The sequence below is a fragment of the Berghia stephanieae genome, chromosome 3, assembly GCF_034508935.2.
Source record: "Berghia stephanieae isolate SIO BIC M18660-M18661 chromosome 3, UCSD_Bste_1.3, whole genome shotgun sequence".
Lineage (NCBI taxonomy): Eukaryota > Metazoa > Mollusca > Gastropoda > Nudibranchia > Aeolidiidae > Berghia > Berghia stephanieae.
Genome location: NC_088362.1, coordinates 48904350 through 48974349, shown reverse-complemented (window position 1 = coordinate 48974349; position 70000 = coordinate 48904350). Strand labels below are relative to the sequence as shown.

Sequence of the window (70000 nt, the reverse complement as noted above, 5' to 3'; positions counted from 1 at the left end):
ATTGTTTTGCAAAAATATTTAGTCTGGCAATAAAAATACAGCGGTAATTACTTTAAGAATAATAAAAAAAAAAAAGAATTAACAAATTAATTTGTTAAAAAACAAAACAAAAAACAACAACAAAAAACAACAACAACAACAACAAACAAATAAGAAAACAATTTAAATAAATGAGTTTTGAGAAACACTAAAGAAAACGAGGGAAAAAAAAAAAAGAAATAATTTAAATGGATAAACAAATATATTAAAACAACACAAACTAATACTAAATGGATATAATATTAGTAAATTAATAAATTTAATTCAATACTGGAACCTTCCAGCACAAGTAAGGCAATAAATAAGAAAAAGTTCGTTTGCCAAAATCTCTATTTAGTGTACACTGGTTAATAAGGTGGGCTCATTTGAATTAGCCCGACCTAGTACTAGAGAGGCCAGACAGCAAAATCACCGTCAGGCGACGTGACGATGAGATGACGATGTGGGCGGAGTGGAGTGGAGTGGTTGGGGGGGGGGGGGGGGGGGGTATAAAAATAACAGGAGCGTATCTGGTTTATGTATTACGGGATGCATGGTGATTCGTAATCTATCAAAAATACACACAAATTGATTTCAGTACAAAGTATCAATTTTAAGTTGTAACTTTTGAAATTATCTAATTTAGATTTGATTATTTCGGACCTGGTAATACAGCATATAACTTGAAAAAACAGGCTGGTATTTGCCCACCCTGCCCATTATTACCAGCCGTCCCTGAGTAGAGTAGTTGTTGTGGTACTACAGCAAACTCGGGGACCCGAATAATTTTGGGGTTTTGGGAGGGGGAAACTTTTTTTAAAAAATAATTTTGGGGGTTTGGGAGGGGGAAACTTTTTTTTTTTAAGTCTCTCCCCTCCCAATCCCCCTACAAGACTTTTTTTTTTAAAAGTTCCCCCCCCCCTTCCAACCCCCAAAATTATTTGGGTCCCCGAGTTTGCGGTAGTACCGTTGTTCTTGTGGAAGTAGTAGTGTAGCAGTAGTAGTAGTGCTAGAATCAAAGTATTTTTGTATTATCAGTTGTTACGTGTTGTTATCCAGTTGATTTTTTGTTGTTATCTTGACAAAGATAAATACCGTTTCATTTTACTATTGAAATTCTTGTGAAATTCTTCTATAACAAAATAACTCTTTATTATTACCTGGACCCCCAGCGTGTAATACTCCACTAGGAAGTTTACGCAGTACATCACAGATAGCCAAAGCAATAAAACAAAGAGAAAAGCACATAGCAAACTTCAACTTTGAGAATGCAGTTGCCAGATAAGAATACCAGCGTATATTGAAATCACAACCTCCTCAATTCCTATTCCTGTCAATGCCATTTTAACCAAATGAAATGAAAGAAGCGCTGAAGAAAATTAAAAATAGGAGAGCTACAGGTATAGATGAAGATGGGATCTATCCAGATATGCTCACCCACTTTGGACCTCAAGCAATTGACTGGTCGGCAGACACCTTTACAGATATCATGAACAAGGGTAAATGTCCACAAATATGGAAACATGCAAAAATCATTGCCATCCTGAAACTAGGCAAACCAGCAACAGACCAATATCACTATTATGTTGCCTGTACAAATTACTAGAAAGAGTCCTACTTACAAGAATCACCCCTTATATAGACAAATGGATACCAGAGCAGCGGACGGGTTTTAGACCACAAAGAGGAACAACTGAACAAGTTCTTTATAGAATCGCGATTTGAAAAGAAACTGAAGACTGGTGCCATCCTAATCAATCTCTCTGTGGCCTATGATAAGTCTGGACTGGAGGATTAATATTGAAATTGGCCAGAATAATCCTGTGCAAGAAAACTCTCAAACTCCTTTCAAGCATGATTGGACCTAGAAAATTCCATGGTATGCTAGGAGGGGAGAAAAGTAAAACAAGAACGATAAAGAACGGTGTACCTCAAGGATCAGTCATTGCACCCGCACTGTTCAATATCTACATCAGTGATATGCCTGCCAACCAATCACTTTAACTGGGCTATGCAGACGACTGGGTATTGGCCCATCTATCAAAACACTGGGAAGAAATACAAAAACATTCAGTGAGGAAACATCAAAGCTAAAGGAATATTTCGGCCAATGGTATTTGAAGATGAGTAACACAAAATCTGCATAAACTACATTTTATTTTTGAACAACAGACAAGCCACCAAAAACCTTAACATTTTGGTTGACAGTAATATCCTGCCAGTGGACAGAAATCCAAAATACCTTGGTATCACCCTCAACAGACAGCTTAACTACAAACAAACATTGAAGGAACAACAAACAAAATTGCAAAAAGAAACTGTCTGCTTAGAAAATTAGTGGAGACCACCTGGGGAGCAACACAAGTTCCAAGAACATCAGCATAAGCACTCTGCTATAGCGTTGGAGAATACTGTGCCCCTGTTTGGGCAAGAAGCCTCCACATGAAAATTCTCAACATCAAACTCCGAGAGAATCCATGCGCATAATAACAGGACACCTCAAATCAACACCAACACTTTGGCTCCCAACTAAAAGCGCAATCGCACTACCAGAAATCAGGTAAGCAGAAGCAACCCAAAAATTAGACCACAAACTGAAAGACCTTAACCCTAATTATCCCTTTAAAAACCATCATAAATGAAGTTCCCAGAACATCAGGACTCAAATCCAGAAAGCCCTGCTATTTTTCAGAACTTTAAAACTTCAATATTAGGGAAGCCTGGAGGGAATATTGGACAAATACCATGCCAAGGGAGATGGGGTAATCAAAGACCCTACAGAACTTATGCCGGGCTTATGGTATAGCAATCGAAAACAATAGGTCACATCAAACCTACTACTGATAGGCCACTGCAGGACTGCTGCAAACATGCATCAATAGGGTCTGAATGAGCCAGCCGGCTGTCCCCACTGTCAGGGAATGCCAGAGACAGCAGAACACATAATCCTGCATTGCACTGTGATGAGATGAGGGGAATGTTTTGAGGCTGTCCTCAACTGCGGTGACGAATTTAATGACTGGCTGAAGACTGCCAGTGCGGAGATGTAGCCGTACTACTACTGTAAATAAAATTATATGAGTGACAGGGATTCGTATGAGAGTTGATATGGTGGGCATCCAGTATATGGAATTATAGAATTGACCATAAATAATCATGGCTTACTTTTTCCCTACACTACTCTTATTCTCCCATATATACAAACAGGCATGAAGCATGTTTTGCCCCCTATCGACCACCGTCATGGCATTTTTGACCCTGCCCATCATACACCTTGAGCAGTAGACATCAAACTAGACATTATCTTGTATGCTATGGAGGTAGAACATATATATGCTTTGATCAGGAATAAAGTTTTCACTTTGACTTTCACTTATTTTATTGGGATGCTGCAGTGCTGAAGTACTAAAGAATAATCATGTCTGTTATGTTTAAGGGTCTCTCCTTATTAACAAAGAGAAAGAGAGATGTCCTTGCTTCTGTTGTCACATATGAAATATAAAATACATTTTTCATCATCATTTATCTGGTCAACACATAAATGTTATTGTAAAATACTGATGTTCACTTATTTGCAGGTCTGATAACCCAATTCTGTCCCATTTTCTTCCTTTCTACTGGCGCTGATATGACCTCAATGTGTTGCAAGCGCCGTAAAACCCTTAAAAACAAACAAAACAAAAACATTCTCTGATCAATTTCCAATCTCTGGACTTTGAAATTAACACAGGACAAAGGATCTCGAGTAAAAAAGCTTACATTATTTTCTTTTAGTTTAGTTTCCTTATTTATTGATTTTACCATTATTTTGTTTTTTTTCTCCAGAACCATGAATGCCACACAGTGGGAAAAGCTTCGAAAAAACATATCTTTCCTACAGAGAGAGTTGGATGTAGAATATTTACTTGTACCATTTTTGATAGAGGTATTGATATAACATACCAACCATGCTAATCACATCCTAGACAAATTTTTTAATTGTTTCTCTCTTTTTACTTTAAAGCAATAAGGAACACAATCAGAGAAAGTGTAATACAGGATGTGGCTATGTGATAATATTAACTCTTTCAGCGCTGAGGTTATATTCGTATTTCCATCACAAAATGACTGACACCTGATTGAGGCAGCATGATGACAAGCTAAGACAAAGCGACATTCGAATTTGGCACAAAATCTCAATTAAAATACCCCCCTAGGGCCAATTGAATGTTGTGATCAAAGAAATAATACCATTACTTCAATTTATAGTACTTTTATAGAAAGTAGGATTTGATTGACATTATTATAATTTTTGCCTTTCAAGACCGGTAGCACTGTGCGGCTATTGCCCAGTAGAACAGATTCTGCTTTGGCCATAAGTGCGGCCAATGGCGCTGAAAGAGTTAATATCATAATATCGACACCCAATGGTGGCCAATGGTAGCTCACTTGGTAGAGCACTCGTTCACATGCACAGGGACTGATTGGTCCCAATGCAGTCAGGATTTTTTTTCTAACCACCCTGTCCACCCAGCAGTGATTGAGTACAGTGGAACCTCCCGATTACGACACCTCCGAATAACAACAACCTCCTGATAACGACATTGACCCGTGGTCCGGATTTTTTTTCTATTTAAGATCAGTAAAAATAACCTCCAAATAACGACGCACTTTTTGATAAAACCTCCGAATAACGACATCATTTTGGCGATTTTCGGCAGTTTTAGTAGATATCTGATACTAAAAATACCGAGTATGAGTACTCAAAAGTTTATAAAAACGATTCCTGCTTGAACCAATGAGAACGCAGCTTTTTTTGACGAATCTTGGCTGATATGCATTAATAAAAACCAAGGTATAAATGTAAGTGTAAGCAAGTAAACACAAAATCTTGGAAAATGTGATATTATGTGGTGATAGTAGTAGTAGTAGTAGTAGTAGTAGTAGTAGTAGTAGTAGTAGTAGTAGTAGTAGTAGTAGTAGTAGTAGTAGTAGTAGTAGTAGTAGTAGTAGTAGTAGAAGTAGTAGTAATAATAATAATAATAATAGTAGTAGTATAGTAGTAGTAGTAGTAGCAGTAGTAGTATTAGTAGTAGTAGTGTATTTGTGGGAGGAGGAGGAGGAATTTTGTTTGTTTTAAAGGGTTTTACAGCGCCTGTGACACATCTATGTCATATCAGTGCCAGTAAAGAGGAAGAAAATTGGATAGTAAAAAACATTCTATATTTACAATTGAAATGACATAAGAAAAAGTAAGACAAAGGGGAATGGTTTAAATAGGGAACAGATGTAGATTCCAGGAGCACACGATCAGTGTACTCAATTCAGATCACCTAAAAGTCTCATACACAGACACACGCACAAGAACCCTCTAAGAGGAATACACTACAATGTTTTGTTTGTTTTGTCAATGTTAATAAAACCTGGTCCCGCGGGCCTTACCACGCCCACTTTGTCCGCCATCTTAGAAACCTCTAAATAACGACACCTCCGGATAACGACATAAAAACTCGGTCCCGTGGCATGTCGTTATCGGGAGGTTCCACTGTATCTGGTTCTATTAGATCCTTAGGAAAGTAGCCTGTAATACTGCAATTGCTATTGTCTTCCCCCCCCTCCCCTCCAACCCACACCCCCATACACAGACACACTCTAAAGGTCATGTATTAATGTTATCATTATTATTATTATTGTTATTATTATTATTGTTATTATGACAAGAACTGGCCCGATTATGATCTGGATCAGAGATTTTATACGAATGCCGAATAATTGACAAATGACTCTAATTTTAAATCATGTTTCATTTGTATTCCTGTAAGTGTAAGGATTTTTGCTTTGTTGACATCAAAAATTGGAATGAGCCCATGTACCTATTTTCTTGAAAAAACTTATGTCAACAAAAATATTTTAATAAATAATAATAAATAAATATATGATAGATAATAAATTCCCTTTATTCCTCCCATAGGGGAAATTTGTGGTTTGTCAAAGATGAATGTGTCCTATGGACTATGACTATGAATGTGCACATTTTAGAATTTATTTTTGATTGTATTGTTTTGATATAACGCTCTAAATTGGCGAATACTCCAGTATTTTTGTCATCTTTCTTCTCCAGAAGGGTGTCTTGAAACCAGGCTATATGGATGAAATTAAGGTCATTCCCTCTGAGGAGAAAGTTGAACATCTTCTCAAGGCATTGAAGAAATTACCTCAAGTCAAAAATGCTTACAAGTAAGTGTTTTACGTTTTAATGTGATAATACTAAGCTGCTTGAAGCTGTGGACTGTAAAAAGTAATAAACAAAAATGAATCTAATAGCTTTAAAAAAGAGCAAAATACCAGAAATGGAATGTTTAGGCTCAAAACCCTTCTTCAGTCAACAACAAAAAAAACAACGAAAACATAAATGAAAAAAACAAAAAAACAAAAAACAAATCGACGACAGAGAAATATTTGGTAGTCCTCTTTGTAGAAAAATCTTGGAATGTAAAGAAAGCGAAGAATTCGCTGGGTTTCTAAGGAGAGCCAAATTGAGTGGAATATCAAACAACCCATAAAATTTGATGTGTAAAAAAAGGGGGAACACAGGTAGAATAGAAATAGGTGTGAAATATATTTTTTTTGAAATTGAAATAAATCCAATAAAGCAGTGAAAATAATTCAAAAGCATGACGAATAGATTGTGATCCTTTAGAAATGTAGTGATCACGAATGTGAGTTAATCTTTACAATGTCTTCTCCAACGACGAAGGATCATTCTTCATTAACTATTTGAATATTCAAGGATTTTCAGGTCAGGTTCTCAGATCTATTACCCCAGGGATCTTCTTTTGTCCCTTTTGGCTCATGTTTTCTTTTTTTTTTTGCATTCAAATAAGCACAGGCAAACTTAAGAATCTATGATATATATTTTTTTACCATCTCATCTTCAGTTTTCTGGCACTGAAATGTTATATAAATGTCGCAAGTCCTTAAAACTCCTATATTTGTGGAATTTTATCATTTGAATTTCAGATATTTTCTGGAAGGGCTGAGAGAATGTGATTTTGACTTTACCAATAAAATTGCTGATATCATTGATGAAACAGAAGTTGATTCAGATCCCTTAGTAAACGCCTGGGGTAAGTTAACACATTTTAAAAAAATTAAGACCTTTTTAAGACCCTTTTATATCCTTTTTTTTTCAGATAATAATTTGAGTTACAACCCATAATGATGAAATCTTTTACGGTGCTGTTACCAAAACATTTGACTCAAAGAGCTTAAATTACTTAAGAATTAAAGGAAAAAACTCAAGTACCATTATTTTCAAACTACTGAGAATAATCCGGCACTGCTGAGATACAAAGACTTGGAACATTATGCCTTAACACATTTTAGTAGTGGAGGAGTTTAACAGACATTTTAATATAAGCTTCTTTATGTTGGAATAACTAAGACCTTGACCTTTGAAAAGTAATAAACAAAAATATATATTACAGCTTCAAAAGAGAACAAAATACCAAACACATTACATTAATCTTCAGTCAATAACAAAAAGAATAAAAACATAAACACTGGGTGGGGTTCCCGACCTCCCATTGTGGGCAGGGAGGTACTTGCAGTGTTTTCTATTTCCCCTGTATCTGTTTTCCAATTGCTTTCTGTCGTCTTGGAATGAGATTACTTGGTTTTGTCCCAACCTGATCAGAGGCCTTTGCTGGGAGGGAAACAGTCGAATGTATACTTACAGGTTTGGGAGATGATAATTTTTTCCTTGTAAATTATCTCTCTTTTATGTACTGTTATTTTTTTCATTTCTAACATATGATTTGTAAACGTTTGAGTGTATTCCTCTCAACGGGATCTTGTGCTGGCGTCTGGATGAGACTTTTAGGTGATCTCAAACTAAGTACACTGATAGTGTTCTCTTGGAATCTACATCTGTTCCCTATTTGAACCATACCCCTTTTTCTTACTTTTTCTCGTCCTTTTAATTGTACATGTAGAATGTTTTTACTATCCAATTTTCTTCTTTTTTACTGTCGCTGATTTGACCTAAATGTGTTGCAAGCACTGTAAAACCGTTAAAAACAAAAAACAAAAACATAAACGTGTCACTTAAATACTAGATGGATGGCAGAGAAATGAGATTTATCATTACAAAGACAAGAACAGCTTTTATCAATCTAAGCAACCGATTAGATTATCACCAACAGTTATGCATTGTTTTGGACATTGAGATTTTGCGGCTGTGGGTTGGTCTTCCATCAGATTACAAATGATCGCTACCCTCTTCAATGATTGGAAAATTGATTTTAGATGAAGGCCTTTTTAAAAAATTGTTTTGATTTTCTCTTAGCGACATTTTACTAGAGATATAACCATTTTGACTGTCAACTTATCTGTTCTCTAAAAAAAAATTGGGGTTGGGGGTCAGAATTGCTCCACACCAGGCAATATTAAATTTTCGCCAACAAACAGAACTACTGGTTAAAAATAACAAAACTTTTTTTTACAGATGGATATATGAGTAACTTGCAAACCTTTTATAACTTGAAAATAATTTTATAACCTCACTCAAATGCTTATTTATATGATTTGCTAGGTCATAATGATTTGTCATTTATCAGATGTGTTGCCAGATTCAATTGTGCACACCTACAGACTTTATTACGGAACCAATTGTGATTGTTGATCTATGTTAATTTATAGAATAGTAGAGTAATTAAAATAAATAAGTGCCTGTTTGTAATAGCCTTTATTTCCCCGCAAATATCTCAGGTTCTCCATTAGTATGTATAGATTTAAGTATCAAAAAAACAATTTTTCAAGTAGGTTAAATTAAATTTGCAAGCATTGCCATAATGAAGGTCTGACCAATTATTTCAGTGTAAGATATTATTTATTATTTTCTTTATCTATATATTTATTTTTTGGTTCTTTTCAGTCGATCCGTCACATCATTCAGAGAATGTTCGTCACTTTTTGAATGTTCATTTCAAAAATGAACAAGACCGTACAACTTCTCTCTTACAAATGCGGACTGGTCTCGAAACCAACAATGTGTTTGGAGACACGCCATGGTCAGACAAGGAACTCATAGACTTTATCTGTGATTTATTCGCTGGGATAGAAGTTCAGGAGAAAACAGATTTTTTGAAAAAGAAAAAAGATATTTTGTATCCTTTGATAAGATTCATTACATGTTTTTGCAAAGTAATGTTTTTTATTCACAGTTTAGAGTGGGCATCAGATTCAAGCTCTGAGGAAATTTATATATACGAAAAAAAGGATACTTCTTATACACTAGTTAAGGCGTGTTGACCAATAAACCATTGGCTCTAAAGTAAAGGGTGCATCTTATACTCCAGGTTATATAAGATGCACCCTTTACTTTAGAGCGTTGGTCAACACGCCTAACTAGTGTATAAGAAGTACCCTTTTTTTTCATTTTAACAAATTAATTCATAAAATTTCAATAACCTGCATCATCGTTTGAGATTTTCCTGGAAGCAAAACACTGCCAAAAAGTTATGTCTTATAGAGAATTATATACATATCTATGTCATAAGGTCATTTTTGTAACATTTTCTACAGAAATGCTCCAATTCTATGTTTTTTTACTATGGAAAGATTTCGTTTTCATCCGTTTCTCCTGGTTGAATGATTGAATAATAGTTGTTTTTGTTTTTTAAACTGTCAGTCCAGTACTAAAAGAATTGCAGAAATAGTTTGTAAAAGGTTTAAAAAAACTGTCAGTCCAGTTCTAAAAGTATAGCAGAAATAGTTTGAAAAAAGGTTAAAAAAAACTGTCAGTCCAGTTCTAAAAGTATAGCAGAAATAGTTTGTAAAAGGTTTTAAAAAAAACTGTCAGTCCAGTACTAAAAGAATTGCAGAAATAGTTTGTAAACGTTTTTAAAAATAACTGCCAGTCCAGTCCTAATAGAATTGTAGAAATAGTTTGTAAAAAGTTGGGTTTTTTTTTAACTGTCAGTAAAATACTAAAAGAATTGCAGAAATAATTTGTAAAGGATTTTTTTTTAATCAGTCCGTCCAGTACCAAATAAGTGCAGAAATAGTTTGAAAAAGGTTTTTTAAAAACTCTCAGTCCAGTACCAAAAGAATTGCAGAAATAGTTTGTAAAGGATTTTTTTTTAAAAGTAAGGAAGACATTGATACTTTGTTCACTCTTTTTTGACAACAAGTTATAACTATTACAATTTTAATAGTAAATCGTCACTGGTTTATTTCTCATTTCTTCAACCCAACGGAAATGATGAACATGATTTTATTCCATAGCTTTTCAAAATAAATTAGTCGTATTAAAATATTTTTTGGGTGAATGTCCCAAAAAGCTCCCTTGAAAACGTTTATTTTGATATGTTAAATTGAATTTACCAAGAACTGGAACATCTTCAATGTTTAAAACATGAAATAATGAACCTGTCCAGCTAAGCTTGTGGATAATGTAAATATTTTACACATTCGCTCTTGTAAGGAACTTTAAAAGTGTATCATAGGATCCAACAAAAAAAAATAGATGTCATTTTCTTTGACTATATTTTTTCAGTTTTAAAAACCTGGCAAAGATTGATGACAAAGATGAAAGACGATCATCAACCCAAACATCTTCAGCCAATGAAGGTAAATTTTCTTTCCAAATAAACAGACTGACAAAGTTAAAATTTAGTATAATTGATTTACAGACAACAGACCTGTGAGTCCTCCTGATCATAATCAGAATTACCAACTCACCAGTATTGGTCAATAATTGATCTATCAACCCCTCTTCAATTCCTTGGAGAGTGAAAAAAAAAGAAAGTAAAAAGTTCAAAAGAAAAAAAAAATCAGGCAAATATTTCATTCCGACTGTGCTATTGATATTTAATGTGGCCACCCTTTTCCCCTACGCTCATCCATCCGCTCTTGCGAAACATTGTTGATTTGCCAGCTTTATTGTACATGCGAGTTGAGCCTGTGAGAAGAGATAATGAGAGTAACTCTCCACATCGTGTCAATGAATGTTTGTGCTATTATTAGCCCGGTGCAAAACAAAAGTCCTACTCGCTAGTTTTCCCCATTAAATACTTAATATTTGTCATATTGCGATGAGTGAAAATGCTGTGTATGGAAAAGGACTTTTGTTCAAATTTTCATGGTTGACTATTGATTTTCAGATTCACCTCTGACATTTTCTTTAAAATCTTAAATTTGTTTTGCCTAAATTTCAAAGTATCAGATTTTGTCGATCGTTCTGCTGATCTTAAAAAAAAAAAAGAAAAGCAAATCTGGTGTAAAAAGCAAATTTGAATTTTAAAAAAGCTCCAATTATTTTGTTTTCCAGCATTTACAGGTTTGAAACAATATAAACTCCTTAGTCGTGGCACCTTGTTATGCATTTTTATGGTTATTGTCATAATGTTGAACATGGTTAAGCAGCTTAATACTATCATAAAGGCTCAACTCTGCCCTGCATCCACTCTGTTTGTGGCAGGACACGTCAAGCTGAAGGCAAGTTGCTCCAATTTTGAAATGTTCCCCAGTGCACCTTTCCTAAACAGCTGGAGGTCAACACCAAGGACTGGTCCTGTTTTCACTGGGTTTTTTTTCTCCAGTTCTGAATATCACTTTCACAAAATATTATTATGAATCAATCAATTGATTAAATTCCAACTTACATGGTTGCATCATGGCTGACTTAAAATATGCAGTTGCACCTCTGCCCGATGCAAACATATTCTTTTATTTTATAATTGAGCTTTTATATAGCTCAATATCCACTATCGCAAGTGAGTGTCATACCACTAGACCACATAGCCGCGTCTTGTGGCGTCAGATAAGACTTTTTTTTAGCTCAAAAATTCTTATTTTGTCCACGGTTGTCTTTTCTGATTTGGTAATCACTTAGATTGTTTATCTGTTTAGTCAATAATAATTCAAGTGTAATACTGATAAGTTGTTATCATAACAGCTGTAGCAATGACAGTGATAACACCACTTGTAATAAGTTTGGGAATATTGATAATTATGACAGATAATCAGTAGCATGTCAGATTGTCACAAATGTTTAGATTGAAGCGTTGTAGGTTCATATCTAGGCAGACACTTGCATTTTGTTTCATTATGACAGAGCTAAGACTATCCTGCTGCTATTTTAGCAACTTGATTTGTTTGTATTTAAAAAAAGAGTGAAGCTTTGAATTTTGTGAATGATAATGATGATAATTTTAAAACTTTATTTTATCAATTTATGTAAATTTCTCCTCCTCCATCCTGTCTTCTTCATCACATCCTTTTCCTTTTTCCCCCACCCTCCTCTTTGATATCATTATCATCTTCATTCTTCTTCTCTTCCTCCTCCTCATCAATCACCAACCACTACCACCACCTCTTTCTCCTCCTCCTGCTCCTCCTCTTTCTTCTCATCCTCCTCTTCCTGCTTCTTCTTCTAAATGTCGAATGATATTTTCATGCAGAGAAAAGGGAAAAGTTGCAAAAAAATTGTCAAAATTTGTCCATGTTAGCAGTGGAAAATTATTTTTTAACAATTTGATTCACTAGGGTTTTGCCCCCGTTTTGCCTGGTTTCTTGATTGCAGAGACACCTAATATCAAAGTCCCACTGTAGTCATAGTTTGCATTTGCATCACTGATAAACTCTGAATTTGTCATTTTTAAAACTTTCATATCTTCTTCTTTTTTCCAAGTTCTGAGATCTCTTTTTTTTCCAATGAATCGGCTAACTCAGACTGAATTACTTCAGGTGTGGGTATTCAAAATAAAGATAAAAATCATGGTACTTTTTTAATTATCCGTGTAACCTAAAAATGTATTAAGATATATTATTGTAACCTCATAAACAAATGAATTTACTAGTGATTTCGTTCTTCCATTTCAGATATAAATCTTTCAACCTTATCTGCAGCTATGGTTTTAAGCTTCTTAAAAAAAGCTCTTGAGAATGAAAACATGTCATCAGATTCCTTGTTGGAAATGGAGAATCAAGACATAAATGGAGAAATTTTGCTTGGAATGACTGAAAAGGATTTGCATTCTGTAATGCCCTCATCAACATTTGGCCAAAGACGTAAAATAAAAACCATCATTGATGAACATAAAATAAAAATAGGGAAAGAAAAGAAATTTGAACGTTTCCGTGCTTTTGATACTGAAGTCAAGGCAAATGATTGTTACATTCAAGGAAGTTTTGTGGACACCAAAATCCAAACAAGAGGGACAAAATTATCTCCTATCAGAAACTTCCATCTGCCGGGGGACGTACCAGATGATGAAATCAAGAAATATATTGTAATCCGTACTGCTATTTTTGCAGCAGCTTGTATGAATGAGAGACAGAATGGGACTATCTACTTTGGAATAGCCCCTGATGAAACTGACAGAAGACAAAAGGGACAGATTGAAGGTATTGGTTTATCTCTTGGTGACCTGGATAACCGTATTATGTCATTATTTTTTTCAAGTCAAGAACATTTAATAAAAAATGCTCTGAGAAATGTACAATATGTACCTGTATTCAAAGACAACAAATTTACACCACTGCCGTCAGGCAGACATCACGTTATTGAGTTTGATGTGGTTCCTACAAATGCCTTGAAAGAGGATGAATACATCAAGATCAATGCAAAAGATATTCCAGATGCGCTAGAGACATTCCAAACAGTATCCCCTATCTTCAAGATTTCAGAATCAGGAGAACCCAAGCTGTTGTCCCCTGAGGAAAGTTGCTCTAATGTAAAAGTACCTTCTGCAACATTACAGCAGAGGGGACAAGATGAATATGAGAAACTGCATCCTCATCAACGACCTGCTTCTCTTTCTCGATTACGTAATCATTTGACAGGGGGTTCACATAAGATGGAGGATGATATTTATAAAATGCTTCTTCTCAGCACTCTGGATCATTCATCCATTGATGTAAAAAATCTGCATTTTATTCAAAACCTAGAGCCAGAGGTTGTGTTTGATTTTGACCCTAGAGGGTTTACTGAAGGAGTCTTTAAGGCATTAGAGGAGCAAGAGGAAGTTCTCAAAGTGGTCACTCTAGATGATTTTGATGAAAAAAAAAGAAGTCAAAAAGATATCAAGAGCCTGAAAGTTGAATTGACAGAGAGCCACTTCCTACACTGGGTATTTTGTAACGGTTTAAAAGATATGGATCAGATGGATGCTTATCAATGGAACAAGAAAAAAAGACCTGCTTTCCGAAAGGCATTTAACCATTATTTAGAAACATGCCACCAAAATAGATTGTTGATCATTATATGTTTGTTTGCTCACAATGATATATTGGTGGAAGCATGCGAGGAAATTCTGACAGATTTACCTGACCAATGGATTCTGCTCTCAGAGCAAATGTCAGAAGCTGAAAAGTGGAGAGAAACCTTTAAGAACAGAAACAGAGTAAACAGAGAGGATCTAAAACATCGTTGCATCATAGGTTTGCCTTGGGAGCAAGTGAACAATGGCATTTCAACATGGTGTATCAATGATACCTCTACTTTTGAATGTCAGATACCACACTCTACTGGAACTCTTGTCAATGTGGAAAAAAGAAAACTGAATGAATGGAATGAAGTGGAGATTGTGTCGTCCCTTGATCCCATTTATTCTGATGATGAAACCTTTAAAGAACAACAAAAACAAGTTGAGCAAGAGTTCTACAGAGGTGGACAAGTGCAGTGGCTCAACTTTTTCTCCAAACATGTCTGTCAACGGAAAATCCATGATGAGTTGTTCAAACTGGTTTCCGTGGCTTTAGAAGGTAGAAGCCACGAAGATGACAACAAAATTTTGCCCGTTTACTTATTTCATGAGCCAGGTGCAGGGGGTAGCACGTCGGCCAGAGAAATTCTTTGGACACTGAGAAAGAGATACAGATGTTGTGTCATGAAAAGATTTACAGATGAAACTGTCGAGCAGCTTATAGAGATTTTCTCTTTCAAAGAAAAAGCTAATCCAAATCCTCTCTTAATTCTCATTGATAATGAGGACGAGGCACTAATACGAGTTAGTATTGAGCAGAAACTTAGGAGCAGTGATGTTTCTTGTCAAACTTTCTGTGTTTTGCTTATCTGTTGTCGCACCGTGTTTGTGCCAATTGACAGAAGGCGGCTTTCAATGGTCACACTCAAACAATTTCTCTATAAAGAAGAGCTCTCTTGGTTTGAAACGAGATACAAAGATTTAACAAATCGATATGAGAATCCAAAATCTCTGATTTCCTTCAATATTTTGAAAGCTAATTTTGAGAAAGAATTCATTCAGAAAACAGTGAGGGAATTTGTGAAAGATATCGATGATCAAAATGAAGAGTTGATTTTAAAATTTGTATCTCTGATCAACACATTTGACTTGGATTTCAAACCGATTCATGTATCGTGCTTTGATGTCATTCTTAAGTCTCTCGGATCCGAACTGAGATCAATGTTTAATATAGCTGGTGGTCGCAAAGTTAGCTGGGAAGCTAATGTGAGTCAGAGTTTTAAGGTCTTGCTCAACTTAAATGACAAGGATAAGCAAACAAGGAAAACAGTGCGAGTTTTCAATAAACTCACAGCCGAGCACATTTTAAATGCAATCATAGCCAAGACCGGTGAGAGTGAAAGTCAGGTTGTTCTTTTCTTGTTGACAGAGGATATATTTGACGAGTGTGGTAAAGAAATGAAAAAACTACAAAATGTTTTGGGAAACATGATCAAAAAACGTGCAGCACATGAAGATAACATGAAAAGAGACAAATTTTCACCTCTCATTCTCTCTGTGAAGATGAAGGAGGGATCTGATCAAGCGGTTGAAATCATGGAAAGACTTTTCAATCTGAATAACGATGCATATACAGCACAACAGATTGCGAGATTTTATATTGATTGTAAGATGTTTGAGGAAGCTGAGATTTTTGCAGAGGAAGCAACAAGACTCATGCCAAGCAATTCTTCATTGATGAATACATATGCACAAGTGTTCAAAGTTCAGCTACTGGAGCGAAGTCAAGCAAAAACTGGATCACGAGAAACACTTTTCTCAGAAAGTGAATTCAAGGACCTAATTGCATTATGCATGGAATGTACAAAACTTTTCCAGAAGGAACAATCCTTGAGTGAGATTGGGTACTTCAACAGTGATGAGCCAGGATACTTTGGTGAACTTGAATCAATTGAACTCATTCTGAAAGCATTTCAGAAATGCAGGTGTTTTAGCTCCAGGTCTATGGCAAAGAAACTATTACACAACTATCTTGTCAAAGATGATTTTACTCATGAGAGGCTTCAATTTCTGTCTCCTGAAGAAAATTATTTCCTCAAAGGTCTGTGGAGTAACTCCAAAAAGGTCATAGGCATTCTTGACGACAAGTATTTACAAATGAAGCAAGAGATTGCTATCAATCCTTTAAGTGCAAAGAATGAAAGCAAGGATAAGCTTGACACTTTGAAATCAAATTTGAGTGAATTTTTTGGAGAACACCGTGACCAAATACCGTCCAACCTTAGTGAAGAGGATGAATGTGGATACAGATCAAGATGGTTGTTTAACAAGAAAGCAATCTCTTTGTCAGATGCTTTGGATCTAAAACATGCTCAGAAAATAGATGAATTGAAAACCTATTACTCATGTGCGCTCAAAAATGTACGGAGCGAACATGGTACTCTTAGCGACTTCAAAACAATGCTGGATCTAGCGACTGTTTTGCTTCTGGATGGTCCCATTCCAGACCAACTGAGATATAAAGATATCATTATGTGGACCAAACAATTCTATCAAAATTCCTGGAAAGAAAATGAAAGACCTCATTTGGAAGCATTCATGTATTTTTTCCTTTATAACTTTCCAACTGAAGAAAGGCAGAAGTTTTCCTGCTTAGCCCCAGCACCCGACTTGCCATCCGTTTTGGACAGTTGGAAAGATACCTTTAAGTCAAAAAGACGCCATCATACAATTACACATCGGGAAACCACCTTGTTCTTCCTCGGAAAAGGCCAACCTCTGAAAGACATTGTTTACCAACAGAAGCTTCATGCACACGTAGCTGGAAAGGGCAAGTTGACCTGGGACTCTCCACGAATTTCTGAGATCCTCAGACCCATGGAGGGTATTCTCATGCCCGAGGGTGACTATATCATCTTCATTGATAAAAGAAGTAAATCAGAGCATGAGATCAGGATCAAGACATCACACAAGATCAACAAGAAGGTAATGTGGAGGAACAGAGTCTATTTCTATTTGGGATTTTCTTTCTCAGGTCTTAAGGCATACGGAATGACGAGTGAAAACCCCTTGAAATAGAGTTGTTAAATGAGCTTCGCTCTGCTTCAGATTTTTTTGGTTTTTTGGGGGGTTTTTTGGAGGAGGAGGAAGGGGGGGGGGAGAGAGAGTCATAAATGCCTTCAGAATCTTTAGACCCATGGAGCCGGAGTTTATCCCAGTTACTATGGCGTGAAATGGACAATAGCATTTGCTTGTTACCCTTTGGATAGGATGCTAATCTTTCGCAAAGTACTTTCTGCCAGATCTAAAACACCCACTTACCCAATCACTGCTGGCTGAGAGGGGGGTCAGAAAAAAATCTCAACTGCACCCGGATCGATCTCAGTCCCTTTGATTGTGAAGCGAGTGCTCTACCAACTGAGCTATCAGGACCCCCAGAAGGAGCATAGTTCATCATAATAGAAGCCATTTATTAAGAGAAAAATCATGCAATTTATATTGATTTGAAACTATTTGTTGGCTTGACCCCAAGGTGGATTTCCACCTAATAAAGAAATGATTTTAAATTGTTTAAAGATAATCAGTATAAGGATTCTGATTGATGTTAGTATTTTTAATTCCTTATTGTTGTCTTATCGTTCTTTCTTTTCTTATAGATTGCTTTCATTGTGATATAATTGTTTTACAATTTTTTTTTGTGAAAGATATGCTCAACGACTCAACGATACTGAATTTATTTTTAGATTTAACTAGTAATCTTCACTATATATATTTATTATTATCTCTTTCTTTTTTGGTGGGTTAGATTACAATTTACTGTGTTGTCTATACATTCCCTTTGTTTGTGCCTTCATGTGTGTGAGTGTGTATATGGTATAATATTATATGGAAATCTGTGTCAAAAGTACGTTTTGGCAGCATTGAACATAAAAAGACATCAGTATTAAGTTTTTCCATGGGGCTGTGGTAAAACACCTAACAGGTGACTTGTCTAGTTCTACATGTTATGTGTTGCTGCTGTTAGTCAGGGACTTTTTGTAAAACGCTTTGAGCACGTTTAGTGGATATTGCACTATATATAAAAGCTCAAGTCCTATGGCGGGCAGAGTGGTCACCTGCTGTGTCTTCTATCCCCTATATGCTTTCCCTTTTCCTTTCTTATCTCTTGTAGTTGGGAGGGAGATTGTCAAATGTATGATACCTTTTTTGAGAGGTGATATTTTATTTCCTTGTAAATGATCGCTCTGTTAATGTAATGTTCTATTATAATTACTACTTTTAAATATTGTATATTGTACTTTGTAAACATTTATCCTTCACAACGGAATCCTTTGCTTGTGCCTGGATGGGACTTTCAAGGAATACCAAAATTAGCACGCCACTGGATTGCTTGTGGATCCTTCTGTTCCCTATTTGAACCATTCCTCTTTGTCTTCTTTTTACTTCGGTGCTTTTAACGGTGCTTTTCATATCTACAACTTTTCTACATCCTCAATCTTTTTACTGGTACTGAAATGACCTTATAGTGTCACAAGCACGGTAAAACCCCTTAAAACAAACACACGTGTTAAGAAAATTACCAATATAAATACCTACATGATTAAAAATGCAATTTAAAAGCTAGAAACATTTCCATTTTCAAGATTAGGTAATAGTAATCCTCTTCTGGCTGCTATAACTAAAGATACTATTTTGCGACTTCAAACGATTCAAAATAATGCTGCAAAATTACTCGCAAAATAAAAGAGATATGAATATTTAATTGCATCGGTTATCAGTAAAAGAAATAGTTGAATAATATCAATCACCCTTATCTCCTTAAATAACTTAACAGTTTACTACCAGTTACCTAAATGAATTTGTAAATGTTTATTCTCCATGTAGAATGCTGTGGTCTTCATCTGACAACGCTAAGCTCCATGTCAATAATAAATCAAATTACTTATTTTACGTTGGAAATCGTTTACAGCACTTGGTCCTCAGATATGAAATGACTTTTCCCAAGGTTATTTGTGGATTGTCAAGCATAGATGTTTTAAAATCACGATTACAACATTACATTTTTTCCCAAAACACATTTTTAGGACTCTTCCTTCTATTTAACTTTTAAATGAGAGGGAGTCTGTGTGCGAGTGTGTGTGTGTATGTATGTCAGTGCTATTTTTACTGTGATTCTTGTAACTATGAAGCCCACTGAGCATGACTTAGTCATTATTATTTTTATTATTATTATTATTATTATTATTATTATTATTATTTATTATTATTATGATTATTATTTTCTGTGAATAGGGGCTATATTGATTTGTTGATCCAACGTAACATTCTGAATGGCAATTCAATTGTGCATTTACAGGCGCTCTATAATATTGATTATTGTTTTCCATAAAAATTTCTATACAATTGCTGTTTGTGTGAGGCAACTATTGGAAACAAAAAATCAACTTGTTGAATCGTTTATTTTTTGTTGACACAGATGTGATATTTTTATCTTGTTATTGAATGCATAATGATCTTTAATGCAAAGCACATACCTACCCAAATAATTTTTCCATTTACAATCTGATTTGAACTGTGCCATTCACCTCATTCCATCTTGATGTAGCATTGTCGCCCCGCTCCACTTCAATGCTCTCCTCACTGCACACAAGGGCAGTTGTGTACATTTTTGGGCAGCTCGGTGATGCTACCAGTAGTCTTTACTTTCTTTTAATTTGTGGTCAATGTTCACAACCTGCATAACCGTGAGATAGACTTATCAATGAAAATAGACTCGACAAATCTAAATAATGATATTAGAGTTAGATTAACTGGGTTGGGTCTTTTGCCGTCCCATAGTAAGTAACGAAGTCATTTGCTGCGTCTTCTTTCTCCCTGTATTATATCTGTTTTCCAACTTGCTCCCTGCCTTTGGTTTGGAATGAGTTTATTTCTTTTGTCTTGGTCCTGGCCATAGTCCTTGGCTGGGAGGGAAGCAGTCATCTGTATAGTTATAGTTTTGGGAGATGATATTTTTTTTCCCCCTTGTAAATCATATCTGTTATTAGTGTTAACTTTTAGGAGAGTACATAGTTTTTTGTTTATCATCTCTTTTTTTAATGTTTTAAATATATGATATTATTGTAAGTATTTAAGTGACACATGTGGGATCCTGTCTTTGTGTCTTGATGGCACCTTAAGGTGATCTGAAGCTAAGCACATTGATAGATTGTTCTTGGAATTTTCCTCTTTTCCCTATTTGAACCAGACCTCCTTTGTCTTTTTTTTTTCTTGGATACTTTCATTGTAAATCTAATTTTTTTTTTTTATTCTCCCATCTTTTTCCTTGCTGAAATGACCTAAAAGTGGCGCAAGCACTTTAAAGATAATCCTTAAAAACAAACTAACTTAATATGTTAATGTTTTATACTCTGAATTTAGTCCCAACTATCTACGTACGTACTTAAAGTATTTGTATGATTTTATATTTAAAGTGATCAATATTCATTTTTTAATTTGATGTATACATTTTTACGAATAACAACTCTCCATGTCTTTAGTTTGCCACATGGAGCAGATTTTCATTGTATACAGGCCACGAAGGCTATTAGACCAATATATTATTATTATGTGATTTCTACGCAACTTAATTCACTGTTCATATAAGTAATGTATTATTATGGTTCAACCTTGCTCAATGCGCTTAATTAAGTTAATTATGAATCGAGTAACCTCCCATAGTGGGCAGGGAGGTACTTATTGTGTCTTCTATCCCCCTGTATCTGTTTTCCAACTTGCTTTCTGTCTTTGTCTTGGAATGAGATTACTTGGTTTTGTCCAGGCCCTGGCCGGATACACTGGGAGGGAGACAGTCTAGTGTATAGTTAGAGTTTTGGGAGATGATATTTTTTTCCTTGTAAATCATCTCTCTGTCATGAACTGTATTATGTTTTATTTACATGTTATATATAATTTGTAAACATTTGAGTGTATTCCTCTTAGTGGAGACCTGTGCTTGTGTATGGATGAGACTTTTAGGTGATCTCAAACTAAGTACTTTGATGGTGTGCTCTTGGAATCTACATCTGTTTCATATTTGAAGCAATTCCCCTTTGTCTTATCTTTTCTTGGGTGCTTTAATTGTAATTCTAGAACTTTTTACCATCCCATTTTCTTCCTTTTTACTGGCGCTGATATAACCTAAATATGTTGCAAGCGCCGTATAACCCTTAAAAACAAAAAACAATGCACTTAATTAAGTTAATTATGAATCGATTAGATATTCTTTTTGGTTTAACCTTGCTCAATGCATTCAAGTTAATTATGAATCGATTGGGTATTTTTATAGTTTAGCCTTCCTTGATGCATTTTAATAGATTATGTATTTGTATGGTTAAACCTTGCTCGTTCACTTTTTACAATAGAGTTCAATAACAGTGATGAGAGCTAAACTTTATGAAGGTCGAGTTACATAGCTCTTATTAATCTGGGGTTTTTTGTGAAAATGGTTCAATCTGCATTTATAACCAGGGGTACGGTGTTTGCTATGTACCTGAACGGTACTGAGATCAAATAGATGCTGCGCTGTGTGGTCTTGAGCAAGTCACCTTGCCCTAGTTCAGTTTGCGGCGCTGCACTGCGGCTAACGCGTGGCTTAATCCAGTTTTCCCTTGGAATAGACCCTGGAGACAAATTTCCTCTATGGGATGAATAAAGGGAATTTTATTTATTTTATATTTTTTAAATAAGTATTCTGTTGCTATAAGTTTTTTTGTTTTTTTAATTCAATTTAGAATTTGACATATGGAAGCAATTGATGTATAATTTGCCTCTTCATGACTTGCACATATTTACAAATCTGATAACCCAAATTGTTATCGACTCATAGTTGTTATAGAAATGCAACAAAAAAGAAGAAATTATATTCTCAAAGCAACGCAACATATACACTCTAGCACGGTTTCGTTGAACACACGGTTTCCTGGAATTCGATCGAATGTCCCGAATTTTTTCCTTCTAATTCTTTATTATCATTCCATTCCTTCCTCGAACTCAACTCGAACAATTTTTTTCATCGAACACTGGTTTCTTCGAGCCAATTTCACCCAACCGACGGGGGAAAAAATTAAAGTTTTTTTGTTCTTTTTAAAAATTGTTTGTTGTTAAACATGATTTGTAAACATTTAAGTGTGTTCCTCTTAGTGGGGACCTGTGCTTGTGTCTGGGTGAGACATTTAGGTAATCTCAAACTAAGTACACTGATAGTGCTCTTGGAATCTACATCTGTTCCCTATTTAAACTAATTCCCCCGTGTCTTACTTATTCTAGCACGTTTTACTATCCCATTTCCTTCCGTTTTACTGGGTGGGGTTCCTGACCTCCCATAGTGGGCAGGGGGTTACATACTGTGTCTTCTATCCTCTTATATGGGTTAGGCTCAGCTTACTGCAACAATTTTGTGCCAATATACATGATTTCCAAAAATCACCAGAGGGTGATAAAAATTGAATTATCTGAAAGACTACATGCTACTGTATATTTCACCAAACATTTAGGATAGTTGAAAATTTTATTTTTGTTTTATTTCAAAAAATTAAAAATTGTGACACTTGTTACTGTGACATGAAACAAACCATATATATTTCCTTTTAATGAAAGAAGGCAATAAAAAACCAAGGGTTAGATGACAAGAACTTACTTTATTACAGTAATTCAACCATAAAACACTCTCAAAACATTTTGGATTTTTGTAATTAATGATATACTGTACATCAATGTGACTCATGTTACGTGACAAAAAAGTGAAATGTGAAAAATAAAACTTTAGACTATTTGGAGCTCATATATTGGTAATAAAAGAAATGTGAAAAATAACTGAGATAAATCTGTTGATAATGTCATTATAATGATTCTGCTGTTCATAAGAATAAAAGAAGTAGTTTCAATAATGTTACAAATAGCGATGCTTGTTACGGGACATGACGAAATTGTGATGCATGTTACTGTGACAAAAAGTGCAACAAAGCCCCTTTCTATAAGTAGAATTCTTAGTCCAATTTGTTTTTAAAAACCTACAATTTAAGTTAAAAACACATTACAAGCATTGTCCAACAAAAAAAATATGTTAAGATTAAGTTGCCACCCAATCCTGAAAGGCTTCGATCATGTCAGTCATTACACCAGGAACTCCATAAATAAATTGCGCTGATTGATTTGACTGCCATCACTTGATACCTGAAATGCAAGATGGATAAATTGGTTACAATGCCACAACTTATTTGGTTAAAGGGAGTGGAATATGTGGGTCCCAGGGTTTATTACGAGCCAAACAGCAGCATTAGGTTCAGGTAATAGATGACTGGAGTAACAACTGAAACAGGAAAAATCTCATGTCGTTGGGGATAAACTATGTATGTGGGGATAAATGTCAAGGGATGTGGAAGACTACCATACATCTCCCAGCAGTCCAGTAGAGAGTCGACGTGGCAAGATAACTTAGGGCAACTTGCAATACCCTGTTATTCATATAAATCAACCATTTTGCTCAGGTGAAGAAGTCTCTCCTTTGGAAGGAATATCTCCATGCTTAACTCTTAAAACTTGACATTCAGGTACCTAAACCTAATTGAATAGACTCCCTAGAGATAAAAGAAAACTTAAAAGTAATCCCTTAAAGATTTTAAAATTCTGAGGGCCGGAGCTTATTCTGATGTCCGAATTATGAAGCCGTCACTGACAGACATTTTGATGTCATTTTCTAAGGATGCTAGTTCATTGCCGAGCACGTTCCTAGCCAAAGCAGTACAAATTTTCACCTTCTTGTAAAAGGAAAAAAATTGGCATAGATGGGATTCGAATCCGTCTTTAAATATCTGCAATACAGCGCTCTACTACTGTGTTACACCTACCCGGTAGTGTAATTAACTAAGTTTCCAGACTGCATACATGTACAGATTCCAGATTCATTATCGACTGAGCTACCTCACCTCATGCTCTCTGAGTTCCAAACTCACTGGACGTAAAGCTTTACCAGGTAGAAGTACTTGGGGTGAAGACTGAAAATTTAGTAGTAGTAGGCCTAGATTCTTACCTCAGTTCGTTCATCAGAAACAGACACTGTTGGTAGGGTCACAATGGGGGATTGAGGAGCTGATTCCAGAACTGGCACTTCACTCTGAAAGGCAGGCAAAAAAATTAATAGCCTATGAAAGCATTAAAATTGAATTTTAAAACTGCTAGATATATTAGGCCCTATACAGTGCACACCTGATATATTGAAGGTTCCAAACGAGTTATCTCGATAAAAGACAAAGTCGATAGAGGCTATTTTTAAAGTAAGTAACTGGCAAGTCTCTCTAGAGTCTAGACCACATCCATCTGTGACTAGACCTGGTTAGTGGGGTGTGTGTGGTGGGAGGGAGGGGCGGGGAATTTTGTGAAGGAAAGGGATGAACAAATCATCTGGAACTGGTTTTCATTAGCGAGTCTGATTTCTGTTGCGTCGAATATAAGAGAAAGAACAAAGTTTGGAGTCGATATAGAGGAAAGTATTTACATGTGGCAATATATATATATATATATATATATATATATATATATATATATATAATATATATATATATATATACTATTATACAGACACGTTGCTTATCATAGACAGCACTTTCAAGAATGGTTAAATTATCCTCAGTTCAAGATTCATTGTAATATTTGTAAAGAGTTGGATAAAAGACTGAATAAATAGTACATTCCTACCTCATTCTGTTCCATTGTTGGTAAAGTAGTTACTTTAGGGGAATGAAGTTCAAGCATAGATTCCAGCACTTGTATTTCACTCTGAAAGACAATCAAAAGAACAATACTATTATTATTAAATAAATAGTGTTAAATAAAATAATAGAACAAAAATTAACTCAGTGAAAAATAAAATGGTCAATTTCACTCTCACTGCCGTATTAATGAAGGGTATAGTATAACAATCAACCTGAATTTTAAAAAAACAATGAATCAAACACTGGGCACCAAAGAAAGAGCCCTGAAGAATTATAAAAAAAAAGACTAAAAATATGACACTCCCTTATAAAATATAAAATTTTGTAAAAATAAAATTCTTTTTTTTCAATTTCCTGTTCACTAACACAAATTTTTGGTATCCCATTAAAGTTTGAGGAAGTTGAACAGTAAGGAAAATTCTATGGCGAAGTACCAGGGGTTAGGTGGACAAAAATGATTTAATAATAAAAGTTTGATTTCAGTTTCAGTAAAGCAACATACATGTATAATATAAGCAATATTCAAGGAAAAGAAGAAATCATGAATATGGATCACTAATTTAAATTACCTGTGTTAAGCTGATATCCACCAAGGAAGTAATATTTAAGCTTGTATCGCCATTAATGCCTTGAACATCACTGGTTTCAGTTTCACTTTCACTTTCAGGGTTCTCATGTTGGTTTTGCTCGCAGTGGACCTGTCAAGATATTAACATTTTCAGATAGACCAAAGCATTCATCAAAGTTTGCACGAAATCAATTTATTTTTTCGGGTTTCACAAATTCATTCTTAACCAAACTGTCATTTGAGTGAGGGTTCTTTTACAATAATTTACATGCACATGGGACCTCCTGCCTTATTGTCCGTCTCAGGGATAAGAGGACAGAAAATTCTGTTAAAAGAGACTTTAAGAAGACATGCCTAACCCTATGACTATGAGCTACCATGCATCACAAATTACACATCATTTAAGAAGCTGCTACTGCTACTGATTTAACTAGTACCGTAACTCCTTTCCTCATTAAAATTAAAATACTCTGAAATTCTTAAAAAGTTAAAAAATTTAGAGAGAAAACCTCAAAGACAAATCACTAAATTGAAATAAATTTCTAAGTTTTCCATAAATGGCAAATTATATTGTTAATTGTTCGCTAATAAAATAGTTCAAGATTTATGTTTTGGCATTAATAATTAATGATAATGTACAGTGTAGAAATTCAAATTAAATCTCATGAATCTCAATTATATAGCCCTGGGCTTTAAAAGCTCTAAATAGTTCAAGTTTAGATATAACACATACCGTATTTAAATAATACTATTAATACTGTGGTCAACTGGCACTTACCATGTCCTTTGACTTTGAGCGAAGTTTGACTTTATTCCATGACTCCACATAGGCAGTGTTGTAGCAATCCTCTCCATTCTCACACCCATGACAGAAGCAGGACAAGGACCTGATCAAGAGGTTGTGGCTCCCATTGGATTTGATGCTATGAAGTGAGCGGGTACCTTTAACAGGATATAAGTTTGGGCCTTCCTCTCGGTCGATGGTTTGAACTAAGACGAAATCTCGCCTGTAGTGGCAACATACTCCATCTCTATAATCATTCTTCCGCAAGTAAGTCTTGCAGAAAGCAAATAAGTGCTGTGCAGATTGGATGACAGCCTGACGAGATTTAACTGAACGAGTTGCTGCACTTTTGATGACCGCACTCTCTCCATCGCATGCATTTTTTCCGTGTCTTGATCCGAAAAAATTTCTTTCCACCTTGACACTTTTTAGCTCTGACAGGTCCTTGAAAGCAATTTTATTTTTGTATTGCGCTCCACACCCGTCTGTCCATTGGATGAATCTATCAAAAGTGTAGCCCTTCGAAGATAAGATCTCAATGTTGTCGCTCATGAACCTAGCAACAGCTGCTGTATCATGCTTTAGATCAGGAGTAATGAAAGCAATAACATCAGTCACTACCTTAGCACAGTCATGACAGGAATAATAATTGACTATAGGATGTATCGTCGCCTGAGCATAGCTCCAATGAGCAGATTGTGCCTCATCCTGATAAATACATCTGTAGTTCTCTGCAAAATCCATTACAGATATGCATGAGTTGCGTGGTGGGTGTTTTTTGACAAAGGAAAATTCCTTTGCCTGCCATTGGGCCCTGAAATAGTGCAAAGGAAATGTTCGCATCTCAATATAGAGTTCCTGTGTGACATCATAAATGGTTCCTTTTTTTGTTGATAAAACCTTCCTTCCTTCAACTGTTTCCCATTTTTGCCATATAGCTTCTGCTTCCATATTGAGGTCACAATTATGGAAGTGGTCTGCTAACTTCTTCATGCCGCAATCCTGACAATTTCCCTTAAGGCATTTGAGTTGGTGGAATCCCCCATCGATTTCTGGTTCACAGAGTTGTGTGATTAAAACATCGAGGGTTGACCTAATCTTGCATCCTGCTGGGAGGTTCTTATTTATGGTCTCTAATTTCAGTTTTATGTTTTGACAAATGTCACAAAGACACTGGTTCAAGTTCTCATCCCTAGACAGTCGGACATTTCGAGGTCTTAACCTCTTAAACATGGCCAAGCTTAAAGGATCTTCTACTTTTGACCTGTATACTGCGTAGAGATTGTTGATGGTCTCCTTTAATACAAACGTTGGCTTTCCCTTTTTTATCTTCTTCTTTTCTGACAGTTGGTTTGCATATTCTTCAGATACATAGTATGATTGTGCCTCATGGTGGCGCTTGATACTTCTCGTGCTCCTCTGTCGTAAGCATAGTTGGTTCGGAAGTCTTTCTAGTCGATGCAAATATGCTCTGGTAATACCAAATGCTTTGTGCACCTCCTGATGCATTGCTTTTTTCAAGAGCTGCTGTCCAATCTTCCTTTTGGTCAGGCGATCTGTCTTTAGTACGACTGAGGTTTCTGTCAGATCAATTTTACGTAACCTAGCTATTTCAGTTAAATCGATTTTGTGCTTTTTAAGCAATTTAAGGATCATTTCTTTACGTGTCGACGGATTTGAAGGAAGGCATTCAGTGAGTTTTTTTAATTTTCGCTGGAAGGTACGTTTGCTTTTACTTTCACACTCAGCATTTTTCTTTTCAGTTTCAGAGTTGACTTTCAAGTTTTTCTTAATGTGGTATCTAGCCCTGCATGCCTCTCTGTGCCGTCTCCATTTTTGGGGCGTCCAGTTCTCCCTTTCTTTCTTCTTTCGTTCTCTGTCCTGCTTTCTTTTGGAATCCTTTTGATGTCTAGTCATGATGATGTTTGGTGTGGATGTGGGTGTCACGCCATTTTCTTTTCTTCTTTCGCGGAACTGCTGAACTCTTAATCTTGTCTTTTCTTTCAATTGTCGCTTATCTTCCTCTGAAGCATTTGCTTTCAAATTATCTCTGTATTTCTTGGCTTTTTCATTCTTCTCCCGCCTAATATCTTCATAATCCGTCCGCATTTTCAATCTTTCTCTATATTCTTTTGCTCTCTGGGCAGCAGTTTTGGGTGGTTTCTTTTTAACAGTTTCAAGTGGGTTGTCATCTTGGATTAATTTCAAGGCTGGTAATCTAATTCTCAAACCTAGGGAGCAAAAGAAAACACAAACAAAAAAAATCAGTAAGGAAGTATCAGTGAACCAAGAATCGAGTGTACTATATAAAACATACCTTTAATCATTGGATTTCAGTGTATAGGCCTACTTACCAATTTAATTAAAAATATTCTTTGAAAAAGCTGATAAATGAGCGTATGTATTACTTGTTACATGTGACATGATAAATATTTTGTCATGGTAACAAACCTCACAATAAATTAGATAGTTATAGAACAATTGTGTAAAATGAGCTATTGGAAGCAATTTTCATTAGGCTAGACTTAACATCTCAAGATAGACTGTACAAAGGCAGTCCTTTAAACAATTTTAGTCGACTTTTAAAAGAATGTAACTCATGTTATGCATGACATGAATCTATCATGTCCATGTAACAGGCATGACAATATGTTATAAACATTGGAAAAATGAATAAAAATAAGATTAAAAAGTCGGCTGATATAATTCTCATTGTGTGTGGCCATTATTAAAAGATTAAACAAAAGTAAACTTACAGCATTAAATGGACTATGATATGACTGTCGACTAATTGTTTAAAATCATGTGATACGCGTTACCCTGTGACATAGGATTTTAGATTTATTTCATGTCTAATGTAACATGTGTCACATCTTAAGTATTCCAAAAATATAATATAAGTAAGATAATGCACTTCTCGACTACTCTAAATTAATAAGCAAATATTTCCCTCTACCTTTATTATTCTTTTTCACAAAATAACTGTATATGCAGCGTTGAATTAGAGATAAATCTCTATACTCTCTGATGCATGCTACATGTGACATCAAACTTGAATCAAAGTAACTTATATTTTCATGTCCCTCCATGTCACAGTAACAGGGGTCACATTATTTTGGTTCAAAATTATCGGTACTGATGAAAATGATCAACTCCATGTAAGGCAGCCTCCACCTAACCATCACACTTAGTCACCACAAGTTGTTTCAGTAACCACAATATGCAGAATTTGAATGACCATCGTGTAAAAAGTAATATTAAGGCCCATTAGGATGCATGTTACATCTGACATTTCAAAACTTCATATCCTGTAACACTCGTCACAGATTTCAACATCATTTCCATAACAGACAATATCTAGATCTAGATCTAGATTCCGTTAGCACAGTACCTCAACAAGTCTCTTTAAAGCAATATTTCTGTAGATCTAATGAAATGAAGATTTAATTCTGAGATGCTTTTTAATATTCTAAAATTCGCGTGACCACTGTTACTGCAGACATGAACTCTACATTTGTCACAAAGTAGCATAACGCAAGCCCCTATCAAAGACAAGATCATTGTGCACGTTCATAAGACTAACAACAGTTTCGTTTAGAATCCATCATTATCTTTAGACCTATTCAGCATCCATTCACGAATTCCACACAAAACAAAGATTTAGAATCCATTAAATCATGTGACACATGTTACATATTCCACGAAATGTGACCCTTGTTACTTAAAGGAAATATACGACATGAAATTGAAACCACTTACCGTCTCGCCTCGACGCCATTTTCACATCCAGCTTCTGCAAGCAAGCGGAAGAGCGGGTGTCTAAAAATAGAATAGACTGTCAAAGAGCGCACATTGCCGTATGTCACCGTATTTTGCCGTATCGTTCGCATGTTACATCTTGACATGGATTTACGCTAGCGATACAAAAAACGCATCAATTCTCAATTCCTGCAAGCTCGCAGGACTGCTTCTTAGCTTACATCAAATGCTGTTTACCAAAAATCCTAATACAGGAAGAGTCATTGTATTTTATAATAACTCTGACTTATACGATGAACAAAGTCAGAGCTCTTCAAACGGACATAATTGTAACATGAGTCATGTTTGATTTTCAAACTGATTAACTTTCTTTTTTTTTCAATTTTTTTTTCTGGTTTCAACGTCAAATTGTAGAAGAGACCCATCTTTCTCATCTAAATATACTTTGGAGCAAAAAACGTTGCCGATTTATTTATATTTAAGGATATTTCAGTCTCATATGCTGATTGTCGTTTTTTTTGATTGTCTAAAGCCAGTATTTTCATCAAAATAACCTCAGTCTACTGTTCCCAGGAATATTGATGCTGAAATCCTATCTAACACTATCTCTTAGGTATATCAGCAATCAGAAAAACATGATGATACCATAATTTTGGGCATTTAATTGAGGGTTGATGACGTTTGAAAGAGACCTGTTTAGATGTATCATTAAGCTGAGCCTGACCCATATCTGTTTTCCAACATGCTTTCTGTCTTTGTCTTGGAATGAGATTACTTGGTTTTGTCCTGGCCCTGGCCGGAGTCCTAGCTGGGAGGGAAACAGTCAAATGCATAGTTATTGTTTTGGTAGATGATATATTTTTCCTTATAAATCATCTCTTTGTTATGTATTATTATATTTGTTATTTTGAATTTATAATGTAAGCATTTGAGTGTATTCCTCTTTGTTGGATTTTGTGCTTGTGTCCGGATGAGACTTATAGGCGATCTCAAACTAAGTACATTGGTGGTATGCCCTTGGAATCTACATCTGATCCCTATTTGTTCCCTGTTCCCCTTTGTCTTACTTTCTCTTGGGTGCTTTAATTGTAATTCTAGAACTTTTTACTATCCCATTTTCTTCCTTTTTACTGCCGCTGATATAACTTAAATGTGTTGCAAGCGCCGTAAAACCCTTAAAAACAAAAAAAAAACATCTTTCTTTTTACTGGCGCTGATATGATCTAAATGTGTTGAAAGCGCCGTAAAAGTAAAACCCTTAAAAACAAGACAAAACATCTGTTTGGCCTCCTTCCAAACGCTTTTCAAAATTAACGTAATTTTAGGAATAAGTTGACTTTCATTCAAATGAAAAACATTATTTTGTATTAGATATATAGTACTTCTTTGACAATATATTTACCTTACAAAAATGCTTGCTCATCACTTTATGATTTATACATTCAATTCATACTTCACTATGCACGCAATAATTTTACTTTTAAAAATCAGAATCCAATTTTTAGTATTATAAACGCTATTCCAATTTACACAATAAAATTGAGTTAATGTTTTAGCCTATGCAGTATTGTTGTTGTGAGCGGGTGGTTGGATGGGAGCATCACCCTTGAATCATATACCTATGATGTTCGCATGGGTGTACGATCTGATAGTGATGTCGTTTCTTCTTCTCTTTACTAGCCTATCCTGCTTCTTTGGTTTGTGATTGTATTTTTGACAGGGGATATTTTTTTTTCTGTAAATCTTCTGCCTGTTTGTCCTTGGTTATTTATAATTTAGCTTATGATATCTTTAGGTTATGATTTTGATTTACATTTGTACTATTTTTGTTAGATTGCTTGTTTTTTTGTTTCAGCGGTCTCTCATATAACCTCAATTGTGTTGGAAGAGACCTAAAGCAACAAACAAACAAAAAAAAAGCAGTATTGTTGTTGTGATAAAAACAGTTTCTATGCATCGTTTGAGGGTGATTGATAGGGGGAGGGGGGGGGGGTCTTCTGACTACTCAAAGTGGGCGGAGAGGTCACTTTTTGCTACGTCTTCTATCCCCTAGATCATTTTTTTCCTTTTCATGTTGCTCTGGATTGAGAATGTTCGGTATTTTTCCTGGTCCTGGCGGGGGGCCTTAGCCGAGAAGGAAGCAGCCAAATGTATAGTTTTTTTTGTTTTGTTTTTTGTTGTTTTTTTTTTTGTTTATATATGATTTGTAGACATTTGAGTGTATTCCTCTCAGTGGGGACCTATGCTTATGTCTGGATGAGACTTTTAGGTGATCTCAAACTAATTACTTTGATAGTGTTCTCTTGGAATCTACATCTGTTTGCTAGAACCAGTTCTCCTTTGTCTTACTTCTTTTTTGGCAAACCCATAACTGAACCATCTAGCTATAGACCAATATCTCTACTTTGTTGCTTATACAAGCTCCTGGAAAGAATCGTACTAGAGCGAATCACCCCATATGTAAATCCCTGCATACCACCAGAACAAGCGGGCTTCAGACCACAAAGAAGCACAAGTGAACAGGTCCTTGCACTGACCTTATACACTGAAGCGGGCTTTGAGAACAAAAAGAAGACTGGTCCAACAACAAGACTCAAATCGAGCAGAGCTTTCCACCTAACAAAAATGGCAGACTTCAGTGTGGAGGAAAACGGGAGAGAAATGTGGAACATGGAAACACCAAGGGGAAGAAACATCATTAAAGATCCAACCAAAAGAGTGCCTGTATTCAATAACGCCAGGAAATACTGGATTTCCTCAAATCGCCTCTTAACTGGACATGGCAGAACTGCATCAAATATGTGCAGATGGAAACTTGTAAACAGTGATATCTGCCAGAAATGTCAGGCAGCCCCAGAGACCAGCGATCACATCGTCCTCCATTGTCCAGTCACTAAACTTGAAGGTGGCTACGAAACCGTCTTTAAGGCGGAGGAAGACTTTAGAAGCTGGGTTGACGAAATAAGTTTGGAGGTGCAGCCATACGCTACTACTACTACTACTTTTTTTTGGGGGGGGGGGAGGGGTGCTTAATTGTAATTCTATAACTTTTACTATCCCATTTTCTTCCTTTTTATTGGCGCTGATATGACCTTAATGTGTTGCAAGCGCCGTAAAACCCTTAAAAACAAAAACAAACTACTACAACTACTACTACTATCACCACCACAACTACTACTACTACTAATATTACTACTATCACCACCACTACTACGACGACGATGACGACTAGTATTATCATCATTCCTCCTCTTACGTGATATTAATTAGGACTGCTAGTAGCCTCATATCTCCGTGAATCTCTTTCGAGGGGTGTTGTATTTGTGCTGGATTGAGACAATTTGGTTTTGCCCAGACCCTGACTGGAATCATTTTTCTTTGTTGTCATGTAAGAGAGGTAGTCAGATATAACTGTGAGCCTGTCTGTGAGAGATAATATTTTATCCCTTGTGAGATACGTACGTATTTTCTGATTGGCTGAATAAGTGCAAGATACCATCAGAGTCTCTCCTTTTCTGTGGGTTTCACACAATCTTTTGACTGTCCATTACCTGAGCATTTATATAGTGCAATATCCACTAAACGTGCTCAAAGCGCTTTACAAGGGGTCCCTAGCCAACAGCAACACGAAACATGTAGAATGAGACTTGACGCCTGCTAGGCGATATTACATATTTTTATTCGGACATAGACAATGCTGTTATCGGCCAGGTACTCATTTTACAACTGAGTACAGTGAGAGAAGGTGAGTAAAGAGCTTTTTCAGTCGACTCAACTATGCGGGATTTTCCGTAAGACCACATAGGCACACAGGCGTTTTTATGGTCTAAAAGTGTGACAATCTTTTATAAAACTAAAACCAAAAACAAACAAAAAAATGATTAAACAAGAAAAACAAAACTTGACATGAATTCATTACAAATATATATCTTTGTTTTATTGCAGAGTTAAAGTTAATGACAATTTTAAAAAATTGTTTTAAAATTTACTTCAAAATAAAATTTGTATCAAAAAGTAGAAATATTTTCTAATTCTAGGTGATGCTAAACTGCGAGAAACTGTATAAAGTAATAAACAAAATTGAATATATATTATAACAACTTCATAAAAGAACAGAATTACCAAACACGGAACGCTTTGGCCTCAAATTTCTTCTTTAGCCAATAACGATTACAACATAAATACATCACTTAAAACCCAAATAGACGGCAGAGAAATAGTTGGCACGGCTTGTCCGTAAGAAAAAAAAAAGATTTTTAAGTAATGCATTTTCTATTCTTTTTATGATTCGATGAAGAAGGGTTGTGAGCCCCAAACGTTCCCTGTTTGGTATTTTCTTCTTTTATGAAGTTGTCATACTAATTTTGTTCATTACTTTATTATGGGAATATTTGTCCACTTAGTAGGCTGGGTGGGGATCCTGACCTCCCATAGCGGGCAGGGAGGTACATACTGTGTCTTCTATCGCCTTATATCTGTTATCCAACATGCTTTCTGTCTTTGTCTTGGAATGGGATTACTTGTTTTTTTCCTGGCCCTCGTCGGAGTCCTGGCTGGGAGGGAGACAGTCAAATGCATAGCTATTGTTTTGGGAGATGATATTTTTTTCCTTGTAAATCATCTCTCTGTTATGTATTATTATATTTGTTAGTTTTAATGTTTAATGTAAGCATTTGAGTGTATTCCTCTTTGTTGGATTTTGTGCTTGTGTGCGGATGAGACTTATAGGTGTCTCAAACTAAGTACTTTGATAGTGTGCTCTTGGAATCTACATCTGATCCCCTATTTGTTCCCAATTCCCCTATGTCTTACTTTTTCTTGGGTGCTGTATTTGTAATTCTATAACTTTTTACTATCCTATTTTCTTCCTTTTTACTGGCGCTGATATAACCTAAATGTGTTGCAAGCGCCGTAAAACCCTTAAAAACAAAACAAACCACTTAGTAGGGTTTGGTTTCACCCTAACCTGAGATGGTGTTTGACCACTTTGATCAGGAGACTTGTAAGAAATCAATTTTTTCCGTTCAAGGGTCAATTGTGAGCTGGGTTTTTTTGTTTGTTTTTTTTTTGTTTGTTTGTTTTTTTTTTTTTTGCTTTTTGTTGTTTTTTGTTTGTTTTGTTTTGTTGTTGTTTCTTGGGGGGGGGGTTGTTTTGTTTTGTTTTGTTTTTTTGTTTTTTTTTTTTAAATAAAGCGCAATATTATAGGCTCGTATATATGTAGCCAAAAAGATTTACGGAGGGTCCCAAGTTAAATGCACCACCTCTAAACAACATTGTTACCATCCGAGTACTAATACTGTTTGTACAGCTGAATTTTGTGAGAAATGGCGGTCCCGATAGCTCAGTTGGTAGAGCACTCGCTTCACATGCAATGGGACTGTGATCGAAATCAGGTGCAGTCGAGAATTTATTCTGACACTCCCCCACCCCTTGTCTATTCAGCAGTGATTGGGTAGCTGGATCTGTTAGGCTGGCGTCCTATCCAAAGGGTTGCACGCATTTGCTGTGGTCCGTTTCACGCAATAGAAACCGAGATAAACTCCGTCTCCGTGAGCCTTATGGCTCTGAAGGACTACTTTTTCATGAGAAAATGTGGGTAAAACGTACTCCACTCTGCGCCGTCAGTAATGGGACTTGTCTTACGTGAGTCTTCTAGATAACAAAGCCGCATATATTTATTAAATTTAAGCCTTGGGATATGTCGCAATGATGACTATCAAACCCACCAGGTGCACAGATGATGTCCAGATAAAACCAGAAAGGTATCCGTAATTTTCCATCAACACGGCCAAAACAAAGGTTGCCAAGACGTATCCTGCTGTAGAGAATATTTCAACGACGCCCAGTTTAGCACTGAGATAGTCTCTACCGAACCATTTGATGAGGGCAATAGTGAACACAGGGTACAGGTAATTGACAAAACTGGAATTGAACAACGTCACAAAGAAATACGCCCATTTATTTAGTTGGGCGCAGAAATACATAAGCATGAAGAATAAAGATATCCCCGTATATATGACGATAAAACAAAGCTTGAGCCCAATTTTATCTAAGACGAGTCCCCAGACGACTGTGGTAAAAACGGCCGAGAAAGACATTACAGCTGCTAAATTTGTTAGAAAATGGTCGTCTTGTATCCACTCTTGGCCGTATATTTTGAAGTACACGCTCAAAAATAAGCGTGCACTGCTGCCAAAAATGTACACGATAGCAATTTTGTAAAAGGCAACAGATTTGAGCAGCCCTAGAGCAGTCATTGTGACTTGAGAGCGGTTTTTTGAAACTTCGAGCGTAGACTCATCATGCTCATTGTTGCATAGGGAATTTTGTCTGTCCGTAGAATCATTTCCTATAACATCATCTTGACCAAAATCTCTTTCCTCCATTCTGTTTTTATCACATGTTTCAGTTCTACTACGACATTCACCATTGGACATCAATGCTACTTCTCCACTCTCTTCTACTTCGACTTCGACATTTGTGTCATCAAGCTGAAATTTTGTCAGTTCTCTGCTTGAAATTGTGTTGATATTGTATCTGCTCGAAACTGTTTTCGAAGAATCATTGACAAGAACGCTACATGCGTAGGAGGAAGGATCGAAGCTTTTACTATTTTCAATAATAATATCATGATTAGCAAACAAATTCGAGTCTTCATTTTTAAAACCACAAGATATATTACCATCACCGGAAAACGGGCTTCCGTTTTCACCTTGTCCCTGTCCATCTATTACCTCTGTACTCTGTGCCTTTCTTTCTTTCAGCATTAAAAATCCCAAAATTGTCAAGCCCAACATAGTGCTTCCTAGAATCAAGAACATGGATGGGATTCGCTCCTGAATCGAAGCTTGAGAGAATATTCGCATTTCACCCATTTTTATATCCGGAGACAGATTTTGAGGATTTGTGTACCACGTGATAAACTGGTTGATGATAACGCCTCCTAGCGGTCCTGAGGACAGGACAAGGGAAGTAATTGTACCTGTACGCTTATTTAGTCTGACCACCACGTAGTTCTTGAGTAGAAGCCCTTCGTACAATCCGGCACCAAATCCAATGAAAATGCATAGCATGACGAAGAAGGCAGATTCCGAAACATTGATGGTGAAGCAGCTTACAAACCATGCTCCGCTTTGGAAGATAATCCCCAGACCGATAACAAACCTTGCCCTGGTTGAGATGACAAAACAAAGAAATAAGAAAAATGATTTTTTTTCTTCTCAAAAGACACATGTCAAAATTGTTTGATTTAAATACATTTAGATTTTTAAAAATATGAATATATACAAGGGTGGGATAAAAAGTTTAGGAATTTTTTTGTAATAACTCCATCATTTTCAGGAATAATTCATTCAACAAGACATCAAAAGAAAGCTTTATAATGTCAGCTACAGATTGCTTACTTGTTTTTCGACAAAGTTACCGTCACAACCAACACAGAGCTGCCAACGCCGCACCATTCGTCGTCAAAAAAACTGGCGTCATTTTTCTCTACACCAAGATTGGACAGCAGCCTTTACGTCTTTGATGCTTTTAAAGTGGTTTCCTTTGAGATACTCCTCAATTTAGGGAATAAGAAGAAGTCTGAAGATGCTAAGTCGAGACTGTATGGTGGGTGTGGCAAGGTAGAGAAATACATCTTCCTGGGTGCGGTTTGAGTATGTTGACTTGTGTGGGGTCAAGCGTTATTGTGTTGCAATTTCGTATTTTCCTGGCGTCGCACTCTTTTCTGTCGGGCTCGGCAACATATTGACCGGAATTCACTATAGGTATTCAAAAAATTCGATATGAACAACACCAAAGTCCCAGAAATTCGGGAGCAGCACTTTTCTAGCTGACGCCACAACTTTGAACTTTTTTGGACAAGAGGAGTTCTTGTGTCGGTTTTCCATTAACTTGCGTTTGCTCTCTGGTCATAATGGTGGACCCATGACTCGTTTCCAGTGGCTATTCCCTGAATAAAGGCATCACCTTCGTCTTCATACCATTTCATTAGTTTAGAGTAAATTGTTTTGCGTTGCCCTTTCATGTCACTTGTCAACATTCGTGGGATCCCCCTGGCCGACACTTTTCTGTATCCGAGGATCATGGTACGATGTGGCGTACCCTTTCCTTTGAAATTCCATTTTTTTTTTTTTTTTTTTTGTAATATCAGTTTTCTCGACCTGTCATAATCATGTTTTCGACTTCAGTTTGATTACTGACGCTCGAGGCACGTTGGGGCCTCCCGCAACGAGTTTGATCCTGAAGTTTTGTTTCGATCGGGTCTCCTTCTTCCATGAGTCACCATAAATACGTTTCATTCTGGTATGGATTTCAATGGGTGAACAGCTCTCAGCATTCAGAAATTCATTGACAGCACGCTGCTGAAATCGCATTTATTTTGGTGCAGCCATTTTCATTTTTTGTTTTGACCGAGGTTGTTGACCTCGCAATAGGACAAAAGCGATTACGTCACGCAGAGAGGTCATTGGCCTTAGAAATTTTGAAAACCAAATGTTATTGTTCTAAGTCAAATATCTTTGAAATCATAAGGAAAATTGCAAAACTTTTCAGCCCACCCTCGTATATTAAATGTACTACGACTACTACTACTAATGCTACTACTACTACTACTACTACTACTACTACTACTACTACTACTACTACTACTACTACTACTACTACTACTACTATACTACTACTACTACTACTACTACAACCACTACACATACACACAAGTCGAGAAATATGTACAGATTCAAATTTATTATTTTCAGATAAACGGTGTCGACTACCAAATCATAAATAGTTATGTACCACCAAATTACTGATTCACCGTTCGATTATTTGAATGTGTTTGCAGACTCGACCACGAACGAATTTTCCCATAACGCTTTCGAAGCAACAGCAAGTAAACGATTGCGTTATAACGATTGACTAATGACGTGGAAGACAACGAAGACCTTCCTCGGAGTCATTTCAGATCTTTGCTTTCTTCCACGTCGTTTGTCGATCTCTTTAGGTTGGGAACGTACTGGGTGGGGTTCCTGACCTCACATAGTGGGCAGAGAGACACTTACTGTGCCTTTTACCCCTCTATAATATCTGTTTTCCAACATGCTCTCTGTCCTTGTCTTTTGATGATATTACTTGGTTTCGTCCTGGCCATAGCCAGATACCCTAGTTGAGAGGGGAACATTCAAATGTATAGTTATGAGTTTTGGGAGATGATAATTTTTGACTTGTAAATCATCTCTCTATTTTGCACTACATTATGTTTTGTTTACATATTAATATTATATAACATATTACCTTTTCTTTGGTACTTTAATTGTACAGTAATTCTAAGTTTTTACCATCCCATTTTCTTCCTTTTTACTGGCGCTGATATGACCTTAATGTGTTACAAGCGCCGTAAAACCCTTTAAAAAAAACAAAAACAAACAAATGGGGAGCGTAATCGTTAACTTGCCAATGTCTTCTTATCCATGATTAACGGTTCCTAAGTCTATTAGTATAAGATCAGATAAAATCTAATGAGATCACCTTATGTAATTGGCCAGAGCTCCGCCGAGAAAGGTTCCAACCATCCAAGCCGTGGAGAACACTGGTACAAACCATGACTTCTGTATACCGTGCTGCGTCAACTGTTCATAGGTGATGTTGTTATCTTGTGAGCTGAAGTTGACAGGCGTGACGTAATTATGCGTGTCATTGACTGTATTTGTCGAACTCTGATCAACATGGATTGTTGACAGTTGTCCGGTGTGTAGTATCACGTAGGAGGGCACGTACACAGCGAGGTTTCCAAGATAGAGAAGTGGTCGGGATGGAATATGAATTAGGAACACGCCGATAAGATTCAGAATTCGAAGCACTTTCGTCTTACGACTTTTCGGAAACATGACTGTGTGGTCAATATCTGGGTTGGATGAGGGAAAAAAACATAAATAAATTTAAATACACACAATAAAATCACATAGGTTACCGATCTTCTCAGAACGGCATTATGCCGAGGTGAAACAGATGCCAAAAAAAAGTAGTTTCATACAAGTAGTTGAGATGACCAGAAATTAGAGATTTGAGTTTCAGCCACTTTAAGACACTATGTCTGTTGCTTTTAATTTAATGAAAAATAAAACAATGAGCCAAACGTCACATTTTGGACTACAAAAGAGATTTTAAGTATGTGAATGACACCGACATAATACCTTTTTAAGCAGGTGGGTCACATATAGAAAATGCAGACACTAATCGGATCTATCGCATTTCAAAGGTTTGACCAAGCACTTTTAAAAATCCAACATAGCATACATAGAGAGAAAAACAATCCATCCAATGCCTGTTACAAGTCCTTTAATACTATTACAGTGCACTATTAATCCGTCTCTAACAATAACGGTTTGGGTACATAGTAAATGATAAGGGAACATAACCACGAGCACTTACACACACTGTTTGTTCACCTGGGTACAGAGGGCCGATCGGGGTATTAAGTTGCTTTATACTGAAAACACAGAAGAGTAGATCATAATAATCTACCTTATGTGACAATATGCTTGTCTTGGATTTGGCTCTAGTATTGTGAAATATCATTAAAGTTTAGAAAAATTAAGAATATTGAGGTAAACTAAACTGTTCCTTTTATGGAAGTGAAGAAAACTTCATTAAAAATTGTTAGAAAACCAGACTTTTTCATACAAAGGTTGGCCTGATAACATTGTAGGGTTAATAGAAATTGATTTTTTTTTTTTAATTATAAATCTTATATGAATGATAATGTTAATGATACCTAACAGTATTTATCATTTACGCTAATAATAATAATTGTTGCAGAATTTCATACGTGCATTTTATTTTCTATTTTTGTATTCAGATGTCGATTGCGTCAATGTTTGGTGGCTTTCAATGTTTTGATTTGAGATCTCTGTTGTAGTCTCTTTATACTTTTCTTCTCCTTCTTCTCCTTGCTATCGAATTTGTATATATATTGTTTACTTGTATATGAACAAGTTGCATTAGCAAAACAACAAATTTGTCGTTTCTGGCATAATTTCCCTTTTTTGTGGCATTTTTGAGGCATGATTTTTGGGGGGAAATTGGCATTTTCCTGGAGGGACATAAAAGCTCAAATTTGTTTGTTTGTTTGTTTTTGTTTTTGTTGAGGTTATTTGTTTTTGTTTGTTTGTTTTTTTGTGTTTCTTTTTTTTTTTTTTTGTCTTTTGTGTGTTTTTTTTTTTTTTAGTTAGTTTTGTTTTTGTTTCATCTTTTTTTTTTTTGGACACCTTAAAAACAGCAGAGAAAAGTGGAAGTTTCAGAACCCTCTGGATATTGTTCTATAAGACAAAAAAGGCACGTATTTCCCTCTTTATTCCAGTAAATATATAACACAAAAATTGTAGTTTTCTCTAAATGATGTAAATGTGACTTATAACCTTTTGATTCTGAGCTCCTAGTGTGAAATGTTTAACTTTCAAGTAGCCAACTGATGGGGTTATAAACCTTTTGTAATCGTGCCTAGAGCCGTGTCATGTCATTATGATAATTGATAATATATAATAAACTACAGTAGTTAGAATATTCAGATATCCCAGTTACGTGAACGTTATGTAAAAATATATTGCTCTATGAATGTAATGCTGTTTTTTTTTTCTTTTCTTTCTCTTTTAACCTTTCATTTTATTATTATTATTGGGGGGGGGGTGCTATTCGGAAAAGCCTTCAATAAAAGGTGCCAGGCACTTTTCTTTTCGATTGATTTTCTCTCGATAAGCCACAATGCAGAGAAAATGAGCATTTTTGTATTGCGTACTTAATATCCACCAAATGTAATGAAAGAGCTTTACAAGGGGTCCCCAGCCAAGAGCAACACTTAAATTGTCGGACAAGATAAAATAAATAGATAGATAAAGAAAGAAAGAAGAAATAAATGATTTCTGTTTCGGAAGAATTGTTGTCTCGTGGTATGACACTCGCCTTCGGACCTCTAGGTTCTGGATTCAAGTCCCGCTCTGAGCAGCCCAAAAGTTGAGTCCTTGCAAGGGTCTCTTTCACACTCTCTCAGTGTACTCGGGGTGTAACATGAGTATCTGGCAGTGAACAGTATCATCTCTGTCAAAAATAAATTGTTATTGCCTACAGCCGTCATGTCATGCTTAACCCGTTATATTTTTTTTTAACCCAAATTATTTAAACCCATCGAAGCAGAGATGATTTGCATATATATATATATAAGTAGTAATATAAAAAGCATGAGAAATCCTTGTTAAATTGTTAAATTAAAAATTGCATGATCAGCAGTTTATAACAATAGTGTGTAAGTGTGTTATAGTATTACACATGTGTAATAGGTGTGTCAATTGTATTATTGTTGTGTGTTGTACACACTTTGCAGTTATTTTTAATTGTATTATTGTGTGTTTTACACACTTTGTAATTATTTATGTCGTTAATATACATGCGTAGGAGAAACCGTTATTAAATTGTAAAATATGTATTATCATTGTATTATAGTATTGTGTAAGTTTGTTATAGTATTAGATATATATGTAAAACGTGTGTTAATTTTATTATTGTCGTGTGTTTTACACACTTTGTAGTTATTTTTAAAATTGTATTATTGTGTGTTTTACACACTTTGTAATTATTTCTTAACATACATGCGCAGGAGAAACCGTTGTTAATTTCTTTAATATGTATTATGATTATTGTATTATAGTGTAATTGTGTTATAGTATAAGATATATCTAATCCTTGTGTTGATTGTATTATTGTTGTGTGTTTTACACACTTTGTAATTATTTCCGTCTTAGATGTGCGATAGCTATATTGATAAGGTTTTAAAAAATAGATAACAAAAAGTCCATGTTTTAATATCATTGTCCTAATGTAATGTCTGTGAATAGATACGAAGATGCAACGTCACATAAGTTAATAACACTCACTTTAAACAATGTTGATATATTTTAGAATAATAATAATCATAGGTTCAAAATTACTCATAATAGATCTCGCATCTCTATTCGGATTTGAACTTGAGACATTTTCGTGCGATAGATAGACGCCTTACAATTTGATCAATAAAGAATCGGTGTGTGTGATCACGACCACGACTCATGGTCGTGATCAACACAATTCGTCGTTTTCTTAGGATTCCTGTCTTCCCTGAAAGCCCACAATCGCGCAGAAAGCTTACTCAGCGAAAAAAGATGAAACATAATCAATAGTATTTAAAAAAAAGACTTATTGCGTTGTATTGATTAAAGATCCATTTGTTCCTTACATATTTATTTCAACAGGCTGTTAAACTTTCATGAAACCGACACGGTTGTTGTATTGAATTTCACAATTCTTATTATTTAAAACTAACACTTGCTTGGTCTATGGAGATAAAGTGTTTGCGTAAGCGTTTAAAGTCATTTCATTATTGCACGTTTTATCAGAGAATTACATGATGTCAAGTCACGTTTATCGATATCTTTTGGCAAGAAATTATTGACGAGAACTATATATAATAGAGAGTGATGAAAGCTACTTTACCACGAGGGGAGAAGAACAATTCAACCATGGAACCTCAAAAAATTGGAGAAAGAAATATTTTCGTAAGTGTAGGCGAGTTTCAGGGCAAATTAAAAACTCACATACGCTATTATGTTGACAAGGACAACGAATTAATCCCCCAGAGAAAGGGGATCGCATTAGACACCGAAGAGGTCAAAGAGTTAAAGAAGATAATACCAAAAGTATTAGATTTGTTCGAGAAAAAAAAAATCGTTAATGGACGAGATGGACAAAATGGAGAACAAGAAAACTAAGATTAGGAGGAAACGGAAACGCGATGACCAGGAAGATTGTGAATAGAGATGAACCATTATTATTATTTTTGTGAATCATTTTTTATTAGTCACCATTGTTATATATTTTAAATTTTAAAACTTTTGAAAATACCCGAGTTTTCTCCTCCACCGTCGATCATCTACCGGACTTTAAATTTTAATATGTACTTATTCTTCTTTATTACAGAGCTAAAAATAGTAGATTTCAATATGATACGTCATTCAGTTTCGAATTAAGAAAATGGACCAGTTTAAACAAGAATATACAGCAATATTAGCAGAAAAACTCTCAGAAGTGCTCTATGATTTTTGTGAAGGATGCAAAAATGTGACTGACAATCAATTAGGACACACATGCGTCGAATACGACGAAGGTGAAAAGATTTTCTTCTTTTTTGACAAAGCTTTCAGCAAATTAGATAAAGACAAAGTGATAAAAAAGTCAAACAGGCCTTACATCAAATGCTAGAAGACAAGGTGGGAGCGGAAGAGACCTTTCAATTTCTCGCACTGTCGAGAACCGACTGTCGAGATACAAAAGTATCATCTTCATCCTCATCATCACCTGGATCAAGGTAATTTATATTTTATCCTTCGTCATTATTCTTTTTAAAATTATTCATTTGGTTATTTGTCCAATTAAAACATTGTAAAGTTAGTGAAAAAACAATTGTGACACAAGAGAGAGAGAGATAGAGAGAGAGAGAGAGAGAGAGAGAGAGAGAGAGGCGTTTTGTTTTAGCTGATAATTAAGAATTATACTATACTCATCATCATCATCATCATCATCATCATCATCATCATCATCACGATTATATTATTATTATTATTATTATTATTATTATTATTATTATTATTATTATTATTATTATTATTATTATTATTATTATCATCATCATCATCATCATCATAATCATCATTATACTCATCTTTCCCCAGTCAACCAGAACCAGATCGTAATTAATCAAGCCACAACCGTTCCTTGGACTTCAGTACCTCAAGCCTTTGTTCCATTCTACATCAACCTCTGGAAGCTCGTTCGGTATTATTAAGATATATATTTATTATATTGTTTGTTTGTTCGTTTGTTTGTTTGTTTGTTTTTCTTATAATTTTAAAAATGTATATTTGTGATATTTGTGGTAAACAATATAAGTATGTGTACAACCTTACGTATCACAAAAAAATTAAGCATGAGCAACTGTATTCTTGCGATTCATGTACTAAAATATTTAGTTCAAAGCAACGCTTAAATTACCATAAATCGAATGTTAACTGTTTGAACAGTCCTACTTATCACTGTGACGTATGTCAAAAACTATTCAAAACTAAATTTAACCTTAATCGTCATAAAACCGCAAAGCATCAAAAACAGACATTAATTTCATGCGACATTTGTTCAAAAACATTTACAAGGAGAGATAATTTTAAATCACATAAAGAAATATGTCATGCTGTACAACAACAAAAACAACAACAACAACAACAACAACAACAGCGACCGTCTTTACTCGCTACCTCGTTCTTCGAAAGTAACGAAGAAGACGAAGCCATAAATTCGATAATACAAGAATACAGAAATTCTATAAGAACACATTATACTGAAGGGAGACACCAGTCTGTTTATGTAATTGAATGGCACTCGCCACATTTTATAGAACAGCTGAAAGAAATATTTTATAGACAAGAAGAGAGGTTCAAGATAAATTATAGTCACAGTTTTCTACTCCAACATAAAGAAACAACTGAGTATAGATTTTTTCACGCATCGAATAATAATCACAGAGTCTTAGAAGTTCCTAAATTGATAGGTAACTGGGAAGATTTCAGACAATTTATAAATATCGTCAAAAATAATGATGATCTAGATTCTGTTAGTGTAAACAGAGAAGACACCAAATGGTCTGTACATTCTATCCTTTCGACTAATTTTTACGTAGATAAAATACATTATTTTCCTATAGGTTGTTGTGATATTGAGCTACCAAGCGATATAATAAATAATAAAAGTATCTATTCACTACATCGTACCCAACATGGAAAACCATACAAAGACAATCTTTGTCTTTTTAGATGTCTCGCGTTATTGCGAGGGGCTTCAATCCATGATTTAGAGACTCAGACACAAAGTCTATTCACTGTTTATAAGGCTGATAAATGTAGCAGTTTTACAGGGGTTAAATTAAACGAAATTGAGAAATTAGAGAAACTTTTTGATGTAAATATTGATATTTACAAATATATCGACGTCGCATCATCTCGATTTACTTTAATGAAAAGAAGCGACTATACTCATTCGGCTACCATGCGCGTTCTACTCCATCACAATCACTTTTGCTATATCAAGAATATTGATCAAGTTGTTAAGACTTTTACTTGTAATAAATGCAACAAATTATGGAATTCTCACAAGAGGTTTTTAGCTCATGAGAAAATATGCCAAGGAGATCAAATACGTCACCATTACCCTGGTGGTGTGTATCAACTCGCTTTGACCGATCTAGAAAAACTGAGAGAAGAGGGAATTGATATCAGTCCTGATTACTTATACCCATTTAGATGCGTTTTTGATATCGAATCTTATTTTGAAAAAGATGATATTCAACAACCAAAGTCCGAGACTTCTAAAACAACTTATACGCTCAAGCATGTACCCATGTCGATAGCTATCGCAACTAATGTTCCAGGATTTGACACTCCTGTGTTTTTCGTATCAGAGGACGATCCCCGGGCGCTGGTAGATTGCATGGTAGATTATTTAGAGACAGTGAGCGATCACGCCTTTTCTTATCTCCGTGACGTTGTATTTCACCACGCTTATGAACAAATTGAGGATAATCAAAAACAGCAGCAGATTTTAGACCGTTACTTGAAACAAATGATTGTTGTCGGGTTTAATTCCAAAAACTACGATTTAAATGTATTGAAACAATTCTTAATCAAAAGGTTGTTAAAGACAAATGACCTGAAAGTTGTAAAAAAAAGTCACGCCTTCTTGTGTATCAGCAACGAAAAACTAAAATTTCTAGATATTACCAATTACCTTGCCCCCGGTTTCAGCTACTCCCAGTACTTAAATGCGTATAACGTTGAAGAAAAAAAAGGGTTTTTTTCCTTACGAATATTTTGATACTTTGGATAAATTAAAACAAACATCACTTCCGCCTAGAGCAGCGTTCCATAGTGTTCTAAAAAATAGCGACATTTCTGAAGAAGATTACAAATATTGTCAGCGAATATGGAAAGAAGAAAAAATGTCGACAATGCTAGATTTCCTAAAATGGTATAACTTAAGGGATTGTGTTCCAATGTTAACCGCTCTCGATAGACAAACAGAGTTCTATAAACACCTAGGACTGGATATTTTTTAAAACGCACTTTCAATTCCAGGCGTTACACTCAGATATTTATTCAAAAACATTCCACAAAACATCATTTTTTCTTTATTTAATGAAAAAAAATAAAGATTTGCATCAATTAATGCGTAGCAACGTATGTGGAGGTCCCTCTATCATATTTACTCGTTATGTAGAGAAAGATGTAACATCTATTAGAGGTAATAGCGACAAACTCGTCAAGAGTCTTAAAGGTTATGACGCGAACAGTCTTTATCTATATTGTTTAGGACAAGACATGCCGACAGATTTAGCGATACGAAGACGTAAAAGTAGAGGTTATAGAGCTGAGAAACTCGATCCATATGGACAGGAAGCCTGTTCGTGGTTGGAATGGGAAAGTTATAGAAGAAACATTCACATCAAACACAAATTTAATAGTACTGAGAAAGTTTTGGGAAGTAAAAAGAAGTACAAAGCCGATGGCTGGTGGTCTGACGCAAATCAATCTCTCGTGTTCGAATATTTTGGTTGCTGGATACACGGCCACAGTAAGTGTGACTTAAATCGATCTGAAAGAAATATATTTGGCCAGAGTTTTTTAGAAAGAAAACGGAAGACAGAGGAAAAATTGAATTATATGAGAAAAGAGCTTAATCTCGAAGTAGTGGTTATGTGGGAGTGCGAATGGTTAAAATTTAAAAAAAGTGATCCTCGCATTCGAGCCTACCTAGACAGAAAGTTACCTCCCCGTAAAGATCCTTTCAGTAAATTGAAATCTATTACAAAAGAAGCTATCGTTTGCGCAGTCATGAATGATGATTTATTCGGGTTTGTCCAGTGTGATATTCGAGTTCCATCTCATCTTTACCCGTACTACGCTGACATGCCACCGATATTCAAAAATACAATGATTTATAGAGAAAATATAGGTGAAACGATGAAACAATTTGCTATTGATCATAATCTATTAACACAACCTAGACGTAGTTTGATCAGTAGTTACCATGCTCGAGGGATTTTACTGACAACACCCTTGCTCAAGTGGTATTTGAATCATGGTCTTCTGGTCGATGATATCATGCAAATAATTGAATATGTCCCGAAAAAATGTTTTTCGACATTTGTTGAAACCGTGTCCAATGCCAGACGTGAAGGTGATAGGGACAAAAAGTATGGTATACTTGCAGAGACAATGAAACTGATGGGAAATTCAGCGTATGGAAAAACCCTAGAAGGACTAGACAAACATATGACAGTTTTTTATTCGGAAGATGATGAAACCATTTCTCAAAAGGTCAACTCTCCTTTATTTAGGAAAATGACACCTTTGACCCCGAAGTTACATGAAATAGAATCTGTTAAAACCAATATTCGCTGGTATTTGCCGATTCAGATAGGCTCAGTAGTATATTCTTACGCAAAACTTAGAATGTTGGAATTTCATTACGATTTTATTGATCGGTTTATTCCAAGGATGGATTATCAGCTGTTTGAAACTGATACAGACTCATTGTATATCGCCTTTAGTGAAAATGATTTGACTAAGATGATTAAACCATCGTTCATTGAAGAATTGTATCAGGAATATGGTGATTGGTTTCCCAGTATTGCCTGTAAAACTCACCACAACGAATTCGTTTCAAACAAAACCGGCTTTGTTCCATCTCTTTGTTGTGAAATTTATCAAAAGCATGAGAAAAGAACACCCGGGTTGTTCAAATTGGAATATGAAGGAGACGGGGGTGTTGCGCTTTGCTCAAAAACATACATTTGTTTCAGTGATAAGAAAACAAAAATAAATTGCAAAGGTTTGAGTAAAAGGCTAAACGAACTTACTAAAGAAAAATATCTGAATGTTTTAAAGAATAAAACTAGCGGGTCAGGTGTAAATAGGGGATTTAGAACTATTGACGCCCACGTGTACAGCTATAAACAGGAGCGAGCCAGTCTTTCATATTCTATATAAAAAGTAAGGTATGCCCAGATGGTATCACCACTCTTCCACTCTTGATCTAGATTGTTGATCTAATTACACATACTGAAGAACAACCTAAAATAACAATGATAGATGTTAGATTTCAACACCCCTTTAACTGTCTAATCTCTGGACCAACGTGTTCGGGCAAGACCATGTGAGTAATACGCTTTCTAGATAACATAGAACACATCATGTCACCAACCCCAGCAGAGATAGTGTGGTGTTACTCGGAATGGCAACCTATTTTTGAAAAGCTAAAATCAATTTCATTTGTAGAAGGATTACCGAGATGGCAAGAATGGGAGGATGGGAAGAGAAGATTGGTAATAATCGATGACTTGATGAATGAAACAGACGATTCGATCACAAAACTATTTACAAAAGGCTCGCATCATAGAAATATCAGCGCTATATATATAGTTCAGAATCTTTTCAATAAAAATAAACATCATAGAACAATAAGTCTGAACAGTCATTACTTAGTAGTCTTTAAAAACCCACGTGATGCGAGTCAAATCAATAGATTAGCTCAGCAAATATATCCCAGTAAGTTGAAGTTTGTGGAAAGTTCATTTAAAGACGCGACTTCACAACCATTTGGTTACTTACTTTTTGATCTGAGACAGAAAACACCTGACCATCTACGTCTACGGTCAAATATTTTTCCACCTGAGCACACGGTCGTTTATTTACAAAAATGACAATATCCAAGTGTTTAAAGAGAAACATCCCACTTATTAGATTGATAGCAAAAGCTGGTTCTCGTACTAAAAAAGCCTTATTAAGAAGTGCAACACCAGATGTTATAAAAAGTTTGAGCGAATGCGCGTTAAATGTTTTAAAAGGAAACGTACCCCTGTCATCGACTCAAAAGAAAAAGCTCTGTAGACACAAACAGAGTCTACGATCATTAGCAGCTAAAAGAATATCGATTAAAAGGAAGAAAACTATTTTACAAAGAGGAGGATTTACCCCAGCCTTATTGGGACCTGTATTGAACGTCCTCGGTGGTTTATTACTTCAGTAGTCATGGAACATGCAAAAAAAATGATACTTTTGGACCCCAGGATGTTAAATTCTGTGAGAATGAACCAGCTGTTCCCGATGCTACATCGTTAAGTTTAAGTGATATCGACAATGAGATGAGTGAAATTTTACAAAGAAGTGACCTTAACCCGCAAGACAAAATGAATGAATATCAACAGATATTATGGAGATATCTCAAACGTTACGACCAAACAAAAGAGAAGTCTTTTAAAACTAGAACAAATTCACAAAAACCGATAGAAATAAAAAATGATTATGAAACAAGTATAAAGGATAATATGGACAGTGTTCCTAAAACCTTAAAAGGGAAAGCCGAGCGTCTACTTAAACACGTTCATCAAAACTCGGATTTACAATGGAACACACGTGGTGAAATCTCGTATAAAGGAGAAACGATCAGAAACAGTAACATTATCGATTTGATTAACGATGTATTGAGAAAACGAAAGGGTTTTGATCCAGAAGGCTGGCGTGTTTTCGCGACTGTGTTACGTGAATCAAATATCCCACAAGATTTGATTGGTCACCCAGATCGTTGGAGTGTTATTCGTGAACCATCCAATAGCATATAACCAAATATTTCTAAAAATACACAACCACTTTTTAAATGGGAAGAATACAAATAAATGACGGAGAAGAGGCTTAGACGGGTATATTACCAAATCGGTCACCCTGGGTCTTTTGGAGGAGTTGGACGTTTGGTAAAGGCTACTAAAACAAAAACATCTGACGCAAAACGTTGGTTAGCTTATCAAGACACTTACAGTCTTCATAAACCTGTAAGGTATAATTTTGAACGCAGAAAAACTATCGTTCCCGGGTCCTGGTTCCAATTTCAAGCGGATATTGTGGATTTTCAAAAGCTAAAGAAGGAAAACAGAGGATATTCCTATATCTTGACGTGTATCGATGTTTTCAGTAAATATGCCTGGGCTATTCCTTTGAAGACCAAAACAGGTACTTCTCTTAAAGAAGCTTTTCAAAATATATTTAACAATCATCGGATCCCCGTGAAACTGCAAACCGACCGCGGGCTGAATTTACCAACAAGATACTCCAGAGATACTTAAGAGAACAGAATGTTGAATTTTTTACTACTGAAAACAACGACATCAAAGCGGCGATTGTTGAACGTTTTAATAGAACACTGAAAGAAAAGATATGGAGATATTTCACGTGGAAAAATACCAGAAACTATTTAAACGTATTGCCCCAGATTCTAAACGATTATAATAATTCTTTTCACAGAAGTATAGGTCGCGCCCCTGTAGAGGTGACACCCGAAAACCAAGGAGGTTTGGTCAAAACTTTATACAAGAGATATACCTAAAAAAAAGACGCGTAGAAAAGTATAAGTTAGGAGATAGGGTCAGAATCAGTAAAACTAGAGTAACATTTAGAAAGGGTTATCTCCCCTGGTGGAGCGAGGAATTATTTACTGTTAGTAGGATTAATAGAACTGCTCCAATTACCTATAGGATAAAGGACGATTCTGGTGATGAGGTAAAAGGTTCTTTTTACACAGAGGAATTGCAAAAGACTGGAGATGAACATATTTTTCACATTGAAAAAATATTGAGACACCGAAAACGAGGACGTATAGAATATCTTGTTAAGTGGAGTGGTTATGATCATTCATTTAATTCGTGGATTCCAAAAGACTCACTCTTAACTTTATCATAAATTGCTGAATGACGTCATGTTTTATTTAACACTACCCAGTAATAGTAGTATGATATATTACCCCGATAACCACGCGGGTCATTTTTTTACAAAGTTAGCTGAGTCATTTGATTTAAATGAGAATTACGAGGTCGGTCTTTCTGAAATTATACTCCCAAATTCTTACCGTAACATTAATGAAAAAGAGTGCTGGTTATGTTTCCGAAACGACAATGACACAGAACAAAAAACAATACGGATACCCTCTGGACTATATAAGACTGCTGATGAATTAATTTCGACTATCAACAACCTAATCAAAGTGAATTCATCCAAAAAAAATTACGGTAATATCAAATTGTTTTACAACTCGTCGACTCGTAAAGCTACGATAAGACTTTACAGGAAAGGTAGCATTATAGAACTCTGTCCAACATTAGCCGAAATCCTTCATATTACGGATCAACATTTACTCTGGGGGCGTGGTAATTATCAGAGCAAAGGTATAGTAAAGATCAATAAAGATCACGATTCTGTATACATATACTGTGATCTTTTCCAACCCAGACCTGTAGGAGATACCCTAGCACCCTTGGTTCGTATCATCCCACCCGGTGACAGAGAAGCTGACGTATTACATTTCATATTCGACAAGATTAATTACGTACCTATAAATCGATTTCAATTCAACACAGTGGAGATCCTGGTGACCACGGATACCGGAAAGGAGGTGAAATTCGAAGAGGGAAAGACAGTGGTGACATTACATTTTCGAAAAAAAAAGACCGGAAGATTATTGACGTCATCATGAGGTCGGGTGCATTTCAGGCAGATAAAAAAGCATATGAGGATTATTATTCTACACAAGCCGGACACGGATTACCAGTCTTTGTTGGTGGGAGAAATTACAGAGGAAGAGGTTTTGGAAAACTACTTGGATCTATAGGCAGAACTATTATTCCTATTTTTTTAAAAAGGCGGGAAATCATTACTCAAAGAATCTGCTCGCACGGGTTTAGAAGTTGCTGGTGATGTGTTATCCGGGAAAAGCGTTAGATCTGCCGTGAAAGATAGAGCTACCAGAGCTGGAAAACGATTATTGGATAAAGCAGTTCACAAAGTTGTAAGTGGTGTGGGAATAACACCACCCACTCCACCTGGTGAGCCGCAAAGAAAACGTATAAAAAGAAGCACCTCGAAGAGAAACAAAGGTAAAAACGTAAGACATAGAGAGAAGAGAAACCCCAAAGATATTTTCGGATAAACATGTCTCTGTTGCATCACCAATCATCGGAAAGTTTAGATTCTGGTTTAGATCTATTCACTGTCTTACCGACTCAAACATCTGTGCAAAGCGGATCATTTGTAGAATTTCACCCTCTCTCAACATTAACACTTGGAGCGCCTATTGAATTTACAATCAGCGGAGGTACGAGTGATTATATCGATTTAACCAATACGTATTTACATATTAAGGCCAAGATTACAAAAGCGGATGGAACAAATCTGGATGATAATGCGGATGTGGCACCTGCGAATTATTTCTTGCACTCTCTGTTCTCCCAGGTTGACCTCATATTAAACGATACTCTCGTTTCAACCAGTGACAATCTGTATCCATACAGAGCTATTTTTGAAACATTATTGAACTCGAGTCCAGAAGCAAAGAAGAGTCATCTGACAAGTCAATTTTTTTATACCGATACACCTCACCACACTGAAAAGACCACAGGTGATGAGAATAAAGGACTAAAAATCAGGCGATCCCTGACCGCAAACAGCAAAGAAATAGACATGCTAGGAAGATTACACTTGGACTTTACACATCAAGAAAGATATTTGATAAATGGTGTGGATGTAAAAATCAGACTCACACCCTCTAAAGATTCATTTAATCTGATAGCTAATGATAATACCTCCGGTTTTCGGAGTAAGATCACTCATGCGTCTATTCATGTCAGAAAGGCTAAATTAAATCCTGCTGTTCAACTAGCTCACGAGAGTGCTTTAAAAAAAGGTAACATAAAATATCCATTGAAAAGAGTTGTTCAAAAAACTTTCGCTATCCCGACAGGTAATTTAAGCGCTATTCAAGATAATCTATTTTTAAGTCAAACCCCAAATAAGATAATAATAATAGGTATAGTAGATAGCTCTGCGTTTAATGGGACGTATAATAAAAATCCTTTTGATTTCAAACAGCATGATCTATCCTTTTTAGCCTTATACATGGATGGACATCAAATCCCATCAAAAGCTCTAACACCTGATTTTAAAAACAACAGATATGTAAGAGCGTATCACAGCCTGATGTTAGCCAATGGTTTGGTAAACAAGGACGCCGGGAACGGAATAAGTTATAATGATTATTCTGGGGATATACATTATTCTCTTTCGATTTAAGTCCCAGTTTGTTGGATGGTGATCAGTTTGAGCTGGTGAAAAGCGGTGCTCTGCGTTTAGAACTGAAGTTCTCTGAAGCCCTCCCAAATCCTATACATGTGATCGTTTACGGTGAAATGGATAGTATTGTTGAATTGGATCACTCCCGTCAAGTATTGATCGATTTTTAAAGATGAATACTTATGACATTGTAAACTTTCTGAAATGTAATATTTTTTCAAGGCGGATATTTAGAGGGGTATATCCAAAGGATTTACTTCCTAAGAGGGTTAACACCCGAGAGCCTAGTGCCTTTATAATCAATACGGGTAATAGCCGAGGACCTGGAGAACACTGGGTATGTGTCTATCAAAACGGATTCGGTACAATGGAATTTATGGATAGTTTTGGTTTCGCTCCTTCATTTTATCCTGAAATACAGAGTTTCATAACACGGCATAGTTCGGTTTGTTACCACAACACGCGTTTATTACAAGATCTAACTAGTTCCGTGTGTGGTATGTACTGTGTTTATTTTGTTGTAATGAAAGCCAAAGGTTTTAGTATGTCACGTCTGTTGTCTCAGTTTCATTCACACAAACTTAAAAATAACGACAAAAGGGTTATTTCCCTGGTTGTTCAAATGATGAAAAAAAGAAGATGATTGGTTGAACGAGTATAACAAAGTAATCTGGTTTAGACTGGTTCAAACTGCTTCAAAACCTAGCTTGGTGCTTATCACAGCCTAGTTTTAAGCATTCGAATAAAGAACTCCAATTGAGATGGATATGAAAAAGACAGAGTGTGTTATGTATCCATTAGGTAGAAACATTTACGCCAGGGTAAAAACTTGGAGAGGTATCACCAGACTTCATATTCAACCGTACGCAGAAAAAAAATAGAAAATTATCACCTCTACCAAAAGGTATCAAACTAGATCAAAAGGAATTTCAACGTTTGATTAAAATTCGCGATAATATTAACTCTGATTTTAAACAAAAAAATGTTAACTCATTTGTAAATAAAAGTAAAGAGGGAGAGTTAATTTCACAACCCTTCTACAAATCTCATTTTGATAACGGGCAAACATTTGTTAATAATAATAAAGGTGGGTACACCTTCGATAATGATTCAAAACTAGGTTGCGAGGAGAAAATTAAACAGTTTACTCAAACACCTTTGTACTTACCACATTTTGCTTCAATATAACAGATAAATAATTAACTATGGATAGCAACAGAGTGTATTGTGTCAGACGTGTTAAAGAAAAACTGCTTATTTACGCTTTGATTTCAATGTTGGTTTTAACAGTTGTTAGTTGGGTTATTTTTTTCATCTTGTTAAGTATCTGGTATGGCGGTGGTACAAACACGTGGAATAAATCAAGTAATTTTAATGAAACATGTGGCTTTGGGAGATTAGATATCGTAAAATCAAACACAACTGGATGTATGAAACAATTCAACTTATTTGATAGTGTCAGGTTGAGTCTATGTAGAACAAATGAACAGAAATCTATCATAGATATTAGAAAAATTTTTAATGAAAAACCTACGATTATAGGAATCAATTTGTCTCTATCACAATGGTGTAATCTAATAAAAATGATTCCCTCCGTTTTATATGCTATATCATCTCTATTGTAAGTACACAACACGGTGAAGGGTATTTATTTATGTTTATATTGGAATGATATGATGATGATTTTGCGCATTTAGCATCACCCGGTGATGCAAATGCGCGTTATAAATATCATGTATTATTATTATGATATACTTTGATATACTACAAATATATATATATATATATATATATATATATATATATATATATATATACTGTCAATGTAACCCAATAATGTTATTATTATCATTATTATTATTATTATTATTATTATTATTATTATTATTATTATTATTATTATTATTATTATTATTATTATTATTATTATTATTATTATCATTATTATTATTATCACCATTATTGTAATCATTACTATTTCTTCTACTACTACTACTACTACTACTACTACTACTACTACTATTACTACTACTACTACTACTACTACTACTACTACTACTACTACTAGTACTACTACTACTACTACTACTACTACTACTACTACTACTACTACTACTACTATCGCTATCACCATCAATATTAATGCAATCGTTTTCATCTTTGTTTAATTTAAACCAAAAAAATTAAAATAATCTTGATTAAGCTATTTCCATATTCATGGTCTACTTGATTGTTATCGAAATGCCAATTGATTATGTATATAACCATACAATTGTGATGTTCATATTAATTTGACTTGACTTACTGACTTAGATGCCTTTCGCGTCTCGACCGAAAGATCGGGTCGCCTTGGCTGTTTCCAGTATTTCCTGTGTGAGGTGTCTCCAATATTGCCGGTCCTCTGCTAGGGTTCTCAGATTTTCAAGGTCCCCTGCCGTTATGAGACTAATGCTTTGTCCAAGTGTTGTGATGTTTTTGTTTAGGATCACAGGGAGTGTTGTGATCGGTCTTCCTCTGAAAAGGTTCCCGTGTTTTTGGAAGTATCCCGACATTGCTTTGTTAGCTGGTATGTTTTTGTCCCTGCGTAGTATGTGACCGAAAAGTTGATATCGTTGTTGTAAAATGTCAAGGGAGATTGGTCTTTCTTTTGTGATCTTATAGAGTGATTCATTTGAGATCTTTTTTGGGTATTTGATGTCCAGTACCCTTCTTAGCTGTTTGCGATGGAAGGCATCCAGATGTTCTTCTTTGGATTTTGTCAACGCCCAAGTGCCGCAGTTATACAGAAGTACCGGTTTTACAAGAGCACGGTACAGTTTCAGTTTGGTTTTTCTCTTTATTTTGTCACCTCTAATCCATACATTGGTGAGTTTACTGAGTGCGGCGTTTGATAGCTGTTTTCTTCTTTGTACATCCTCGGTGTCTCCAATTAGTGAGCCGACTTTCTTTGTTCTTTTCCATTCCTCTTTGTTCCTCGATATTGTTGTAAATTCGGTTTTATTGGCATTGACTTGGAGGTTATATTTCATGAGGGTATTTTGTATGATGTCTATATTTGCTGGTGTTGATCCAATAAAATCGACATCATCTGCATAGGCGATTTCTCTAGGGATTGCATTCTCAATATGAGTCGTTGGTTTTGGAATGACTTTTCGAACTTCTTTCAGAGCGTGTTCTAAGTATATTGTGAACAGAATCGGGCTCAGACTATCTCCTTGGGGGGTCCCGATGTTACTTTCGAACTGCGTCTGTTTTGTGGCCCCGTATATCCTTGGTTGTATCTTTGTGTTGCTGAGGAGAAATCGGATTATTCGGAGCTCGTCTTCGCGGCAACAAAAAGAACTTAGGATCAGGATACAAAACACGAAAGACTCGGAAGAAATAATGAACCTGAAAACGGAACGAAACAAAATACTGCATTCAATTCGATCACTTACAATAAAACACAGAAACGAGGAATTAGACAAAAAAGTGGAAGACATAGAAAAGTCCAAAAATAACGCATCGTCTATGTTCAAAGCGACGAAATCTCTGAACCGAAAACCATTCGAGAACCCAAAACTACAGGATAAATTTGGCAAACAGACAACAAATCCCAACGATATCCTTGACATTGTAACTGACCACTTCCAGCAGAAATTTCACAAACAAGTCTCACAAATATCGCCCTTCTCAGGAAACCCTAGAGACCTAAACAACCGCATCACAACAACTGAAGTTAGAAATAGCATAAAGTGCCTAAACAATAACAGATCCCCAGGCGAAGATGAAATTCCCGCTGAATTGCTGAAATGCGGTACCCTCTCCCTGGATCTGAGCATTGCAAACATAATGAACAAAACATTCTCAACACACAAAGACTGGGACATAAACAGCGGTGTCCTAATTACAATACAAAAACCAGGAAAAACGAAAGGACCCGTAAACAACCTGCGCCCAATAACATTACTGAATACCATAAGAAAAACACTGTCAACTATTGTCCTCAACAGAATTAGACCGAAAATAGAAAAATATCTATCACATAGCCAAAGCGGGTTTCGCCAAGACCGAAGCACATCGGACGTTGTATGGACACATAAATGGTTGGCAGCAAAGGCACTCAAAGAAAACATATCCATAACAATAACCGGAATCGATATGTCCGCAGCCTTTGATACGATCGACAGAGGAAAACTTTTGGAGATATTAACAGACATAGTAGATATTAATTTACTATAAAATAATAATAAATGTATTATTATTATTATTATTATTATTATTATTATTATTATTATTATTATTATTATTATTATTATTATTATTATTATTATTATTATTATTATCATCATCATCATCATCATCATCATTATTATTATATTATTATTATTATTATTATTATTATTATTATTATTATTATTATTATTATTATTATTATTATTATTATTATTATTATTATTATTATTAATGTTCAATGTTCTATAAATGGTGGTGGGTATTTACTGATTAATAAAGTTGTTTAAAAATGTCTCCCTGAGTTTTGTGTTATATTGTATTTGAAATCGAAAAGGATGAGAATGTGACTGCTTTTGTCGTTGTCGTTGCTGCTGCTGAAGAGAATGCTGATGCTGATGATGATGATGATGATGATGATGGTGGTGGTGGCGATGGTGATGATGATGATGATGATGATAATAATGATGATGATGGTGGTGGTGGTGGTAGTGGTGATGGTGGTGGTGGTGGTAGTGGTGGTGGTAGTGGTGGTGGTTGTGGTAATGACGATGTCCTATCTTGATATGAAGGTCTCGAAAGTTCAGTATTAAATATGATAAATCCAGTAATCACAGACGATATCCGTGACTGGATGAGTATTATTGTTTTTAAAAATGGTTGCGTTGTGGTCTTGGTAATAATGGTTACTCATTTAAAATCTCTCGTCTCATGTGTGAATGAGTACAATAAACCTTTACGGATATCGTGAGAGTATTGGTATAACGATTACACACCAGGCGGTTTACACTGTCTAAAAATAAAAATAAAAGATATTTATAAAATATCGCATCATAATGAAAGACAAGATGGAAAACAAACAGACAAAAAAAATCAACTCAGGAGGAGGAAGGAGAGGGGGAATTTAAAAATAAAATAAAATTAAATATAAAAACTTACGTGTCTTATTCCTGTTGAGCGGCCTCAATCATTCCCTTGACCGATGTGATATAAACAAGAAGAAATCTAAATTTTTGTTCTAATAACCAATGCTGACCTCTCTCTGCAAGTCTACCTAAAGAATAGTCTCTGGCTGTGCCATAGAATTAAACGAATGAGAATACGTACGAAGCCTAAAACGTGTCCACCAATGAAAGCATTCAGCGCCATTTTGTTGTTGGCTGAGAATGTAGTAATTACCATTCATTCGGTATCTATGTCAACATAACGACACAAGAAAAACAACAAACAATATCAAAATCCACAATAAAATGTTTCAGAACTGTTGCGTATATTTATGGCACAACGAAGCTGTCAAAAAATGAAGTTAGAGAATGTGTGTAATCATGTATTATAATAACCAGTAATGTGTTTTCCAACCACCACATCATCTACTACTACAACCACCACCTCAATATCATCACTAACACTACTACTACAACCACCAGCCCCACATCATTATCACTACCACTACTACTACACCACCACCAGCACATCATCATCATTACCACTACTACAATCACCACAACCACATCGTCATCACTACCACTACTACTGCAACCACCACCACCATATCATCATCATTACCACTACTACCACAACCACCACCACCACTACTACTACAACCACCACCACAATAGCATCACTACCACTACTACTACAACCACCACAACCACATCGTCATCACGACCACTACTACTACAACCACCACCGTATCATTACCATTACCACTACTACTACAACCACCACTACCACCATATCATTACCATTACCACTACTACTACAACCACCACAACCACATCGTCATCACTACCACTACTACTGCAACCACCACTACCACCATATCATCACCATTACAACTACTACTACAACCACCACAACCACATCATCATCACTACCACTACTACTACAACCACCACCACATCATCATCACTATCACTACTATAACAACTACAACCACCACCACATTATCATCACTACCACTACTACTACTGCAACCACCACCACCATATCATCATCATTGAAATATTTTTTTTAATTGAGCTTTATATAGTGCAATATCTACTAAATGTGCTCAAAGCGCTTTACAAGGGGTCCCTGGTCAACATTTAACATGTAGGACGGGACATGACGCCTGTTAAGCGATATGACAATTTTTCGGACAAAGACAACTCTGTTAACGGCCAGGTACTCATTTTACACCTGAGTACGGTGAGAGAATGTGAGTAAAGAGCCTTTTCCAAGGACTCAACTATGCGCCGAGCGCGAGGCTCGAACCCAGGACCTTCCGATCCGGAAGTGAGTGTCATACTACTAGACCACATAGCCGCATCATTACCACTACTACTACAAACACCACCACCACATCATCATCACGACCACTACTACTACAACCACCACCACCACCATATCATTACCATTACCACTACTACTACAACTACAATCATCACCACCATCACATCATCATCACTATTACTACAACAACTACAACCACCACTAACACCACATCACCTCACTAACACTCAGTACTACAATCACTACCATTAGGTTTTGGAGCTTTACTTCATTTGAAATAAGGAAACTTCGGAATTGTATTTTGCATTGTGTTTATATATCATAATATAATTCTAATCAGTTATCTATTTAGAACTAGATATTATACAATATGTATGCCAAATACCACCCCAATTCCCCTTTCTTGTGTGCGGGAATTCCTCTTTCGGCATTGAAATTGAGTGTGAGAGAGTCATCACTACACACATAAACAACAGAAACAATTTAAAAACAAGACTATGACACGCAACCACTCACACACGAGGCTATACTATTTATCCTTTTCTCTATATAGAATAGGACAAGACAAACAATAGCTTGACTCTCGCTACACTTTGCATTGATGTTTGTCGTCTCACGAGTTCAAATCTCGGTCGACCTGTCAATATTCCTTTTTGCCTCGGACGTAATCATTAATAGAATGTTGTGTGGTTTTGACCGTGAAGAAAACCTTAAGAAGTCACATTTATATCATTTTAGAGAGATCGTTTTGAATAATTTTGAGTTAAACGAGCGAGCAGCAACTTGTTTTCATGAACGGCCGATCAGCGCTTGTTTACTATAGTAACGCGATTCCCAGCCAACATCAAAATGGCGGATATTTTTCTCATCGAGGCCGCTGGTTGGTTAGCCAATAAGAGCACCGTACGGTTTCCATTGGGTAAATTCCTTGGGCTGTGCTAACCGCTGTTTCTATCAATTTTATATAGTCTAAAAATTCTTTTAACTGATGCTTATTCGCAATTACCACTCTGTCTAATACAGGTAAAAAAAATTCTTCTGTAACATGATCGTAACGTCACGTTGATATTTCTAGATCTTTTTTAGTTAAATAATGGAATATTTTTTTTGATGCTAGAAGTTTTAAATTCATGGTGCGATGGTAATGGTGAGGTCACACAAAATAAAATGAGATATTTAGAATGTAGTGTCCAATGAGGCGAGATAATCAAAATTACAGTCACAGTTACTTAAGTTGATAGTATAGTATTTTTTTCTATAACGTTTTCGCGAAGTCTTGTGATGAATAATTATATGACTAAATAACTCGAACTAATTATTTAGAGCAGCCATATTCCATTTATTGAATTAGACTGTAAAATATGAAGAAGGAGGGGGTTACACTTGGAGATGATCGTTGTTAACAAATCATCATTGTCAATTGGTGATAGCACGAACGGAATATAGATGTACCAATAAGACGTGACGCGTGAACGAAGATTATTCCCTGCCGTCTGTTTTTACGAGTATCGAGTGTGTCAGAAGACAAGGATAGCAAGAAAACAACGAAGTGTTTTGCTCACGACCATGTGTCGTATTCACACAACGATTCTTTATTGATCAAATTGTAAGGCGTCTATCTATCGCACGAAAATGTCTCAAGTTCAAATCCGAATAGAGATGCGAGATCTATTATGAGTAATTTTGAACCTATGATTATTATTATTCTAAAATATATCAACATTGTTTAAAGTGAGTGTTATTAACTTATGTGACGTTGCATCTTCGTATCTATTCACAAACATTACATTAGGATAATGACATTAAAACATGGACTTTTTGTTATCTATTTTTTAAATCTTATCAATATAGCTATCGCACATCTAAGACGGAAATAATTACAAAGTGTGTAAAACACACAACAATAATACAATCAACACAAGGATTAGATATATCTTATACTATAACACAATTACACTATAATAAAATAATCATAATACATATTAAAGAAATTAACAACGGTTTCTCCTGCGCATGTATGTTAAGAAATAATTACAAAGTGTGTAAAACACACAATAATACAATTTTAAAAATAACTACAAAGTGTGTAAAACACACGACAATAATAAAATTAACACACGTTTTACATATATATCTAATACTATAACAAACTTACACAATACTATAATACAATGATAATACATATTTTACAATTTAATAACGGTTTATCCTACGCATGTATATTAACGACATTAATAATTACAAAGTGTGTAAAACACACAATAATACAATTAAAAATAACTGCAAAGTGTGTACAACACACAACAATAATACAATTGACACACCTATTACACATGTGTAATACTATAACACACTTACACACTATTTTTATAAACTGCTGATCATGCAATTTTTAATTTAACAATTTAACAAGGGTTTCTCATGCTTTTTATATTACTACTTATATATATATATATATATATATATATATATATATATATATATAATATATGTGTGTGTGTGTGTGGTGTGTGTGTGTGTGTTTAACGTGCCACATGACTGATTCTTCTACTGTTGAGCTCAGTGAATGTAGTGAATCCCATAAATTGTATGAATAAAATACATGCATGTGTGAATAGCATATTATGTGTATGCTATTGTCTATTTCTAAAAGTCCACCACAGTCTTGTTTTCTTCAATCAATATAGTACATATTTAAAAACAAGGCAACCAATAAATAAATAACAAACTCATTTACAAGCACGATACGGGATAATAAACAGAAACGTATTCGATAACGTATCAATTGATGTCAAGCATGTTTTTGTTTATATATATATATATATATATATATATATAATATATATATATATATATATATATATATATATATTCTTTTTTTTTCTTTCTTTTCTTTCTTTTTTTTTTTTTTTTTTTTTTTGGTAAAGCTGCCAAACTCTGACAAAACCGCGGGGCCTGTTATAAGTATGCTCAACTATTGTAAATCTAATATATACATATAGTGTATTATAGACTTAAAACTGTTGAGCATGAGTCACCGCCTATGCCTTGAGTGACCACAATCACCACCTTGATGAAATAATTAGCCTTTTTTTTTTTTGGGGGGGGGGGGTTGTTTTTTTTTTTTTGTTTTTTTTTTTTTTGTTTTTGTTTTGTTTGTTTGTTTTTTTTTTTTTTTTGTTTTTTTTTTTTTTGGGGGGGGGGGGTGCATAACAGTATCATACCTTGTCAGCTTGTCGCGTCTTTGTTTTGGACGACCGACTAGAGAGCGTGTGATTAGTTCAAGACTTTGGGACGCTTGACTCACTATTCTACAAGAATAGACGGCGCCGGCGGATTAAAGAGGGTAATATTTTTATTTACCAAACATTATTCTCGGTGCTAAAAAAATACAAAGTTACAATTTCGCATAATAAAAAAAACTCGGCGTCTTCATTACAATAAAAGTGATACCAAGAATGACAAATGAATCATCCCACAAATAACGGAGATTTAAATTATTCATAATTTTTAAATGCTTATTTAAATTACAAGTAAAAAGCCGGTAATTTCGCGGGGAAAGAACTATTTTCATTCGATATTGTACCCACCATAATTTAATGAGGGCAGATTGGTAAACAACGTTGTCTGTGTAACTTGGCACATCCTCTGTTGATTTTTATGTGTGGCCCAACATGAAGTGTGCCGCTATAACCTCTGACCTGTGACACAGCAACATACAGTTGTCCGTGTGTGAAAACAGGTTGTGGTAAGAAAATCAACTGCGAAAATAAACCTGAAGTAGCAGACGTGAGCAGAGTTGAAAGACGATCCTGGGATCGAGAACTTACCTTTCAGTAGTACAGTACTCTGGTGATCATGTTTGGTGGCGTTTTTATGCACCTCCGTTGGCGCTGCTGGTTGATTAATGAAAATGTTGCTGCTTGAAGCTCGAAGGAAAAAACAACGATAAGTGTTGAATTGTAATCTTCAATTTAATAGACGAAGACATACTGTGGACGTTTCTGATTTCCCCTTTATCAACAAAACACGACGAATGAGAGATGTGTAGTGTGAATGGCGTAGATAAGGTAAATAGACATAAACAATGATGGGACAGGAAGTTTTTGAAAAACAACAACAACAAAATAAAAATTAAAAATAACAAAGAAGAAGAAAAAAAAGAACCCCCCCCCCCCCCCAATAAAATGGCAAAGACGCGGTAAACGAAGACACTGATGATAATGATAAAATATTATAAAATGATAACAATCGACGTTTACACATACATGCACGTCGAAAACACATTGAATGGTACCGTTGTTGTTTTTAAAGGAAAAATAATATTACATAATAATAATAATAATAATAATAATAATAATAATAATAATAATAATAATAATAATAATAATAATAATAATAATAATAAATAATAATAATCATAAATAATAATAATAATAATAATAATAATAATAATAATAATAATAATAATAATAATAATAATAATAATAATAATAAATAATAATAATAATAATAATAATAATATAATGATAATGATAATGATAATAAAAATAATAATAATATAATAATAATAATAATAATAATAATAATAATAATAATAATATAATAATAATAATAATATAATAATAATAATAATAATAATAATAATAATAATAGTAATAATAATAATAATAATAGATTAATTTAAGGTTTTAAATACATGTCCAGTAACTATAATAACAAAAATGATGTCTTTCTCAATAAAGTAAACTTTAAAAAATAAAATGTCCGCAATGGGATTGAACCCAGTACTTTCAATGTTAGAGTCTAACAGCTTATCCACTGCGCTTATCCACCTGACTGTTCATAACATTTAATAAGGTATTTCTAAAACCTTTTTTTTTTACCTTCATTGCAACTTCTATTTTCTGGTTTTAAATTTCGATTTTTTAGATTATTATTATTATTGTTTAATTTATTACCAAAGAAGTTAAACCTGGATATTATCCACCCGATATCATCACTGAAACTGTACCATGCTCTTGTAAAACCGGTACTTCTGTATAACTGCGGCACTTGGGCGTTGACAAAATCCGAAGAAGAACATCTGGATGCCTTCCATCGCACACAGCTAAGAAGGGTACTGGACATCAAATACCCAAAAAAGATCTCAAATGAATCACTCTATAAGATCACAAAAGAAATACCAATCTCCCTTGACATTTTACAACAACGATGGCAACTTTTCGGTCACATACTACGCAGGGACAAAAACATACCAGCTAACCAAGCCATGTCGGGATACTTCCAAAAACACGGGAACCTTTTCAGAGGAAGACCGATCACAACACTCCCTGTGATCCTAAACAAAAACCTCACAACACTTGGACAAAGCATTAGTCTCATAACGGCAGGGGACCTTGAAAATCTGAGAACCCTAGCAGAGGACCGGCAATATTGGAGACACCTCACACAGGAAATACTGGAAACAGCCAAGGCGACCCGATCTTTCGGTCGAGACGCGAAAGGTATCTAAGTCAAGTCAAGTCATATCATCACATTGAAAGCATCAAATAATGAAACACCACAGATGACTACATGCTGCTGTCACTATTGATTTATGTGCATGTATGTGTAAACGTCGATTGTTATCATTTTATAATATTTTATCACTAGTAGAAAGCCCGCAATTTCGCGGGGAAAGAACTATTTTCATTCGATATTGCCAGAATCATTTTCTTGATTTGCTTGATTACGATTAGATGCACATTTTAATCGATGTTTATCAGTCAGTAGATATCAATGTCAATAAGTCTCAAGTCTTTACCACGCTTTACTTGGGAGTGCTTTGCACTACCTTCAATACTTCACAAATTAAAATGGCGGCCGAGATTCAAAACAATGGTCAAATTAGGAAATTTTAAACTTTCACAAATCTATCAAGGTTTGTTCTAGAGTTTTTAAAACGCGTTTATATGATGACAAATTGAATAAATAAACGCCTGACAAAAGATCAACGGTGGAAATACAAATTGAATGAATACTGGGGATGTAGGAGCATTCGGAATGTCTCCCCTTTACTTATGTGAGGTCAAATGAAAATCTGAAGCGGACGCGAAAAATATCAAGTCCCCGAATCTGTCTACTTTTGGTTTGTTCGGGCTAGAAGCTAGACAGAACCAATTGATAGTTTGCCGAAACGTTTAACTAAATATTTCCCAGGGCAATAATTATCACATCGATGGCATAAAAACGACAGTAATATCAGCAGTAATATTAGTTGATGTTGTTAATCGGTGAAACGTGTTTAAAATTTCTGTAAATCCGAATACCTTCATGTGATCAAGTGAATTATATCACTATGAATGCCACGATTTGCTGAAAAAATGCCAATCTGACAGTTCCTAGCAAACACATCCCTCCCCCCCCCCCCCCCCCCCCTTGCTCAGGAATTTCTCTACTTGATGGACACCCTCCCCCCCCCCCCCCCCCCCCCCTTTTTTTTTTCTTCCACGCAACCACATTCCAAAACACACACACACACACACACACACACACACATGTATACACCACACACACACACATACACATACATACACACACACGCACACATATAGACATACACGCAATGAGAACACACAACTACATAATAACACTAATCACCGCTAAATCAACACAACGGAAGTAAGGACTCTACTCGACAGATAGAGTTGAGTGTGTGGCCATGAGATGTTAGTGTCTTCGGTAAATTTTTTATGATATCTGTTTGACTTAACGAACTTTCAAACTGACTTTAAACTATAAAAGGAAATCAAGTTATCTGTTTATCTATCTGTAAAGAATACATTTCTATTTTTCACATCTTTCAGAAGAGTTGTGCGCCGTATCAATTTTTTTATTGACTCAAATAAGCACAATGTTCTCCACAAGGCTATATTTTTTAAAGAAAGGATTATCATCAGTGTATTCGTTTACCGCGTCTTTGCCATTTTATAGAGGGGGGGGGGGTTCTTTTTTTTTTATTCTTTTTTTTTATTTTGTTGTTGTTGTTTGTCAAAAACGTACTGTCCCATCATTCTTTATGTCTATTTACCTTATCTACTTATACCGAGATTCCTTATTTGTTATTTTTTGTAATTATTTTAATTCCGTTGTATTTATTTTCCAACAACAGTCTACGCGTTTTTATATTTCACTATATAAACTGCATTGCACAGTTCCTCCCCGCCTCCCTTCTTTTCACTTAATTAATTGCGCACCTTTTAGAAATATCTACTATTCTATTTTAATTCGTGCTTCCTTACATAGGAACATACTAATAGGATTCAATAGTCTGATGTCACGCCACCCGGCAACGGCGGCCATCTTGGTTCTTTTTATTCTTCATGCTGGCTAGAACTTTTCATATGCCTTGTGATCAGAATGTATAAAAGTCATAACAAGATCATATTTATAATGTTTTTCTCCTCTGGATAAACTTTTATGCTCGCCGGAGAAATATTTCATAGGGGCGTCCGCCATTGTTCCGATAGTTTAGAGCCGGTGTTACTAAGTTAACATGCGTCATTAAGAAGGAAGTGACGTTACGACCGTTGAATAGTATTTCCTGCCTACCAATGCTTTGTTTATTCATTTTAATTACTCCACTACCACATTATCTCATTCATCTGTGGTGTTTCATTCAAAAGTTCATTTGATCTGTTTTTGTAATTAAATTGAAGCTTACATTCAATTTCACATTTTTATTTATTTCTTCGAGCTTTGAGCAACAACATTTACATTAAGTGAATACATTATTTCGAATGCAACGATTTGCGTAAAAACACCAAACTGACAACTTTTTACAGTGTCGAAATTGGTTGTTTTTGAGAGTGTTAGTGTCGTTGGTACGTATTTTATTATATCTGTTTGACTCAACAAACTTTCAGACTGACTTTAAATTATAAAAGGAAATCAAGTTATCTGTTTATCTAGCTGTAAAAAAATGCATTTCTAATTTTTAAATCTTTCAGTAGAGTCTAGAAAGTATGGCAACAGTAACAGGGGCCTCCGCGCCAACTTTGCTTTGCTGTTGACCTGAATAACACTCACAATGACGAATGTACCACCTTGACTTACATTAGGTTACCGAGCAAATACTGCTGAGAATGCGCGTGTTTAATAATAATGATAATAATAATAATACATGACATTTATAACGCGCATTTTCATCACTGGGTGATGCTCAATGCGCGAAACAATAATACAGTGACATTATTATACAAATGAAACATTATACAAACTACATCAACATAATATTATCATTATACAACAATGTAATAACTAAACATAAAGTCATTAATACAAGATATGTTATAATACATCCACATGCTATGTCAAATACGGAAATAATATAAAATAATGATATAATAACATAAACTAAATTAACATTCATATTGGGGTCAAATTACAAAGATGCATTAATCAAGATGTGTTTTAACAAAGAGATGGTGTTTTAACTTTGATTTAAATATTGATAAGGACTGCGCTTCTCTTACTCTTTTAGGAAGAGAGTTCCAGATGGAAGGTCCGACGTGACTGAACGATCTGCCGCCGTAAAATTTATATTTATATTTATTTGTAACAATTAATTTTGTAGAATCTAGTGCAGAACGTAGACTCCTCGTTGGCTTATACGTTTCTAAAAATTCAGTAATATACAATGGTGCTTGATCATTAAGGCACTTATAGCACAATACTGCTAGTTTGAATTCGATTCTCACTTTAACTGGTAACCAATGCAGCTCATACAAAAGTGGCAACGAGTAGGATGTTATCTTCTTTCTTAAAATCAATTTAGCAGCCGCATTCTGGATACTTTGAAGGCGTGATATTTTATCGTTGCTTACATTCGAGATCAACGAATTACAGTAATCTATTTAGATAGTATGAAAGATGTTATTAGTTTGCATGTTACTTCTCTTGTTAGGAAAGGTCTAACTGAAGCAATTCTTTTTAATCCTATTGTCAAACTTCTACATAGAGAATCAAACTGTGCCTGCATAGTCATATGTTGATCTAGCATTACCCCGAGGTTTTTCACACACGTTGAGAGGTTAATTGTGCACCCATTTATATTTAGAGTAAACTTCAGAAAATCGTCTTTCAAAACACTTTTTCTACCACACACCATCACCTCTGTCTTTTCATTATTCAGCTTTAACTTGTTAATTTCCATCCAG

The 70000-nt window shown here is 35.3% G+C and overlaps 4 protein-coding genes across 10 annotated transcripts in view; 1 reads left to right on the top strand and 3 right to left on the bottom strand.

Moving 5' to 3' along the window:
- The window catches only part of LOC144967918 (innexin unc-9-like), a 51981-nt gene extending 40125 nt beyond the window's left edge, over window positions 1-11856 (bottom strand). Inside the window, exon 1 of the mRNA XM_078905689.1 lies at window positions 11664-11856. The gene's annotated coding sequence lies outside the window, so the exon portion shown is untranslated. The remainder of the gene's footprint in view (window positions 1-11663) is intronic.
- The window catches only part of LOC144967915 (sterile alpha motif domain-containing protein 9-like), a 20114-nt gene extending 2588 nt beyond the window's left edge, over window positions 1-17526 (top strand). For both annotated transcript variants that reach the window (XM_078905682.1, XM_078905683.1), the window contains exons 2-7: window positions 3844-3943; window positions 6119-6234; window positions 7018-7124; window positions 8933-9164; window positions 10556-10629; window positions 12883-17526. In XM_078905682.1, the coding sequence (XP_078761808.1) occupies window positions 3848-3943; window positions 6119-6234; window positions 7018-7124; window positions 8933-9164; window positions 10556-10629; window positions 12883-17285 (5028 nt within the window). In that variant the 5' untranslated portion in view covers window positions 3844-3847 and the 3' untranslated portion in view covers window positions 17286-17526. The remainder of the gene's footprint in view (window positions 1-3843; window positions 3944-6118; window positions 6235-7017; window positions 7125-8932; window positions 9165-10555; window positions 10630-12882) is intronic.
- A 5339-nt stretch (window positions 17527-22865) lies between these two features.
- On the bottom strand, window positions 22866-30103 carry LOC144967917 (uncharacterized). The gene is made up of 6 exons (XM_078905688.1): window positions 30070-30103; window positions 26305-28541; window positions 25528-25656; window positions 24942-25022; window positions 24277-24360; window positions 22866-23420 (listed from the first exon to the last, which is right to left on the bottom strand). Exons 1-6 carry the CDS (start codon window positions 30086-30088, stop codon window positions 23361-23363), a joined length of 2610 nt encoding a protein of 869 aa, XP_078761814.1. The 5' UTR covers window positions 30089-30103; the 3' UTR covers window positions 22866-23360.
- A 3877-nt stretch (window positions 30104-33980) lies between these two features.
- On the bottom strand, window positions 33981-66406 carry LOC144967914 (uncharacterized). Of its 6 annotated transcripts, XM_078905676.1 has the most exons (5): window positions 66339-66406; window positions 65762-65802; window positions 64631-64729; window positions 39598-39973; window positions 33981-37239 (listed from the first exon to the last, which is right to left on the bottom strand). In XM_078905676.1, the coding sequence occupies exons 1-5, from the start codon at window positions 66347-66349 to the stop codon at window positions 35754-35756; spliced, it is 2013 nt and encodes a 670-aa protein (XP_078761802.1). In that variant the 5' UTR covers window positions 66350-66406; the 3' UTR covers window positions 33981-35753. The 6 variants fall into 6 exon arrangements, with proteins under 6 accessions (XP_078761802.1, XP_078761803.1, XP_078761804.1 ...); XM_078905677.1 differs by lacking the exon at window positions 64631-64729; XM_078905678.1 differs by lacking the exon at window positions 66339-66406 and having other exon boundaries at window positions 64631-64814.
- Window positions 66407-70000: the final 3594 nt, after the last annotated feature.

Coding starts and splice junctions, on each gene's coding strand:
- LOC144967917 (XM_078905688.1), bottom strand. Junction 25,023..25,527: donor TGGATATCAGCTTAACACAG/GTAATTTAAATT, acceptor ATTGTCTTTCAG/AGTGAAATACAAGTGCTGGA. Junction 24,361..24,941: donor CAACAATGGAACAGAATGAG/GTAGGAATGTAC, acceptor CCTGCCTTTCAG/AGTGAAGTGCCAGTTCTGGA.
- LOC144967914 (XM_078905676.1), bottom strand. Junction 64,730..65,761: donor ATCCAGGTTTAACTTCTTTG/GTAATAAATTAA, acceptor TTTTCCTTCGAG/CTTCAAGCAGCAACATTTTC. Junction 37,240..39,597: donor GCTCTGGCCAATTACATAAG/GTGATCTCATTA, acceptor CATCTCAACCAG/GGCAAGGTTTGTTATCGGTC.